Here is a 70,207-nt window from a genome sequence, read left to right as displayed (position 1 = left end):
AAGACTTCATTGGGATTGTGAAGCCAGACGAAACTACTTCTCTAGTAGTTGAGCGTTCTGATCTTGCCATTTTCCATTGTACGAGTTCAATTGAATAATTGACTTGAGACTATATCTCCGATAGGGCAAGATAAAAAGAAATCACAAACATCTTCGTCTCATCGTTTGTGATTCCGCGATATCTAGTTTCACTACCGTACGATTTAGATTATTGTGAGGTGATTGATAATTCTAGGCTGTTCTGCGGGAACATAAGTCTGGTTATCAATAGTTCATGTTCACCTTGATTTTATCATAAGACGAAACAAAACTCATAGGTTTATCTGTGGGAGACAAATTTATCTATTATCATAGACTTTTCTGTGTGATACAGATTTGTTTATTAAAGTCTTCGACTTTGGGTCGTAGCAACCCTTGGTTGTGGGTGAGATCAGCTAAGGGAATCAAGTGCGTAGTATCCTGCTGGGATCAGAGACGTAAAGAGCACAACTATACCTTGAATCAGTGTGAGGTTGATTAGGGTTCAACGACAGTCCAGACCGAAGTTAGTTTGTAGTAGGCTAGTGTTTGTAGCGGCTTAATACAGTGTGGTGTTCAATCTGGATTAGGTCCCGGAGTTTTTCTGCATTTGCGGTTTCCTCGTTAACAAAATTTCTGGTGTCTGTGTTATTTATATTCCTGTTTATGGGTGAAAACTATTTTTGCTGGTTTTGGTAATTTGGGGTGTGTGGATGAGAAATGAATCTAAACCCTAAACAAATGCACTGCACGGGAGTGCTTGTGATTCGAGAAATCAATCTTTACAACTCCGGCCTAAACCAAGAAATGGTTGTTCCAGACTTGTTTCGGTCACAAAGTGAAGGAGACGGGGTTGATCTTAGGGAGGGAAGCGAAGAAGGTGTTGAGATTGTGGAGGTGTTGGCTGTGTATGACTTGTATCAGAAAGTTGAACTGGCTTGCAGAATGTAAGCTATCAGTTCTGGTGTTTGGATACGGTTGTCTCAACACTTAGTTTCTGTTGTCTTGTTATGTTGGAAATAGGGAGGAGAACCTATTTATACAAGTCATTTCACCTAACCCACGTTTCACATGGGAAGTGGAGGAAGTGGAGTGATGAAGTAGTGGAGTCGTGGTAATTGTCACACGATCAGGTAAAACCCACTTCTCCCATCATCACTAACCTTCCATGTCTTCCTGACATGTTCTTGTGATGGCGCGTTGCACGCTGCACGCTGTAAACCGCCATACCAGTACCCAGTAAGTATCCCCCAGTTTGTGACATGATTGATGTCTCGATCGTGTGGATCGTGGGACTCACAGGAAGTAGCATGTAATGCTAGGTTAAATAACTAAGTTATTTGGGAAGTCGATACTTGTAAAATATCGTGTGTATTCTATGCATGTAATGCATCGAATATATTCAGCACGTATGAAGCATCGCTGTTTTAAGGCTTAACGGAGTAAGTCGCGGATTAAGCATCTTAAAATAACATCACGTCCAGCCATCTTCGAGTGATCGTTTGGAGGCTGTACAGGTAAGCCCTGGCCGATCACTCTGTGTGGAAGAGTGGTGGACGGTGATCGTGGTGATGCCTGACTGGTCGCCTAACTCCTGTCTTGGGCTTTCCGTCCAAGATGGCGATGTTGAACGGACGAGATGACTTGCGACCCATATATGCGACCGTTGGATTAGGGTTTAGGAGGTGCGCAAGTACCCGTTTTCAGCTTGGTCGAATCCAAGCATGGGAGAGGCTTTTGGCAAAACCGATCGGGCATGCATGTAGAAGGCTTGCCAGCGTTCGTGTCTGTACCTCACTGTCCCATGGAGATGTGATCTAAACCACTCAATTTGTCCGGCGAAATTGAGTGGTCGAGATCGTTTTGTGATTGGGACCGCACGACCATTCCTAGTTTGGGCGCACGAATCGAGGCACCTAGTCATGGTCGGCCTTGGCCGATTAGTCATACATGTAGACAATCCCACGGTGATTGTGTTGGCATGATCTGGGCCCTTTGAATCTACATCTACACCCTCCATCTATGCCTGCGAAGATGGATGGTTGAGACTGATTTGCGACACATGTGATGTGCCACAAACCCTAATTAGGGTTTCACATCTACGTTACTTGTGCTGGACGAATTAGCAAGCCACGCTCCTCTTTTGGGGAGGCCGACCATGTGGGGCCCACACTGGGCCGGTGGTGAACACGCCAATGCCTGCCTGACGGCTATGGGTCCGATCTAAGCCATCCAATCATGCCGGTGAAGTTGGATGGTCGTGATCAATTTGAGACCTTTAGTGGAATTTCCTGCGACCCTTAAGGCATCACGCCGGCCGAACTTTGGGTGAGCGTTTGCTCCTCCCTGGCTAGGTCGTGAGATGGTCGGCTATGCAGGTAGAAAGGGGGCCCGCCGGTGTGCATGACAATGCTTGTCCGATCGGATATGGCCTGATCCACGCCGTCCAATCATGCCGGTGAAGTTGGACGACCGTGATTACTTTGAGACTGCCATGGACAGTCTTGCTCGACCGAAACCTTCCAAATCAATGCGGCTATCCCCTTTGGGGCTGGCGTTTTAGCTTGTTGGGAAGAAAAGCGTGATGTTCGACCAGCTAGGACGCGAATGGGCCCGCTAGTGGTCATCACAGTGGTAGCGTGCTCCTGCTAGGGTTCGTCTAGGCTTGTTAAATCGTGCGGCCAACTTGCGTGGTCGTGATTGTTTCTGAGACTGATATGGACAGTCCAGATTCAAATATGCTCAATCGGGCTAGTATAACACACCGAGAGATGTAGCCTGTACGGGTATTTCGTGTATGCTTCATTATTAACACTTGGAGATTCATGTTACTCTGCTGAGAGCAACATTCAGTCGTCATGCCGCACTAATAATGAGAGTTCTGCGGGTACATCACAGGAAATACAAGGCTAAGCATGCATTAATAATGTTATTAATTCATAGGGTACATGGGATTGTTGCCACATGCTCCATTCTAGGTAAATTAGTGAAGTGAAGAAGTATTCATCATTTTATCAGTGGTTTTATCCTTTGCAGGATGTCAGCGCATATATTTGGTTTCACAATTTTAGCCCTGAACTAAAATCCACCATCAATATTAAGTCCCCTGCCTAGCACATAATGGTTACATTATTGTGGGGTAGGCATTAGATTGTGACATATACAGATAAAACTTATGAGACAAAGTTAGATGTTACCAGGAGAGACGAGTCGTCCTGTCCTTGGAGCATGTCACGTTCAAGAGGCGTCCAGGCGAGCGTTCCCTAGCATGATGTCGGTTTTGGCTGCTTCGATCGACCTTACTATGCCTGCTTCGGTCGAGAGCCTGCTTCGTGATTGCTCCGCTCGAGCGTGGGGCTGATGTGCCTGCTCAACGGACTGTTGCGCCTGATTCGCTCGATTGTGGGACTCATCATGCGCCTTCTTACATGAACGTGGTCTTGTTATGCCTACCTTGCTCGAACGTGGGACCCGCCGCGTGCCTGCTTTGCTTGGGGATGGCTGTGCCTACTTCGACCAATATGGGGTTGGATGTGCCTGATCAAGTGGGACCCGCTGCATACCGGCTTTGCTTGGGGCCGGTTGTGCCTGCTTCGACCAAACACCATACCTGTTGCCTCACCCCAACACCAGACTTGCCCATTGACCAACACCGGCCTTGTTTGCTGACGTGGCCCAGTACCATCCTTGTTTGCTGACGTGACCCAGTACCATCCTTGTGACCTTGATCAGCCTTGACCAATACCGTCCTGACGTGACCCAATACCGTCCTACTTGCGTGACGTGATATCCGTCTTGCTTGCATGACGGCATATTAGCCTTGCAATCTCGACCAACACCGGCTTTGCGGACTTGACTAACACCGGCCTCGTTTGCTAACGTGGCCCAATACCAGCCTTGTTTGCTTTTCCCTGGTGTATTTTAACGTGAATGTATGTCCTGTCGTGCGTGACTACACATCCCATGCGTTTTCATACAAGTACTGACTCCCCCGCTTTTATTTTATTGTAGGATAAAAAAAAGGGTCCTGCTAAGATGTCTTCTGGGGATAATGCTGATGCCAAGTCAGGGAGTGTTGACAGCTTCAGAGATATGCCGAACATAGATGTTGAGTTGTTCACCGCGCCCTTTCAACTATCTGAAAATATCTGTTCCACAAGATAACCCTTCTCCTATCTACTTCAAGGTTTGTCATGCTCCGTTGGGCCCTTATGAAGGATGGATGAGACGTATGTTGAGAAATGAGTACATCAAAGATAACTTGACCAAAGCGCAGATTATTGATGTAGCTTGCGTGTTGAAACGGCTCGAGAGGATGTTAAAGTGGCTTCTGGTGCGAACGTTGAACCGGCTCCTGGAGAGAGTGTTGAAGCAGGATTCTGAAGTGAGCGTGGGTCCCGGAAAGAGCGTTGAGGCGGCTCTTCAATAGACCATTGAAGCAGATTCTGAAGCGAATGTGGAGGTGTCTCCTGGAGATAGCATTGAAGCAGGATTCTGAAGCGAACGTGGGTCCGGAGAGAGCGTTGAGGCGGCTCTTGAATAGACCTTTGAAGCAGCTTCTGCTGGAGGGAGCGTTGAAGTGGCTTCCTCTTCAGTTTTATTTACTTTTGCGAATTCCATGCTTCTTGATTGACCATCTCTCTCGTGTTGAAGAAGTCCTTGACTAACGATGAAGAAACTCTGTGTTGAGCCTCAGTCCCCAAGCGTGGTTTACATGGTTCTCTGTTCGTAGTGGTTGTTGGCAATCTTCATATAGCGGTAGAGATTGTCTCGTTATTAGAGGGAGAACCTAATGATGGAAGCGATAGCTTCCTCGATGCTGCCTCATGGAATGAAAAAGAAGGAGACAGTCCCCTGCCCACGAGTATCCATTGAGCCCTTGACTTGATAGATGTTGTCACGCTTGGTCCGTGAGGCCGTCTTTACCCGTTGCGTTTCCTAGAAGTCCAGGAATATCACTCTTAAGTCCCAGGTGCGATCTCTTTTGGTAACACAGCTACTTCTTCTACGGTAGACGAAATTCTGAAAGCGTTTCTTATTGATGTTGCTTCCGTCAAGCCAGACATAGAATATTTTGGACGTTGTTTCATCATTGTGGCAGTCGTGCATGTGTTACTAGAGTTGAAGTTGGAAATTTCTGACGCGCAGGATGTTGTATCTCGGTGGCTTTCCTCTTGCTGCTTCAGCGAACCTGGTTCTTTCTAGCAGGGCAGATGCTGTTGTAGATGACCATTCAACAACTCCAGAGGATGACCAAAGGCGCAGATTCTCCAACATAGCATGATAGACATGCACCATCGTCTAATAGAGTGACTCGCCCGGATTTTGCTCGACACGACGCGTGGACATCGTTATCTTCTAGAGGCTGCTCTCTTGAGGTATCGGCTCCAGTAGAAGATTGCCTTCATAGAGCGTTGATACGTTGCACCGGCATTCTTTAAACCAAATGGCAGTACAGTATGATAAAAAATTCCAAGAGGAGTTCGAAAATCTATCTTACTTGCGTCATGCTCGTATATCCTTATCTGGTTGTAGCCGCTACATCCATCCATGGAGGAGAACATGCCGTGTCCGCTGGTTGCATCTGCTAACATGTCGATGGTAGGTAGAGGAGAATCGTTTTTGGGGCGGCATCTGTTCAAGTTTCTGAAATCCATGCAGCACCTGATCTGTCCATTTTCCTCGTGTCTGACCTGCAACTGGCTTGGATCCGGGTATGACATGTAGATGATGGGTGACAAATCTAAATCTGACATTTCTTCATACGTCCAGGAAAATATGTCCTGGTATTCCTTGAGAAGTTGCACAAGTATCGTGTGTTCCTACGCAGACAAGGTCGAACTGATGGAGATAGGCCTAGGATATTCCTCATCCCCGATGTTGACCACTCCGAGCTCATCAGTTGTGGAATTGGTACCGTCCTGCAGCTTTCGTGGAGTATCCGGTACTTCCTCTCGTGGATCGTCGTTGTAGTAGGCTTCTGTAAGACCTTTCCTGGGCGAACCTTGGATGTCTTAAGAGTCTTGAGAGTAATCACATTCGAAGACGCTCTTGTGTCGATAAGGGCCCTCTTGAACTCTGAATCCTTGATGCGTTCGGTGACATGTAGGGCACGGTTATGACCTTCCTCTGGTTGATTGCAGCAAAACGTCTCCTGGTAGGCTTTGAAAAGGTGTATAAAAATTATCCCCGGCCAAAAACTTGGTGGGCCCGGAGATATGTATAAAATTAAGCGCAATAAAAACGGGGGCCTACAGTAATACCGCAAGTGCACGGTCGTCGGTTGTAGCTCGTGCAAGTACGGGTCGATCCACAGAGATCGGGTGTGTTTGAAGTGTTTCTAGATATTTTGGCTTCCTAAATTGCTATTGGGCTATGAAGCCTTTTGGCTTAAATTGGGCTTTGAGTACTAATGGGTTTGATAACAATAAAATGAACTGAGCTTGGGCTCAGTTGGTCTTTGAAGTGTAAATGGGCTTTGGCCTTACAGGGAACTGAACTTGGGCTCAACAGTTCACTTGTGAATTGGGCTCAGTGTCTTTTGATGTGAACTGGGCTTTGGATTCAGTTGGCTTGATTTAGCTAGGCCTTTGGGCTTAGTGAACTGTGGCTGGACTTAGTGAACTGTGGGCTTGGGGAGGAAGCAGCAGCAGCAGAGCAAAGAAAGCAATGCAGCAGTGGTGCAGCAGCAGACAACAGCAACAGCAGCAGCAGAAGGGCAGATGGGTTGCAGCAGCAGCTGCACAAGCAGTGCACAGCAGCACAAGGGCAGGAAAAGAAAGCAGAGCTGGCAGTGAAGCAAAAACAAATGAAGAAAAACAATGCAGCAGTGCAAGGCAAGTGAGAAAGAAAAGATGGCAGCAGCACTGTACAACAGCTGCACAAGCAGTGGAAAGGAAAGCAACAGCAGCTGTGGGGGAAGGAAAGCAACAGGAGAAGAAGTAGCAGCAGCACAAGTGCTGCTCAGCAGCTGCACAAGCAGTGCAAGAGATGCAACCACAGGGCAAAAGCAAGGCAATGAAGGGAAAGAACAAGGAGCAAAGAACAAAGGCAGTTAACAGGAAAGACAATGGAGAAAAAATACAGGACAATGACTAAACAGGCAGAGAACAAAGCAAAATAGCAAAGGGAAAGAACACATCAACAACAATCAGAAAACAGTGCAAGATGAACCAAGGCCTAAGGCCAAGGGCAGGGATGTGGAGAAACTGAAATGAGCAAGGCTAAGCTAAGGCAAGATTACAGGAGGTATACTAAAAGAATGGGAAGAAAACTAGCTTGCTAAGAGCACTAGTTTCTCCCAATGCTCAATCAACAGTGCAACCTAAGCATACAACAAGAATGGTAAGATAATCAGCTTGCTATGAGCACTGATTTCTTCCATTGCACAATTACATCAATGCTTCACAGATATCTAGCCTAGCATTAACAGGAAATGTGACAGTAAATTAAACACAATAGTGAACATGTAACAAACATCAACAGGAAAGAATAGCATTAACAGGACACAAGTATTAACAATGAACATTTAACTAACAGCAAGTTTAACAGCAAGTTTAGCAAGTTTAACATAACAGTGAACATAAACATCAACAATGAACACAAACATCTAACAGTAATAACAAACATTAACAGGATACATTTAACAAGATATGAAAATCTAACATGAACATGAAACTGAACTGTGAACTGAAATTAACATTTAACAGAAATTAACAGTTAACAGGACATGAAAGTCCTGGATGTTGGCTACTCCAAGCATAACTATTACAACATACCCACAGTCTTATATATACCCACAACACATTAGGGTTCTACAAAAAAAATTCCCAAACTGACAGAGCTAGGGTTGGTGAATTCTTACCTAATTTGATGTAGCAACATCAAATTGAACGCAACCCATGCTTTGTAATTGCTCCTACTCCATTTCTCATGCGTCAATTGCAACTCTAGGTTACCTAATTCATCAATTTTTCACGCCTAGGGTTTCAGGCAGAGAAGCGTGAAAAAGTGAGGAGATAGGGAACTAGAGGGCTAGGGGGGAGATGGGTTTTGTTGCTGGGTGATAGGGTGATGATGGTGGAGGTGTGGTGGTGGCAGTGAGTTGGTGGCAGAGGTGGAGAAGGTGGTGGACATGGCCTCTGCAGAGCTGCAGAGGGGAGGTGATGGAAGAGGGGCTCGATGGTTTGGGAGAGACGGGGGGTGTCTGGTTAGGTGGTAGGGTTCGGTTGCTAGGGTGTTAGGAGGATTCATCAAATTGGATGAACAGCGAGGATGAGCCGTGGGATGTGGAGCTGGTAGGTAGATCGGACGGTGATGCGGAGGCAAGCGATGAGCGACCGTTGGATGAGGAGATACAACGAAACGAACGGTGCTAGATTAGGTTAGGTGCTGTAGTGTAAGGCGGAGATATCAAACTTCGATGCACAGCAAGGGAGCGACCGTTGGATTCAACTACCATCTAATCTGAAGGCTTGGAATTTCAGCGCTGTGGTGCTTGGCAGAGACTTCAGATTTTGATGCTCTATGAAGGAGCGACCGTCGGATGCTTCTGAGAACTGATCTGATGGCTGAGAACGGAGGCGCTTTTGTGTGTAGAAAATGAGGTTGTGCGCACCATTCTTCGCGGTTTCCTTGCGTGATTTCTCCCGGCTTTTCACTACTTTTCTGCTCTTTTCGCTCCGCGACTCATCCGAACTTTATTTATTACCTAAAAATGCAAAATTAATTAATAAAAATATTTATTCTTGAAAACAATGAAAATACAGAATATGGGATAAAATGTAGAATTAATGCATAAAAGATGAGTTAAATGCCAGCAAAAAGGGATAAATATATACAATATTTGGCACTCATCAAATACCCCCAAACCTGAATTTTACTTGTCCTCAAGTAAAACAAAACTAAGGAAATCCTAACTATACCACTGTCGCTGGTCTCTCGAATGCATTTAGCGTATGCACTAAGCCTTTTAAACCACTAAGTGTCCCTAGTGGACGAGTGAAGTCTCGTGAAGGTTTACCAGAGGTGTGCCTACAAAACCTAAGGACAAAATATAAGCTCATATTCCATCAAATGTGACATGTGCAAAACAGTTAAGCTCACAGCAAAATGGAGATGTCAATCTAGCTATCGAAGGCACAATCCTAGCACTGATAACAAAAAAAGACATGTGATAAGAGTGTAAAGTGTATCTACACATGTGTAAAGAAAGATCTGAAGTTATGACTACTAATCACCAAGAGATAGTTTCTCAGGCTAAGAACTGAGGTCGAAATCTAGCTAGCTGTCCGGACTTTACGAGAATTGTGAATGAGTTGGAGGTATTTCACAATTACTCGCGTTGTACATCAATGGCATACACCCTTCCTTGCTTATTACAATGAAACAACAAAAATAACTCTTTACATGACTCTTATTTACATTGACAATTCTCTTTTTATTTTTGGAACAAGAGAGGATGGAATTGATAAATACTGATTTTTTTTTTTTTTTTTTTTTCTGATATTTTTTTTTTTTTTTTTTTTGAATATACATCGACTTTTTTTTTTTTTTTATTTTTATTTTTATTTTTTTTTATACACTTTTGATATATGTACAAAAGGAAACAAAAATTACATGACACTTTGCAAGAGGTAGCCCTTTTTGATGCACCCAGTTAAATTCGATGGTTGTCTTTCTTAATGTAACCTCCACCTTCTATCCCAACCAACCAAAGAACAAGCTAGTCAAGTTTCGTTCAGTATTCTAAAGTGATTGGCAATCGTAACTTCCTATCCAACACCTTGAAGATCGAGGCCATACATGTATTGGTAGATCGTGCGCGTGCAAATTTCTTATCACTATGTGAATTGTGCTAGAATCAGGGTGCCTAAATATCTAGACTAAGACTCCTAAAAATAATACATATTTGCACAAGAGTCAACATTTCAAGGTAAATGAGCTCCATTTTTATGATTTTTTTTTTCAATTTTTCAATTTTTTTTGAATTTTTAATTTTTAATTTTTTTTGGAATTTTTCAATTTTTTTCAAAAAGAAGGAGTTCGTTTTCAATTATAGCATATTATCATGGTATCTACTCTATACCCCCAAACCTAAACTAAACATTGTCCTCAATGTTTCAAAATATGGAAAGAATTAAAATGCAACATATGGAAAGGGACATGCTGAGTAGAGTAAAAGGAGGGAGAATACCCGATTTCGGCGAAAGCAGAATTAAAACTCCGTTTATTCAAGGCAAAAATCCATCATATTAGCAGTCACAATGGATGAGCACAAAATATACACAAAAGGAAATTTAACTAACACATTATCTACAAGACAATTTTGGTTTTTTAATGGGATTGGACTTTTTGGAAAAAAAATTGGTTTTTAAAAATTGGGAGCAAAAGAAATTTTTTTTTTTTTTTAAAGAAAATAAAATTTGGTTTTTGTATGGGAGCAAGCCCACTGTTTGTCCTCTAATGGAATGGAAGGCTGCGGCCCACGAAACACTAAGTTTTAATTTTGAAAGTTTAATTTGGCCCAGTTGGTTAAGGCCCGACGTTTGTTTTAAAACTTTGGTTTCGAGGTCCACTCTTGAGTGGAAGCAAGCCCACATTCGGTTATAAGCTCAGCTGGGTTTAAACCCAGAGTCCAAAATACAAGTCCAATGAAAGAATTTAAACAAGCCCACACAAAATAAATACAAGCCCACAAATAAATTATTACAAACCCAAAATAGAAAAATAAAAAGCCCAAAAAATTGGGTTAATTATTACAAGCCCACAATTAAAAAATTTGGAAGCCCACAGGTTGGGTTCTCTCAATGGAATGGGTTTAGGCTTACCTTTTTAGCACAGCCCAGCTGCTCTGATATTGTTGCAAAAACCCAGTTGGGTTTTGGTTCTTTTCCTTGGTGGCGTCCCAGCAGAGGAAAAACAGGTTCAGAACAGCAGGTCCAACAGCAAATGAAGTGAAGCAGATGCAGATGCAAATGCTATGAAATGAAATACAAAATAGCTAAAGAAAAACACAGATAAAACACAGCACCAATCCCCGGCAGCGGCGCCAAAAACTTGGTAGGCTTTGAAAAGGTGTATAAAAATTATCCCCGGCCAAAAACTTGGTGGGCCCGGAGATATGTATAAAATTAAGCGCAATAAAAACGGGGGCCTACAGTAATACCGCAAGTGCACGGTCGTCGGTTGTAGCTCGTGCAAGTACGGGTCGATCCACAGAGATCGGGTGTGTTTGAAGTGTTTCTAGCTATTTTGGCTTCCTAAATTGCTATTGGGCTATGAAGCCTTTTGGCTTAAATTGGGCTTTGAGTACTAATGGGTTTGATAACAATAAAATGAACTGAGCTTGGGCTCAGTTGGTCTTTGAAGTGTAAATGGGCTTTGGCCTTACAGGGAACTGAACTTGGGCTCAACAGTTCACTTGTGAATTGGGCTCAGTGTCTTTTGATGTGAACTGGGCTTTGGATTCAGTTGGCTTGATTTAGCTAGGCCTTTGGGCTTAGTGAACTGTGGCTGGACTTAGTGAACTGTGGGCTTGGGGAGGAAGCAGCAGCAGCAGAGCAAAGAAAGCAATGCAGCAGTGGTGCAGCAGCAGACAACAGCACACAGCAGCAGAAGGGCAGATGGGTTGCAGCAGCAGCTGCACAAGCAGTGCACAGCAGCACAAGGGCAGGAAAAGAAAGCAGAGCTGGCAGTGAAGCAAAAACAAATGAAGAAAAACAATGCAGCAGTGCAAGGCAAGTGAGAAAGAAAAGATGGCAGCAGCACTGTACAACAGCTGCACAAGCAGTGGAAAGGAAAGCAACAGCAGCTGTGGGGGAAGGAAAGCAACAGGAGAAGAAGTAGCAGCAGCACAAGTGCTGCTCAGCAGCTGCACAAGCAGTGCAAGAGATGCAACCACAGGGCAAAAGCAAGGCAATGAAGGGAAAGAACAAGGAGCAAAGAACAAAGGCAGTTAACAGGAAAGACAATGGAGAAAAAATACAGGACAATGACTAAACAGGCAGAGAACAAAGCAAAATAGCAAAGGGAAAGAACACATCAACAACAATCAGAAAACAGTGCAAGATGAACCAAGGCCTAAGGCCAAGGGCAGGGATGTGGAGAAACTGAAATGAGCAAGGCTAAGCTAAGGCAAGATTACAGGAGGTATACTAAAAGAATGGGAAGAAAACTAGCTTGCTAAGAGCACTAGTTTCTCCCAATGCTCAATCAACAGTGCAACCTAAGCATACAACAAGAATGGTAAGATAATCAGCTTGCTATGAGCACTGATTTCTTCCATTGCACAATTACATCAATGCTTCACAGATATCTAGCCTAGCATTAACAGGAAATGTGACAGTAAATTAAACACAATAGTGAACATGTAACAAACATCAACAGGAAAGAATAGCATTAACAGGACACAAGTATTAACAATGAACATTTAACTAACAGCAAGTTTAACAGCAAGTTTAGCAAGTTTAACATAACAGTGAACATAAACATCAACAATGAACACAAACATCTAACAGTAATAACAAACATTAACAGGATACATTTAACAAGATATGAAAATCTAACATGAACATGAAACTGAACTGTGAACTGAAATTAACATTTAACAGAAATTAACAGTTAACAGGACATGAAAGTCCTGGATGTTGGCTACTCCAAGCATAGTTTTTAACACAACCCAACACTACATATTTATACCCACAACACAATTAGGGTTCTACAATAAAAATCCCCAAATTTCTCCAAACTGACAGAGCTAGGGTTTGGTAAATTCTTACCTAATTTGATGTAGCAACATCAAATTGAACTCGACCCATGCTTTGTAATTGCTCCTACTCCATTTCTCATGCGTCAATTGCAACTCTAGGTTACCTAATTCATCAATTTTTCACGCCTAGGGTTTCAGGCAGAGAAGCGTGAAAAAGTGAGGAGATAGGGAACTAGAGGGCTAGGGGGGAGATGGGTTTTGTTGCTGGGTGATAGGGTGATGATGGTGGAGGTGTGGTGGTGGCAGTGAGTTGGTGGCAGAGGTGGAGAAGGTGGTGGACATGGCCTCTGCAGAGCTGCAGAGGGGAGGTGATGGAAGAGGGGCTCGATGGTTTGGGAGAGACGGGGGGTGTCTGGTTAGGTGGTAGGGTTCGGTTGCTAGGGTGTTAGGCGGATTCATCAAATTGGATGAACAGCGAGGATGAGCCGTGGGATGTGGAGCTGGTAGGTAGATCGGACGGTGATGCGGAGGCAAGCGATGAGCGACCGTTGGATGAGGAGATACAACGAAACGAACGGTGCTAGATTAGGTTAGGTGCTGTAGTGTAAGGCGGAGATATCAAACTTCGATGCACAGCAAGGGAGCGACCGTTGGATTCAACTACCATCTAATCTGAAGGCTTGGAATTTCAGCGCTGTGGTGCTTGGCAGAGACTTCAGATTTTGATGCTCTATGAAGGAGCGACCGTCGGATGCTTCTGAGAACTGATCTGATGGCTGAAACGGAGGCGCTTTTGTGTGTAGAAAATGAGGTTGTGCGCACCATTCTTCGCGGTTTCCTTGCGTGATTTCTCCCGGCTTTTCACTACTTTCTGCTCTTTTCGCTCCGCGACTCATCCGAACTTTATTTATTACCTAAAAATGCAAAATTAATTAATAAAAATATTTATTCTTGAAAACAATGAAAATACAGAATATGGGATAAAATGTAGAATTAATGCATAAAAGATGAGTTAAATGCCAGCAAAAAGGGATAAATATATACAATATTTGGCACTCAAAATACCCCCAAACCTGAATTTTACTTGTCCTCAAGTAAAACAAAACTAAGGAAATCCTAACTATACCACACTGTCGCTGGTCTCTCGAATGCATTTAGCGTATGCACTAAGCCTTTTAAACCACTAAGTGTCCCTAGTGGACGAGTGAAGTCTCGTGAAGGTTTACCAGAGGTGTGCCTACAAAACCTAAGGACAAAATATAAGCTCATATTCCATCAAATGTGACATGTGCAAAACAGTTAAGCTCACAGCAAAATGGAGATGTCAATCTAGCTATCGAAGGCACAATCCTAGCACTGATAACAAAAAAGACATGTGATAAGAGTGTAAAGTGTATCTACACATGTGTAAAGAAAGATCTGAAGTTATGACTACTAATCACCAAGAGATAGTTTCTCAGGCTAAGAACTGAGGTCGAAATCTAGCTAGCTGTCCGGACTTTACGAGAATTGTGAATGAGTTGGAGGTATTTCACAATTACTCGCGTTGTACATCAATGGCATACACCCTTCCTTGCTTATTACAATGAAACAACAAAAATAACTCTTTACATGACTCTTATTTACATTGACAATTCTCTTTTTTTTTGGAACAAGAGAGGATGGAATTGATAATACTTGATTTTTTTTTTTTTTTTTTTCTGATATTTTTTTTTTTTTTTTTTTTTGAATATACATCGACTTTTTTTTTTTTTTTTTTTTTTTTTTTTTTTTTTTTATACACTTTTGATATATGTACAAAAGGAAACAAAAATTACATGACACTTTGCAAGAGGTAGCCCTTTTTGATGCACCCAGTTAAATTCGATGGTTGTCTTTCTTAATGTAACCTCCACCTTCTATCCCAACCAACCAAAGAACAAGCTAGTCAAGTTTCGTTCAGTATTCTAAAGTGATTGGCAATCGTAACTTCCTATCCAACACCTTGAAGATCGAGGCCATACATGTATTGGTAGATCGTGCGCGTGCAAATTTCTTATCACTATGTGAATTGTGCTAGAATCAGGGTGCCTAAATATCTAGACTAAGACTCCTAAAATAATACATATTTGCACAAGAGTCAACATTTCAAGGTAAATGAGCTCCATTTTTATGATTTTTTTTTTCAATTTTTCAATTTTTTTTGAATTTTTAATTTTTAATTTTTTTGGAATTTTTCAATTTTTTTCAAAAAGAAGGAGTTCGTTTTCAATTATAGCATATTATCATGGTATCTACTCTATACCCCCAAACCTAAACTAAACATTGTCCTCAATGTTTCAAAATATGGAAAGAATTAAAATGCAACATATGGAAAGGGACATGCTGAGTAGAGTAAAAGGAGGGAGAAACCCGATTTCGGCGAAAGCAGAATTAAAACTCCGTTTATTCAAGGCAAAAACCATCATATTAGCAGTCACAATGGATGAGCACAAAATATACACAAAAGGAAATTTAACTAACACATTATCTACAAGACAATTTTGGTTTTTAATGGGATTGGACTTTTTGGAAAAAAAATTGGTTTTTAAAATTGGGAGCAAAAGAAATTTTTTTTTTTTTTTTTAAAGAAAAAAATTTGGTTTTTGTATGGGAGCAAGCCCACTGTTTGTCCTCTAATGGAATGGAAGGCTGCGGCCCACGAAACACTAAGTTTTAATTTTGAAAGTTTAATTTGGCCCAGTTGGTTAAGGCCCGACGTTTGTTTTAAAACTTTGGTTTCGAGGTCCACTCTTGAGTGGAAGCAAGCCCACATTCGGTTATAAGCTCAGCTGGGTTTAAACCCAGAGTCCAAAATACAAGTCCAATGAAAGAATTTAAACAAGCCCACACAAAATAAATACAAGCCCACAAATAAATTATTACAAACCCAAAATAGAAAAATAAAAAGCCCAAAAAATTGGGTTAATTATTACAAGCCCACAATTAAAAAATTTGGAAGCCCACAGGTTGGGTTCTCTCAATGGAATGGGTTTAGGCTTACCTTTTTAGCACAGCCCAGCTGCTCTGATATTGTTGCAAAAACCCAGTTGGGTTTTGGTTCTTTTCCTTGGTGGCGTCCCAGCAGAGGAAAAACAGGTTCAGAACAGCAGGTCCAACAGCAAATGAAGTGAAGCAGATGCAGATGCAAATGCTATGAAATGAAATACAAAATAGCTAAAGAAAAACACAGATAAAAACAGCACCAATCCCCGGCAGCGGCGCCAAAAACTTGGTAGGCTTTGAAAAGGTGTATAAAAATTATCCCCGGCCAAAAACTTGGTGGGCCCGGAGATATGTATAAAATTAAGCGCAATAAAAACGGGGGCCTACAGTAATACCGCAAGTGCACGGTCGTCGGTTGTAGCTCGTGCAAGTACGGGTCGATCCACAGAGATCGGGTGTGTTTGGAGTGTTTCTAGCTATTTTGGCTTCCTAAATTGCTATTGGGCTATGAATCCTTTTGGCTTAAATTGGGCTTTGAGTACTAATGGGTTTGATAACAATAAAATGAACTGAGCTTGGGCTCAGTTGGTCTTTGAAGTGTAAATGGGCTTTGGCCTTACAGGGAACTGAACTTGGGCTCAACAGTTCACTTGTGAATTGGGCTCAGTGTCTTTTGATGTGAACTGGGCTTTGGATTCAGTTGGCTTGATTTAGCTAGGCCTTTGGGCTTAGTGAACTGTGGCTGGACTTAGTGAACTGTGGGCTTGGGAGGAAGCAGCAGCAGCAGAGCAAAGAAAGCAATGCAGCAGTGGTGCAGCAGCAGACAACAGCAACAGCAGCAGCAGAAGGGCAGATGGGTTGCAGCAGCAGCTGCACAAGCAGTGCACAGCAGCACAAGGGCAGGAAAAGAAAGCAGAGCTGGCAGTGAAGCAAAAACAAATGAAGAAAAACAATGCAGCAGTGCAAGGCAAGTGAGAAAGAAAAGATGGCAGCAGCACTGTACAACAGCTGCACAAGCAGTGGAAAGGAAAGCAACAGCAGCTGTGGGGGAAGGAAAGCAACAGGAGAAGAAGTAGCAGCAGCACAAGTGCTGCTCAGCAGCTGCACAAGCAGTGCAAGAGATGCAACCACAGGGCAAAGCAAGGCAATGAAGGGAAAGAACAAGGAGCAAAGAACAAAGGCAGTTAACAGGAAAGACAATGGAGAAAAAATACAGGACAATGACTAAACAGGCAGAGAACAAAGCAAATAGCAAAGGGAAAGAACACATCAACAACAATCAGAAAACAGTGCAAGATGAACCAAGGCCTAAGGCCAAGGGCAGGGATGTGGAGAAACTGAAATGAGCAAGGCTAAGCTAAGGCAAGATTACAGGAGGTATACTAAAAGAATGGGAAGAAAACTAGCTTGCTAAGAGCACTAGTTTCTCCCAATGCTCAATCAACAGTGCAACCTAAGCATACAACAAGAATGGTAAGATAATCAGCTTGCTATGAGCACTGATTTCTTCCATTGCACAATTACATCAATGCTTCACAGATATCTAGCCTAGCATTAACAGGAAATGTGACAGTAAATTAAACACAATAGTGAACATGTAACAAACATCAACAGGAAAGAATAGCATTAACAGGACACAAGTATTAACAATGAACATTTAACTAACAGCAAGTTTAACAGCAAGTTTAGCAAGTTTAACATAACAGTGAACATAAACATCAACAATGAACACAAACATCTAACAGTAATAACAAACATTAACAGGATACATTTAACAAGATATGAAAATCTAACATGAACATGAAACTGAACTGTGAACTGAAATTAACATTTAACAGAAATTAACAGTTAACAGGACATGAAAGTCCTGGATGTTGGCTACTCCAAGCATAGTTTTTAACACAACCCAACACTACATATTTATACCCACAACACAATTAGGGTTCTACAATAAAATCCCCAAATTTCTCCAAACTGACAGAGCTAGGGTTTGGTAAATTCTTACCTAATTTGATGTAGCAACATCAAATTGAACTCGACCCATGCTTTGTAATTGCTCCTACTCCATTTCTCATGCGTCAATTGCAACTCTAGGTTACCTAATTCATCAATTTTTCACGCCTAGGGTTTCAGGCAGAGAAGCGTGAAAAAGTGAGGAGATAGGGAACTAGAGGGCTAGGGGGGAGATGGGTTTTGTTGCTGGGTGATAGGGTGATGATGGTGGAGGTGTGGTGGTGGCAGTGAGTTGGTGGCAGAGGTGGAGAAGGTGGTGGACATGGCCTCTGCAGAGCTGCAGAGGGGAGGTGATGGAAGAGGGGCTCGATGGTTTGGGAGAGACGGGGGGTGTCTGGTTAGGTGGTAGGGTTCGGTTGCTAGGGTGTTAGGCGGATTCATCAAATTGGATGAACAGCGAGGATGAGCCGTGGGATGTGGAGCTGGTAGGTAGATCGGACGGTGACGCGGAGGCAAGCGATGAGCGACCGTTGGATGAGGAGATACAACGAAACGAACGGTGCTAGATTAGGTTAGGTGCTGTAGTGTAAGACGGAGATATCAAACTTCGATGCACAGCAAGGGAGCGACCGTTGGATTCAACTATCATCTAATCTGAAGGCTTGGAATTTCAGCGCTGTGGTGCTTGGCAGAGACTTCAGATTTTGATGCTCTATGAAGGAGCGACCGTCGGATGCTTCTGAGAACTGATCTGATGGCTGAGAACGGAGGCGCTTTTGTGTGTAGAAAATGAGGTTGTGCGCACCATTCTTCGCGGTTTCCTTGCGTGATTTCTCCCGGCTTTTCACTACTTTTCTGCTCTTTTCGCTCCGCGACTCATCCGAACTTTATTTATTACCTAAAAATGCAAAATTAATTAATAAAAATATTTATTCTTGAAAACAATGAAAATACAGAATATGGGATAAAATGTAGAATTAATGCATAAAAGATGAGTTAAATGCCAGCAAAAAGGGATAAATATATACAATATTTGGCACTCATCATCTCCGCCCGCTGATTCTTCGAGAGGTGTAAAAGTTCGCATACACTTTCTTAGAGAAACTGCTTCCTGATCCGGCCTATGGTTCATAGTGAAACTATTGACTTGAAAAGGATCGTTGTGAGGATCAGTCCCCGGTGTAGGAGTCTCCATGACAGGACCGCTCATATCTGATGTCGCTTCTTTGATCAGGTCCATGTAGGCCCGCGCCGCTGAAGTACCTTCTCCGGGTGCGTTGAAATGCGTTCCTTGTTGGCTCCAGGGGCTGTCGCGGCTCTTGTGGCAATCGATCAGTTAATGTCTTAAGAAAAGTGAGTACCTCTTTCTGAGTTGTAGCCATATCTGTTTGAGTCTTAGCAAGAACTTCCTGCCTCTCCATCAAGTCTGCGATGGTAATGGGAGATGGTCTTCCTCTCATCCCTCCGCCTCCTCGTCCTGACGAAGGAGTGGAAGTTGTTGCTCTAATGACCACCGGAGGCGTTACTCTTGAGGAGATTCCGGGATTCGCGGCTGCTCTGTCTCTGGTGATGGGAGGCGTTACACTTACTGGAACATCTCCTGCTCTGCTGGCGTTGGTGGTAGAAGTGACGTCTCCACGAGATGTATTGACCACAATAGCTCCACTGACAGGTACATCAATACCGAGAGTGTTATCCACACTAGCTCCATCTGAATTGATTGCTGATCTAGACCTGAGTTCTACCATCTTGAAATGGATTGATGATTGAATTGGTCCTAAGATCTACCCTTTTTGAAATTGATAAAGTTGAATCGGATTTTGAAGAAATTGACTTTACGACCGAGAGATTAACCTTCCTCTGTGGTCGCCAATTGTTTATGGGTGAAAACTACTTCTGCTGGTTTTGGTAATTTGGGGTGTGTGGATGAGAAATGAATCTAAACCCTAAACAAATGCACTGCACGGGAGTGCTTGTGATTCGAGAAATCAATTTGTACAACTCCGGCCTAAACCAAGAAATGGTCGTTCCAGACTTGCTTCGGTCACAAAGTGAAGGAGATGAGGTTGATCTTAGGTAGGGAAGCGAAGAAGGTGTTGAGATTGTGGAGGTGTTGGTTGTGTATGACTTGTATCAGAAAGCTGAACTGGCTTGCAAAATGTAAGCTATTAGTTCTGGTGTTTGGATACGGTTGTATCAACACTTGGTTTCTGTTGTCTTGTTATGTTGGAAATAGGGAGGAGAACCTATTTATACAAGTCATTGCACCTAACCCACGTTTCTCATGGGAAGTGGAGGAAGTGGAGTGATGGAGTAGTGGAGTCGTGATAATTGTCACACGATCAGGTAAAGCCCACTTCTCCCATCATCACTAACCGTCCATGTCTTCCTGACACGTTCTTGTGATGGCGCGTTGCACGCTGCACGTTGTAAACCGCCAGACCAGTACCCCAGTAAGTATCCCCCAGTTTGTGACATGATTGATGTCTCGATCGTGTGGATCGTGGGACTCACAGGAAGTAGCATGTAATGCTAGGTTAAATAATTAAGTTATTTGGGAAGTCGATACTTGTAAAATATCGTGTGTATTCTATGCATGTAATGCATCGAATATATTCAGCACGTATGAAGCATTGTTGTTTTAAGGCTTAACGGAGTAAGTCGCGGATTAAGCATCATAAAATAGCATCACGTCCAGCCATCTTCGAGTGATCGTTTGGAGGCTGTACAGGTAAGCCCTGGCCGATCACTCCGTGTGGAAGAGTGGTGGATGGTGATCGTGGTGATGTCTGAATGGTCACCTAACTCCTGTCTTAGGCTGTCCGTCCAAGCTAGCAAAGTTGGACGGACGAGATGACTTGCGACCCACATATGCGACCGTCAGATTAGGGTTTAGGAGGTGCGCAAGTACCCGTTTTCAGCTTAGTCGAATCCAAGCATGGGAGAGGCTTTTGGAAAAACCGATCGGGCATGCGTGTAGACGTCTTGCCAGCGTTCATGTATGTACCTCACTGTCCCATGGAGATGTGATCTAAGCCACTCAATTTGTCCGGCGAAGTTGAGTGGTCCAGATCGTTTTGCGATTGGGACCGCACGACCATGCCTAGTTTGGGTGCACGAATCGAGGCACCTAGTCATGATCGACGATGGCCGATTGGTCATACATGTAGACGATCCCACGGTAATTATGTTGGCATGCTCTGGGCCCTTTGAATCTACACCTACACCCTCCATCTATGCCTGCGAAGATGGATGGTTGAGACTGATTTGCGACACATGTGATGTGCCACAAACCCAATTAGGGTTTCACGTCCACGCTACTTTGGCTGGACGAATTAGCAAGCCACGCTCCTCTTTTGGGGAGGCCGACCATGTGGGACCACACTGGGCCAGTGGTGAACACGCCAATACCTGCCTGACGGCTATGGGTCCGATCTAAGCCATATAATCATGCCGGTGAAGTTGGATGGTTGTGATCAATTTGAGACCTTTAGTGGAATTTCCTGCGACCCTTAAAGCATCACGCCGGCTGAACTTTTGGCGAGCGTTTTCTCCTCCTTGGCTAGGTCGTGAGATGGTCGACTATGCAGGTAGAAAAGGGGCCTGCTGGTGAGCATGACAATGCTTGTCCGACCGGATATGGCCTGATCCACGCCGTCCAATCATGCCGGTGAAGTTGGACGACCGTGATTACTTTGAGACTGCCATGGACAGTCTTGCTCGACCGAAACCTTCTAAAGCAATGCGGCTATCCCCTTTGGGGCTGGCATTTTAGCTTGTTGGGAAGAGAAACGTGGTGTTCGACCAGCTAGAGCGCAAGTGGGCCCGCTAGTGGTCATCATAGTGGTAGCCTGCTCCTGCTAGGGTTCGTCTAGGCTTGTTAAATCGTGCGGCCAACTTGCGTGGTCGTGATTGTTTCTGAGACCGATATGGACAGTCCAGATTCAAATATGCTCAATCGGGCTAGTATAACACAACGAGAGATGTATCATGTACGGGTATTTCGTGTATGCTTCATTATTAACACTTGGAGATTCGTGTTACTCTGCTGAGAGAAACACTCAGTTTTCATGCCGCACTAATAATGAGAGTTCTGCGGGAACAACACAAGAAATACAAGGTTAAGCATGCATTAATAATGTTATAAATTCACAGGGTGCATGGGATTGTTTCCACATGCTCCATTCTAGGTAAATTAGCGAAGTGAAGAAGTATTCATCATTTTATCAGTGGCTTTATCCTTTGCAGGATGTCAGCGCATAAATTTGATTTCACAATTTTAGCCCTGAACTAAAATCCACCATCAACAATTCTGCATTATATTTTGTTATATAATTGAAATATCACAGGTTGTGCGTTAAGATCAATCAATTAGAATATCTAACCTTTGGTTGTTGATTTAAATTGATTGACACTTGGATATTGGTCTTTGGTACCATCCAAGTTATCTCTCTAGTATTTGATAAAGACTCGCAGATTTCTATGTTGCTTGAGTATATATCATATCGAGAGATCGAGATATTAACTCTTTGATATACTTTTATCTAGATTGAGTCTGACTGTCTAGTTGATTCTCTATAATGTATATTGGGGTTAGTCCATACAGATTGCTAATCGAAATATTGGGTGAGGTTGTTAGACCCCCGTTTTTTCACCTTCGTTAAAAGTAGCAATTAATGATCTGACACAGAAGACGGCTAAGTAGTTTTTTCAGAAAAAGTATTAGAATGTCGTCTGAAAAGATGGGTATTTAATTTTCTTATGATACCCTTGGAAAAAACAACCTTAAATGTTAAAAACAATTTAAAAAAGGTGTCAGATCTCCCAAGAAAAAGGGTTATTAAATGCTTTTGTAAGATCTTTTCTCCTTAAATTCTCACTGAGATTCCCTAGTGCTCAGAGGTACTCAGATCCAAAGGATACTCTGTCGGAAAAAGTTGTTTTAGTATGAAACAAAAGTTTTAACGTCTTGTGAATACGTTTTTGCCGAAAACTTTGTAGATATGTAATGGTGCAAGTCTTTAGATGCTATGAACTCAAAGAACGTACGTAGATAACGGATGAACGGATCACTAAAAAGTGAGATCCATCGCGATTACTCTCAGATCTCTTCGTCAATGAAGATGTGTAAGTTTTTTTTTTCAAAATAAAGGAACGTAAAAACTCAAGTTGTCGAGAAAAACCTTCTATCGCCAAACTGTGACTACTAATTTTCCCATAGTCTACGTAATGTATACAACTTAGAGAATCGGATACTAAGTAGTATTGATACCTCTGTTGAACTGATGATGCTAAGTGATGAAAGATACCCAAGATCACGATAATAACAAAGAACAACAATATGAAGTAAATGCTACTAAGTTATCATGAGACACAGGAGATTACGTGGTTCGACTTTTGTCTACTCCACGGGGTAATGAGTGATTTATTTACATTAAGTTGTGGTGGTTACAAAGATCTTAAATGCTTCCCAAAGTAATAGAGAGAACTCAAGTTGAAGTAAATACTTAAGTTCTAAACATTAAAGAGGTATAAGCTTAAGACCAGATCTCCTTCTCTTCGATGTTGAATGCCCTTATTTTGTTGGTGAAGCTTGGTATTTATAGTTCCTTCGGCTCCAGATATATCTTTGTTGTCTTTGGGTCCATTGTCCCCTGAAATACCTTCCGTAAAAATGGTACCTTCGTTCACCGCTTGCTCTCTCCAGTCGAAGTCTGCCACCTCAGCTGACCCACGTTTCTTCGGGAACTACCCAGCCTTAGTACAGATTGTACCTTCGTTCACCGCTAGTCTCCGTCATTCGGATTCTGCCACCTCATCTCTCTCCACGTGCTTTATTTTGGCGTGTAGATAAGAGATGTATGCATTAAATGCTGATTTGATATGTCATCTACTTATGTCCCTTCGCCAGCTGCCGCTCTCTAGACTAGGTTCTACTTTTTCATCTTAGACGTCGAGGTATCCCTCCTTGGGACGTGATAAAGTAGATATGCGAAGGTGTCTTTTGTTACTCAGATTCCTATGTGTAGCGAGGGCTACACAGTTATCATGCATGCGACCACTGAAACCGTGACATGTGCTCCACAGAATATTGGTATTCACAGTATCAAAGTTGTGATACAACTTGTATATTCTTCCGTAACACTTTGATTATAATAAAATGATCAAGTCTCTAGTACTACAGATTCATATATATAACTTCACATGTTATGTTTTCAATACAAACGACTTGAAAGAAACGTAGATAGGAATGGAAACAAGTTAAGTTTTGTGTTACTAACTTGGAACATAAGGATAATGTGTTTGTTGATGCTGATACGTCTTTAGGTTCTTCAGAGTAACATGAGTTTGTCTCAACACTGCTAGACTTCCTAGTCTTTCCTAATGAAGTTGACTTTAGTAATCTAATCATGCGACCTTGAGTTTTGGAACTAAAATATAACAACCAAACTTGACATACCAACGCTTGCAGGGTTCAACCGAGCAATGCTCTAACACTTCATGTCAACGCTGTTATCATTCTGGAGCTCGTGGTACTTGCCATGTGTATTGTATCATGGCATTCGTCATCGTTGCCTCTTTATTTAATTTTTCAAACCATTTGATCCATCTGAATCATCCATTATTGTTGTTGTTGGATATATATTGCGACTATCTATGCCTCCTCATTTTCCAAATTCAGATCTATAAACAGAATTTTTTTTGATTGAAACGACAAAAAACAAGGAATATATTGATGGAAGAAATTTGATAAATTCTATAAAAATAATAAAATAAAAGTTGTGCGAGTTTATTGGTGGATGAAAGTTGATTTTATAGTTATAATAGACATATAACCCTTGGATTTAACTGTTACAGATTTATCCATTATCGTATGAGATGGAGACGAGCGTCTCATGTTGAACCAATCCTCGGCTTAAAATTGGACGACCGCCCCTGGTGAGGACGGTTGGCTAAACCTCCACCAATATTTATTTTTCCACTATGAGAAACTTGATTTACCTATTCAGTAATATTAATTCTGGGTCGGGAAAGAAATGATTATACAAAATTACAGTTGTTCTAAATGAACTGTTCAAAAAACAACATCTAAACAATAATAATCCAATATACCTTAAAAATGAGAATGATGAATCTTTTTAGTCCCTGAATGTCATGAGACCAAACATAAATGTTCTTTTTAGGGTAATAGTGGCTCCGAACTGAATGTCATGATACTCAACATAAATGTTTTGAGAGAGGCGGTTTATATTTTGTTTGGGGAGACGATATACAGTAGAACCTCCATATATTGATACTCCATATATTAATAACCTCTACATATTAATAAAAGTTAAGTTCCCAACTTTGGCCAGTTATAAATAGTAATAACCTCTTCAGTTTAATATTAATAGTTTTTTGCAGTCCCACCTTAAGGAATTTACCTCCATATATCAATCATCGACAATATATTGAAAAAAAATATAAATCTTGCTATATGAATTTTATCATTCTTATAAGTTCTTTTCCTATCATTGTATGATATTTTGATTTGTTGGAGAGAAAATACGGTGATGATTTATCTTCTATTATATGTTATAGTACTATTTATAGTTGTCAAAAACATCAAAAATTCTCTAGTATTCTAACAAGTTCCTAGATACGTACATGTATTTGTGTATGGAACATAAAAATGTATGTACATCATATAGTACAACTATAAATACATTGAACACATACTGAATTTAGAATTTTATATTTTCTATGTGTACCTCTCTATATTAATAACCTCCGTATATTAATAATTTTGTGAATGCCCAAGAGTATTAATATAGCTTGGCTAAATTGGGGCCAATGGATTTTTTCGTCCACCCCATAAAGAATGATAAGGGGTGTCTAAGTTTGATGAAACTACCATTTTACCTTCTATCAAATATTAATACTACTAATTTGTCCCCATCAAATCCTAATCATAAAATTAAAAACTAAAATCAAAATCATAAAACTAAAATCATAAAATTTTAAAACTAAAATCAAAATCATAAAACTAAAATCAAAATCAAATTCATTTCCATCTCCACTTCAACAGATTCTTCTTCTTTTCTTCTCAACCCAATCCTATAAACTAGGTTTTAGTAACATAAAATTGCTCAAATTGAAAATTTTGAAAACAAATTTTTCCTGGTTTATCAGAATCGGTTAACGTTAATGTATATGTGATCCGATTGCAAATAGAAACAGTTTATGTTCATGCCCACAAAGACCGATGTCCTTGATATGTTTTCTGGTTCGAGAAATTTGAACCAGAATCGGATTACATTAGCAATTATAAAAACCGATTGTTTATGTATAATGTTAGAATCAGATTTTATATGTGTGTCGAGTAAACCGATTGTTGTTCTCAATTTTTCTGTATCTTTTTTTGTTAGAATCGGATTACTTGAGCATTCTTATAAACCGATTCCTGTTGTGCAATGTCAGGAATCGGTTTTTACATATGTATCGTGTAAACCGATTCTGGTTAACCCATTTTTTTCCAGTTAATACTCGATCATAAAATGAGTATGAAATCATACTCGATTTCATTTCATTAACTCGGGTATAGAATGAATTTTAATTTTATTTGATGTTTAACAACACATAATTCACAGATAAAAAAGAGAAAATTTACCCATAATCGGTTTACGTTCATGCCAATGTAAACCGATTATGGATAATCGGTTGATTTTCATGTCCATATAAACCGATTCTGGGTAGAAGCTAGTTTCAAAAAATCTCTGTATGTTGTTGAGGTTACAATCGGTATATGTTTTTGATAACATATACCGATTCTGAGTTGGTGTTCTTCAAAAAATTTCAAAATTTCAAATTTTTCATGTTCAGATGATTAATTAACACAAGTTAATTTCACATCTAACACTATATTTTACCACTAATCACCCGAATTAATACTAATTAATCAGGGGTAAATTAGCCATTAAAAAATAGTTGGTTAAGGGGTTTCTATGAATTACTTCTTAATGACCCTATTTTGTCATGTAGCTATAGGCCCCATTAAATGGCATAGTCCCAATTTAGCCAGATAATATAGATAGGTTCTATTGTATTATGATAGTCAGATCCCGATTTCACCGGGAAAGTAAAAAAAAAAAATGATTTAACAAACCGAAAAAATGTACCGCAAATACACCGTGTGAGAGGGAAGGAGGCCCACTTCTACCCTTCCCTATCCAGATGCCAAGCACGTTAAAATATTGGCCACTCGATCCTATGCGGGACACAAGGAAGTGTAAAACTTTAGTGTGTCTATCATCTCTCAAAAAAAAATAAAAAATGATGACTTCATTTTTGACTCTTCTTTTGTTACTCCTACTATTTTTTTACCCGTCAAAAACTAATTTCACAGAAGAACAAAAGGAGAACAAAAAGGTAATTGCTGCTGCTCTCTGTCACGCAAAGCTAGTCTGTAACTACACACCAAAGAAAAGTAAAAAGGAAACAACACAAGTTCTTCTTCTTGTGCTCTCTCGTTTCGGCAGCATTTGGTCCAGTTTGTAGAGGTTCAGATAGATAGATCTCCCAGGAATTTCTTCCTCCCTCTATTCTAACTCTCGATTGATAGAAGAGGAAGAAGAATGGCGAAATCAAGTGCTGATGATGAAGAACTTAAAAGATTAAGTCAAGCAGCAATTGAAGCTACTAAGCAATCAGTTGTTATGTCTATACGAGTTGCTAAGAGTAGAGGAATTTGGGGTAAATCTGGTCGATTAGGCCGTGGTCATATGGCTAGCCCTAGGGTTCTTGCTCTCTCATGTAAGTTTTGATCTGATTAGGTTATTTTTATTCTGCTTTCTAGATTTTATGAATCTGATTTGTGGACTCATACATAGTATTGGTTAGGTGTTTACGTTGCATCTGATTTTATCTGCAGGGGTTGGAGTTTAGTGAATTGTACTAGTTTTAGTCATGTATTTGATAAATGGCAACAATGTGTGTGATATTGTGGTTTAGATTGGGCATCTGATCAATGGTGTTGGGATTCTTTTTGTTGTGAAATAGTCTCTACTTAGAGGTGATGCTTTCTTAGTGACTATTGATAAGTCTGAACTTAAGAAGCAAGTGATTTTGGTTTTTGATTTTCTTACTGATGTATTGGACCGGATTACAACTTAAACACACTCCAATAAAGTGATTCTTTTATGAATGTAAGACATATTTTGTCCATGATTGACAGTGTGAGGAATATTGTGCGGTTTATCAGCTTGCGCATGAAGAAAGGGTTTCTATGAGTATCTTTGCTTGTCTATTATAACTGATAATACAGGCATAATTAACAGGAAAAGAGAAATGATTAAATGTAAAGAAATGGTATTGATTATGAGCTTTTGTTATTATGCAGCAAAATCAAAGGGCCAGAGTATTAAAGCATTTCTTCATGTTTTGAAGTATTCATCTGGAGGGGTTCTTGAGGTATTCATAATTTTTTTATTTTTCTGGTAATTTTAGTGTTTTCAACAAAAAGTTGTCCGCTAAAGTTCTTTTTCACATTAGATTGAGATTTCTCGGAATGAAAGGTGTAGAGTTTTTGAAAATAGGGGACTTCATTTGATGTTTTTTTTCTTCTTGTGACAATGTTAACTGGTATTTCTCCGCCCACATTGGTTATTATTTCTCTACTGGATAAAAAAATGTAGGTTTGGTTATCAGAAGGCATTTAGTTGAAAATTGTTGACTAGGTATTTGACATGCTCACTAATAGATGTGCCACCCAGTTGGGGCTTCTGGTGTATGTTGATTATAACATCAACTTGGCTGCTAAAATGTATACAAACTAAAAAGCCCTTAACGAAACTTGAACTGAGGAAGTTTCTCACTGAGTGAAAGAGAGGAAGTTAGTTTGGAAACCAAATGAATCATATAATCTGTTTATGAATATATTGTCTTCCGTGCTAAAGCGTGACTGATGTCTCGATATTCTTGTGGATTTAGCCTGCAAAACTATACAAGCTCAAGCATCTTACGAAGGTGGAAGTCCTCACAAGTGATCCCAGTGGATGTACATTTATGCTGGTAATGCATACAATCTTTTGTTTGTTCAAAGCTTACCCGCAATTCTAATTGTTTTCATCTTTTACCCAACCTCGTGAGATGCCGCATTAGCTGTTTTTTTCGCTTATCAGACACTCAAAGTTATACTTTGCTCAGAAACAGTCTGACTGAATTTTGATGCAGGGATTTGATAATCTTAGAAGCCAAAGTGTTGCACCACCTCAATGGACAATGCGTAACATTTATGACAGGTGGGATTGTTGGAGCCATAACCCATTCATGTGTATTATATACTTCTCTGTTTGTAAATGCTGGCAGTAATTCTCATAGTCAGATGGTAAATCAAAAGCTCACATGAATTTGATTTGGTTCGTATTTGACAACATCCCATGAGAGCCTATTTTCACCATTATAATATTTTATCCTTTTTTTTCTTGCAGGAACCGCCTTCTATTATGCATCTTAAATATTTGTAAAGAGATGCTGGGGCATCTTCCCAAAGTAGTCGGTATAGATGTTGTGGAGATGGCTCTTTGGGCGAAGGTGCATATATCAATTTATCTTTCTCCTTCCTTATTACTTCTTATACTTGGTCATATTGTTTGATTGTGGGTTCTCATGGTTTTACCTTACACATGGGCTACGTATGTATTCATGTAGCACGCCATTTCTTGACTACTGGTTTACACAAATGATTTGTAGGAAAATACACCGACAGTTACCAATTATGCAAACTCTCAAGATAGGCAGGTTGCATCAATGGTGACAGAAGATGACTTAAAAGTGACTGTTGAAAGAGATCTAGTCTCACAAGCTGAAGAAGAGGATATGGAGGCTCTTCTTGGCACGTATGTATAATCCTTGTTCCTGTTCCCTAGATTATCATCTTTGCTCTTCAATAGTTGAATGTTTCCCTGCGTTTTATGTTTTCTATTATTTAATTCGAAAGCCCATCCAAGATCATCAAAGATTAAAATAACCAATTAACTTTCAATCCAAAACTGGAAACGTCTCCTGTTTTTGAGTTCCGTTGGTGGTAACTAAGATAAAAATCGAAATAGTGGTTTTTAGTACAAAGTGACAGCTGGATATTGAGTTGGAGAGCATATTTCATTTGCAGGTATGTCATGGGAATCGGTGAAGCAGAGGCATTTTCCGAAAGGTTGAAGCGAGAACTCCTTGCTCTGGAAGCAGCTAATGTGCATGCCATTTTGGAAACTGATCCCTTGATAGAAGAGGTAACCCTTCGAGTCTTGTTAAGCATAGGTTTATAAATATGAACTATGTCATGTAGGGAGAGCCATTTAGATAAGCAAGTTTACCCAGATATGGTGGGATACCGACCCAAAGTGGCATGGGTTATTACTTTTAGACCTATGATGAAGCACTAAAGAAAGATACATGACTGTATTGTTGTGTCCAAAATAGGAGAAAAAATGATGCACGTAGGACTATAGGAGAACAATGGTGATTTTATTTATATGTTTTGGACCTCTAATGCATTCTTTTCCATGGTACTATTTTTGTAAGGATCACCAAACTGGATGTCTCTATTTTTAGGATTACCGAAGTGGTTGACTATTAGGGAGAAAAAAATGATTCACATCGGACAGTAGGAGAACGATGGTTATTTCATTTATATGTTTTGGACCTCTAATGCCATTCGTTTCCATGGTAATTTATTTGTAAGGATCACCAAACTGAATGTCTCTTTTTTTAGGATTACCGAAGTGGTTGACTAGTTCTTAAGATTTTTATTTCTCTTTGAAGTCATCTTTGGTAGTTTGCTTAATTAACTTTTCTGGAGATGCAGATTGTGCATGGTCTGGAATCAGCATCCATATGTGTGGATGACATGGATGAATGGTTGGGAATTTTTAATGTAAAGCTGAGACACATGAGAGAGGATATTGCATCGGTATGGCCTTATTCCTAAGTACCGCTTCTTAAAATATACATGTACGACTAAAATAAGATACCTCTTTGATTATTTATATAATGGTGGCAATGCATTAAAAAGAAATGCTTATTATAGTACAGATAACAACCTCATAGCTTTTTTGTCCAGTTAAGTGCTTGTTTAGTATTCTAAACTACAACACATGCACTTAGATATGTTGAAACATCCTTTGTCTTTGTTTGGTGATGCCCAGATAGAAACTCGTAACAATAAGTTGGAGATGCAGTCTGTAAATAATAAATCGCTCATTGAGGAGCTCGACAAACTTCTTGAACGCTTGCGTGTCCCTTCTCAGGTATATTTTGTGACTCATTATGTTGCATTATTCGCATGTGTAGCACAAAGTTTGTCTGACTTACTAATTCTACACTTGGTTGCAGTATGCTGCATGTCTAACTGGTGGTTCATTTGACGAGGCTCGCATGATTCAAAATGTTGAAGCTTGTGAATGGTTGACTGGTGCTCTTCGTGGTCTAGAAGTACCAAATTTGGATCCCTCCTATGCAAACATTCGAGCTGTGAGTTTATTCTCGTTACTGTATTATGGCAGATAATTACTAATTAGTAACTTACAAAAATGGGCTAGTCAAATATTGTGGCTAGCCTGGGAAAAGTAGAATGGTGTGGTCAATATTGTGACGTCAACGATAAGTTATTAGCTTATCCTTATGGCTAGCTTGCTGTAATAAAGGATAAGTACTATTCCATTAACCTTGTGCATATATGCATGTGATTCTTTGTAGAATATGGCTAGAGGTTGTATACGTGCATGTTTGGAGATCTCTGGAACTCCACTAGGGTTATCCACTATGCTTATAATTGTTATTTGTTATTATCTTTGACCATATTTCTCAGTCCTTCTGTGTTGTAGTAATGAACTATGAAATTCGTACAGGTTAAAGAGAAGCGGATAGAGCTCGAAAAATTGAAAACTACTTTTGTTCGAAGGGCATCTGAGTTCTTGATGAAATATTTTGCTAGCTTGGTAGATTTTATGATAACCGACAAGAGTTATTTTTCCCAGGTATTTTCTACCTTTTATCATGGTTATTATTATTTTAAATGTTAGAAATTATTAAATCTGAACAACTGCTTGTTATCTCGGATGTGATTTCAGAGAGGGCAGCTAAAGAGACCTGATCATGCTGATCTCCGATACAAATGCAGGACATATGCACGCCTCCTACAACATTTAAAGGTTTTACTTCGTGGGAAAATATGTAGATGCAGCTAGAAGTCTAATTAAGTTATTTTTTTCATATCGTGACTCTTACTTTTCTTTGCATTGACTTCAGAATCTTGACAAGAATTGCTTAGGTCCTTTGAGAAAAGCATACTGTAGTTCCCTTAACTTGCTTCTTCGTCGGGAGGTACTGTACTATCCACCATATTTTATATGATTTTTAATTTTGGGCAGTCATGTGTTTTTGCAGCATTGCTTATTTACATTAAAAGTAATAATTAACCTGATACAGTGTTTCTTCGTTGTAGTTTGACATTTATTTACTCAGACGATGGTTTATTTCTTCAAACCCCCACCATATTTCGTAGGATACCTTAGTTCCTTCATCCGTGCTCTTCTATCTGTTTATAATATTTGTTAGCTTAATATATCCGCAGCTGCTAATACTGAAGTTGATTCCCTTGTCGTCCTTGGGGATCCTTGTGTTTTTGATATTAGTTTTACACCAGGCACCTCTTTTGTTATCTACATGTCATAGTACAAGCAATTAAATACCTTATGGATTTGATATTTTTTTCATTATGTGTAGGCCCGTGAGTTTGCAAATGAGCTTCGTGCTAGTACAAAAGCATCAAAGAATCCAACAGTATGGCTTGAAGCTTCTTCAGGCTCCAGTTCAGCGAACAATGCCGATACTTCGACAGTTTCCGATGCATATTCAAAGATGCTTACAATTTTTATTCCACTCCTTGTAGATGAGGTTATATTCTCCTCTTCTTTTGTGCTTAAACTTCTATTACGTACATCTAATCTGAATTTCTGACCATCTCCTTATGGTGCTGATACACAGAGTTCCTTTTTTGCACATTTCATGTGCTTTGAAGTTCCTGCACTTGTTCCTCCAGGAGGTCCTGCCAGTAGTAAGAAAGCAGCTAATGACGATGTAGATGATTTGGGCATTATGGAGATCGATGACAATGATGTAAAACCTGGTAAGATTTCCCCATTAATCATCTTATCACAACAGCAGCTACATTTTATTTTATTTACAATCAATATATATGTTTTTCTAGAAATGACAAAAGTATGAGCTGTGGTCTTGCATTTTGCAGTTAAAAATTCTGTCGAGCTAGGAACACTGAATGAGTCTCTCCAAGAATTGCTCACTGGAATCCAAGTAAAGTGTTAACCTCATATACCACTATCGTCATTGCAACAGTATGAGCTAGTTCTATGACATGCTCTCCTTTGGTTTCCTATTCACAGCTCAAGAAAAGTAGTTAGAATGACATGTTCATTTGTGTTATTTTATTTTGAACCAATCATGTTATTTTCTCTTGTCCCTTTAAGGCGTTCAAAAATATATACTAGCTAAATATGCTCCAATGTTTGCAGGAGGATTTCTATGCTGTTGTTGATTGGGCATACAAGATTGATCCATTGCGTTGCATATCAATGCATGGTATTACAGAGCGTTATCTTTCTGGTCAGAAAGCCGACGCAGCAGGATTTGTGCGCCTCTTGCTTGATGACCTGGAGTCAAGAATTTCTATGCAGTTCAATCGGGTAAGCGATGATCTTCCTGTGGATATACATATTTCCTAGCCTTGTTAAAGGCCGTTCTTTGTTTGAGTCTACAAAATTTTGCAGTTTGTGGATGAAGCTTGCCACCAGATTGAGAGAAATGAGCGCAACATTCGCCAAATGGGTGTCTTATCTTATATTCCAAGGTAATTTGGCGTTCATGTTTGTTGTTCTTAAGTTTCAATCTCACAGTATTACATTTGAGCTGATTTTTACATGATTTAGATGAAGGGTACACTTGGGCATGCTTTCTTGTATATTATGCAAAAACATTCATGTGGAATATAAGATAGTTCTTGGTATCTATTGCCTCCAAGTATTAAACATTAAAGATTAAACATTCATTTAATCTTTCCATTGCCTCCAAGTATGTTTAAAATAGTTCTTGGTAACTAATTTTGCATTATAATCTCTTGATCTGTCTAATGCAATCTATATGTATCTATTTAATTCCAATGTGGACTAAGCATATGTAATGTCTTTTTTTCCCAATTGAAATAGGTTTGCAACCCTTGCTACTCGTATGGAACAGTACATCCAGGGACAATCTAGGGATTTGGTTGATCAAGCATATACAAAATTCGTAAGTTCGTTGTCATTTTTTATGCTGGTCTTACTTGATCCGGTTTGTTCATTTATTTTGTTCATTACTATGTCTTTCATTCTCTGCATATTTTACAATCCTGGTTAGACATGTAATTGTTGGATATAGTTGAGAGTGTCAGTATGAGATTCCTCTAATAAACTTTGTTAGAACAAGCAAATAAATAGAAGGGATTTGCTGGTCACCTACGTAGGTGGTCTTGAATAGAGAAGAAGACTATCTAAACAAATTTATTTTCACACATGCATTTATTAGTTGTTTAATCGTGCCCACTGATTTTTCTGTGCTCTTCTGGGTACAGGTTAACATTATGTTTGCAACTTTGGAGAAAATTGCACAAGCTGACCCAAAATATGCTGATATTGTGCTTTTGGAGAATTATGCAGCCTTCCAGAACAGGTCTCTAGTATTCTGCTTCACATATTTAGTCACTTGCTCAACTTATTCTTAATGTCAAGATGTGTTTTTTCTTCTTTGGTTTCTCTTGTGTTTACCATATTGACTTGAGGTTATTGTATGCAGTCTCTATGATCTAGCTAATGTTGTTCCAACACTTGCAAAGTTCTATCATCAAGCAAGTGAATCTTATGAGCAAGCTTGCACACGCCATATTAATGTTATCATATACTTCGTAAGGATTTCACCTTTTCCCCTTTCCCTGTCCCTTTCATAGCCATTTAAGAGACCTTTGCCTTGTGAAGATGTTAATATTCATAAAAAATATCTTGTCAGCAATTCGAGAAGCTTTTCCAGTTTCACCGCAAAATCGAGGACTTGATGTATACCATCCCCCCAGAAGAGGTTAGCGGATCTTAGTAATTGTCCCTGTTTTCTCAAACTGAAACCGCTCGTGCGTATTTCAAGTGATGATTTTATTTCATTATCGGCAGATTCCTTTCCAGCTAGGACTATCAAAGATGGAGTTAAGGAAGATGTTGAAATCGAGTTTATCAGGGGTAAGTTAAAATTAATCTGATATAAATTACTAGTTTCTTTCTACAGTACGATTTCTTAACTGATCTTTTTTTACTTTACCGGACAGGTTGACAAGTCTGTAGCCTCAATGTATAGAAAGTTACAGAAGTTTTTAACTTCGGAGGAGTTGTTACCTTCTTTATGGGACAAATGCAAGGTCAGTCTTTTCTTTCCTGTTTTTCGTTTTTGACCATTAATTTTCATTTTCAAAAAGAGAAAACATTTTATGATCCAATGAGTAACAGAAAGTTGTATATTGTTACAGAAAGAGTTTCTCGACAAATATGAGAGCTTTGCACAAACGGTTGGCAAGATTTACCCCAACGAGACCATTCCCGCTGTGTCAGAAATGAAAGATCTTCTTGCTGCCATGTAGAGAGGAATGTGAATGCCTTTTCGCCCCTCTCCCTTTATCTTGGAATGTACAGTCCGAAATACCCCTCTCCTTTTCGTGATTAGGAAATGTAGTTTTTCCTAATCTCCTGTTTGTAATTCAATTTAGTGTTTCGTAAACTACATGCAGAGCATGTCCCTTAAAAACTTCCCTTATAAAATTTGTTAGCTTATAAGTGGACTGGTTGGTTATTTGATGTTCTATCACCATTTCTCTGCCTGTATATTGTTTTTCTGTTGCATGTAGTGGCACACTGAAAACATAAATTCATCTATCCATTAGTTTATTCTTTCCCCAATCCCTCCTTGTATTGTTGTGGTTAATGTTTCAGACTTTTCAGTTCTCTATACTCAAATGTTTGACTGCAAGGTGCCAATCATCGTCATATGTTCTTTCATTTATGGGAGCTTCTGGATTACAGTAACTAATTAAATTTAGATTCCAAGTACAGTATCAATTGCCAACCAATACAGACACATGGGGAGTTTTGTTCTTCAGACACGATTCTTCCCATTTGTTTGATCAAGTTGATATTGGTTTGCAGAATGTAGGTAGATAAGGCTTATCAAGATGGTAAATCTTGGGAGTGTCACTTTTGTCTTACTATTGCTTCATTTTTGTTCTAGACCAAATCACCAACTCTTTTAATTTTGGTGGACACAATGAATATCAGAAACCAAATCATTATATCTAAACTTGATTTCCTTAGAGAGGTCCAACTAGAAATGAACTAAAAGGAAGAGTGTGAAAATGTAATTTTCTTTTCTTCTGGAAGTCATAAAGACCAACCACCTACTATTTCATCCAGCGATTACTAGCTCTACTTATTACTGTTGAATTTAATGTCGCTACCCAACTGTCACCTTCTCCCTCCCATTACATAAGTCACTATTTTCTCTTGCAAGTTGCTACTAATACTGCATTAGCTCAAACATTCTGAGTACCAACCTCGTCTACTTCTTTCATCTTCTTCATCTAAAATATCACATGATATGCTTATGATCTGATCGTCAATATCGATCTGCGAGAAAAGGGAGCAATGGCGTTGATGAAGTATACAGTTGAAGTCGAAGAATCAAAGCCGGCTGTAGGAGACAGGCCTTCAGCTGGACCTGTGTATAGATCAATTTTTGCCAAGGATGGTCTCTTGGAGTTACCTGCTGGAATTGAATCTCCTTGGGAATTCTTCAGGTGTGCTAACTTAACCTTTTAACTTGTTAGTTACATCTCTATTACAGTCAATATCCAGTGCTCCATTTTACGTGCATTTTGATATCATTATTGACAAAAATTGGGAGAAGAAATACCTGCTTTTTAATTATGCTCATACAATTTCAGAGCGGCTCGGATAATTAAAAAAAAAAGTGAAAAGTAAAACAATGGCCCATGCAGGTCTCGAACCTGCGACCTTCGCGTTATTAGCACGACGCTCTAACCAACTGAGCTAATGGGCCAATTTGCTTACTGTGGTGGTAAATTTCAATTTGATTATATGCTTCCCAGCCAGCCTCGAAATATGTCCGCCCCCCTTCTCGAAATACGTTTTAAGAAGTTGAAATTTCCAACTAATTAACCGAAGTAGAAAATTTTGAGACAAACCTCACCTTTTCTTCCTGTATCTCACAAATGTAGCCGGCTTCTTTCTCAAACACACTGTACCAGCTCTTGGGTTATTTTTCATCTCTCTGCAAATTTCTTATCTTGATTTTATATTTTTGCTTTTGCAGTAAATCTGTTGAGAAAAATCCTAAAAATCCTATGCTGGGTCGTCGAGAAATTGTTGATGGCCAGGTACTGCAGTTTCTTACCCTCCATTTCCACTCTCAGTACACCAAGTTATACCGTTATAGTCACCCATATGAAGTGAATCCAAATCACATCATCTAACACTTTTGAATTTACAGGTGGGTCCATATGTATGGACAACATATCAACAAGTATATGATGAAGCTATTGAAATTGGGTCTGCCATTAGGCATTCTGGTGTTAATCCAGTAAGCCCGTTATCTCACATTTCAACTTGTCATTAAATTTTGTTTCTTTTTCATATGAACTTTTAATCATTCTGGTTGAGGAATTTCATCAAATAATTGTTTGGTTTTCATGTATACGTTGTTAGGGAGATCGATGTGGCATATACGGATCCAATTGTCCTGAATGGATTATAGCTATGGAGGCATGTAATAGCCATGGTGTACAGTATGTACCGCTCTATGACACTCTTGGTAAGTTTTCAGTTTCTTAGCAAATGGTTCTGCTGATGAAGTCTAGAAAAGTGTGCAACTACTGTTGGTTTTGTTATATAGTTGATAAAACAAGAGTACATGACTGATGTTTTACGCTCTATCTATTCTGCAGGAGCTAATGCAGTGGAGTTCATTATAAACCATGCTGAAATCTCTCTAGTCTTTGTTCAAGAAATTAAAATACAAGCGGTAAAATTATCCATCTCTAATGGAACATGCTAGGATATACTTGAAATATCTCAGTGTTTATATCTTATAGACGCGTATGTAAGTGGTAATTCTTTGTGCAGGTGCTAAAATGCCTTGAGAGGTGTACACCACATCTAAAAAGTATGTTGAGAATGTGTTTGCGTTTATAGAAATGGGAGTTTTTAATGTTTGAGGAACTAACACTCAGTTTCATCTTTTTTCATCAGCAATTGTTAGCTTTGGGAAGGTTACTGATGAGCAAAAGAAAGAAGCTGAGCAAGTGGGGGTTTCTTGCTTCTCCTGGAAAGAATATTCCTCATTGGTAACAACTTAAAATTTGTTTGTTTTGGTTTGAATCTAGTGTATGTTGATTTAATATTTAGCTACTTGTATTTACACGAGCTCATAGATTAAGGTTTTCTCATTTCAGTGGTGACACCTGACCAATTTTCTCACATTTTTCCAGGGAAGTCAACACTGTAAAGAATTGCCTCCAAGAAATAAGAGTGATATATGCACAATTATGTATACGAGTGGAACAACTGGAGATCCAAAAGGAGTTGTACTGACTAACGAGGTTATAATGGCGGCAGTCTTGGTTACGGATCATATGCTTTTTGTAACAGATAAAGCGGTAAATTGTCTAGCTCTTTATTATTTTATGAATGGATATGTGATTCATGATTCTATCCCGAGGTTTGAAACAAGAAGAAAAGCTTTTTTTTTTGACAAACAGGTGTCAGAAGAAGATTCCTACTTTTCATTCCTTCCACTTGCTCATGTATTTGATCAGATAATGGAGAATTATTGTATATACAAGGGTGCCTCCATAGGATTCTGGAGGGGGGGTAAGATTCTTCAGATTGTGAATCCATCTACTTCCTACATGCTACTTTGCTACATCATTGTATTCGCTTGTTGTCACTTTGCAGGATGTGAGGTACTTGATGGAGGACATTCAGGAACTGAAGCCAACTATATTATGTGGAGTACCTCGAGTTTTTGACCGTATATACACAGGTTTTGATTTATTTTTCTCTTACTGGGTTATCATTTTGTTTGATGTCTGGTTATGACTTCTGACTATGCTTCATGTATTATTTTCTTTCTGAAGGTACACTTGATAAAATCTCATCAGGAGGGGCACTGCAGAAGAGATTGTTTCAGTTTGCTTATAACTAGTACACTTTTCAATAAACTCCTCACAATTACCTTTACATATCTTTTACTTTGTTTTACATTTTTTGTTTAATTCAAATAACCTTTTCCATTGACGACAGCAAGTTGAAGAATCTGGAGAAGGGGCTGAAACAAGATCAAGCATCACCCTTCTTTGATAAGCTTGTCTTTAGCAAGGTCTCTATTTCATTTTCTTGTTGTTTCTGTTTTGGTGAATAATATGCTTCTATTCCCTGATCACCGGTCTGAATTTAATATTAAGATCAAACAAGTACTTGGTGGACGAGTTCGTTGTTTAATATCTGGAGCTGCACCATTACGCAGACCCGTGGAAGAGTTTCTGAGAGTCACATGCTGCGGTATCGTATCACAAGGATATGGTATGCTAAACTAAACGACCTTTATAGGAGACTTTTTAATTGTCTAATGAATTGTCTTTTTCGATTCTAGATTTTCTCACATCCACTTATGCATATTTTGTTTGTCTGGTGTGACCGACAGGTCTCACTGAAAGTTCTGGTGGTTGTATGAGCTGTGTCGCCAATGTGTTCTCTATGATGGGAACTGTGGGAATTCCAATATCAACCATTGAAGTAAGACTCGAATCAGTGCCTGAGATGGGATATGATGCACTCTCTGCAGTACCACGTGGAGAAATTTGTTTGAGGGGTAAGACTATGTTCTCTGGTTACCATAAGAGACAGGATCTTGTGGAAGATGTCCTTGTGGATGGCTGGTTTCATACAGGTATACTGTGTTCTGAATTTATTTTCTGTAAACGGTTACTAAACTTGCACAAAAACTAAGGGAACGATTTTGGTCCACCTCATGATTCATGAACGTAACGATTTTGGTCCACCTCAAAAACTAAGGGAACGATTTTGGTCCTTATATGGGAGGATATTCCAGGTGACATTGGAGAATGGCAGCCCGACTGGGCAATGAAAATTATTGACAGGAAAAAGAACATTTTTAAGTTGTCCCAAGGTGAATATGTTGCTGTTGAAAATCTTGAAAGCATATTTGGACAATGCCCACTTATCACGTCGGTGAGTTAAACCATAGTACGCTAAGCAAGTGAAACAAATTCTGCAAATAGACATTTTTGCATTCCGTGCGATACTTTATTGCGTCTTCTCTTCCAGCTTATGATGCTTAATTAATTGTTTTACAAATTTTCTTGCCTTAGATTTGGGTCTACGGTAACAGTTTTGAATCCTTTCTTGTGGCGGTGGTGGTTCCTGATCGAAAGGCGCTTGAAGATTGGGCAGCACTCAACAATGAGCCCGTAGATTTCAGCTTGCTGTGTGAAAACCCCAAGGCGAAGAAGTACATTTTGGATGAACTGAACAGCACTGGTCAAGCACATAAAGTACGTACGCATACTTAACATTTAAAGTTCAACAATTTTTTCACAACTTACATTATGGTTGCTTCTCTGAATTGTTTCCACAGCTTAGAGGATTTGAGATGCTAAAAGCAATTTATTTGGAGCCAACTCCCTTTGATATTGAGAGGGATTTGGTTACTCCTACATTCAAATTGAAGAGAGCTCAGCTAGCTGCCTATTACAAGTACGAGTCATCAAATCTATCTTATGGTACTGCAAGTTACTAATGTGGTTATTTCTTTTATTTCCCTTGGCCAATCTGATCATTTATAATGCTTCTGCCAACACCTTCTGTAGGAACGTGTTGATCAGCTCTATATTGAAGGCAAAGGAACTAAAGCTTGAGAAATTAATACACCTAGAATTGCTATTCAGTGTGTTATCAAGATTGGTCGAAATTGAAGATAGGGAATTCGGAAAGAAAATAGATGCTGCACTAGAAATTTATTCTCTAAGCTACTCTCAGGTAAATAGTTTAACATCTCGGATGTGTTTTCATCCGTTCAGTAGCAAAATAATTTCTGAAATATCTGGTATGTATTTATAATTGGCTATTTATACCCTACGGGTACATTCAAGACTCGGTTACACCGCATGTAAGATCAGTATATTCCCTAATAAAATTGTGTTTTTAGTATCAACCAATGTAAATTTCTAAATCTTTGTATGATGTAGATTGAAATTGTTTTACAGTACCAAGGCCAAGAAACTGTTGAGAAAAAGAATGAAAGATAAATTGCGTCATATAATCACATTTATCACTCGGTGGCAGTTTATCTGCAGATTTACAAGTACATGATACACACCCACACACACTCGAACACAACGCAATATGAATACATTGTTGCTGAAAATAAAAAGAGGGCCAGTTTCTAGATGAGAAATCGAACTAGTGCCCAGACTGGATAGACCATCAAAAGAAGGATGCCAATGGAATTGGAAAGACCCTTACTCTGAGTAAATGATTTTCTGAAACCACCTGATTTTTGGATGTGTTCTTGTAGCAAGAAACATGCGATGGCAAGGCAAATGGCAACACCACCCCAACTATTTCTTAGGGTGTGAGCAAACAAATGAGGAGTCACAACCAACAGAAGAACCAACGCTCCAGGCATTTCAAACCATTCTGTGCCCACATTAGTTGACGAAATTATGATCAGTGGACCGACGCAAACAAGCTTCATGGAGTTGTGTTGGACTTGGATCACATTATTGCATATGCAGTAGAATAATGGAAAGTACTAAATCACAAGAAAAAGTAAATGGGAACTAGAAAGTACCTGGGAAATGCTTTGGGAAAAAGAGGCGCAACACGACTGCAACAAAAGCAACCCATTTTCCTGGGTCTCCTCTGCACCATACGCAAAGACATTTTAATTGGATTGTTGCGAATCAAGGGAATAGAAAAGGGAAACAACTGAAAGGAAGCAAACAGTCACCTTACGAAGTCGAAAACTACGCTAGGAAGAGTAAAGAAAATGTAAGGTATCAAAAGTTGAGTCAACATTTCTGTCTTCCAGTTTGTTCGATCCAAGATCAACAAATAGCTGTAGTAGTAAGTAGAAGTATTCAGTTAGAAATTGAAACCCTTCTGACATTCTACATTCTGGTCTTTCAACAAGACAAAAATTTGTCAGAAAACCTGAATTATGATCCATGAACTGACAAAATCAACAGAATTTAATGTGCATTTACAGGAAAAACATGATTCATAACATAAATACTTGAAATTTAGAGAGAGTTATATTGAGGAGGAGAACGTACATGGCAGCGACACAAGCTAACCATTGGAAGAAGGAACTTCCGAATCCAAAGCCCCCAAGCTTGATGACATCGTTAGCGAATTTCTTAGCAGCGGATTTTAGATCTTGAAGATCAGAAGTGAGTGTTTCAGTGGGTTTTTCATCAGTTTTCATGGCTATATACTCTGTTCTCACCATATCTCCCTTTTAGATCGGAAGAACGGATTACCAAAATCTAAGATACGGCAAACTTACTATTTCTATACAGAGAGCCGGCAATGGAGTTGAAAAAAACAATGTATTATTAAGACAGACGGCAACCAAAAGAAGCAAGAGATTAAGAGCGCTTGTTGATTTTTATTTTGTTAGAAATGGATGTTGAATAATTGAATGGATAAGTATATCACGTTCTTCCGAACTGACCAGCTCACTGTTGCTGAGCTTGCACTAGTACTGAGTACTAACTAGTAGTTGCTCCCTCCACATCTCTCTAACGCAGTTTCTCAACTACCAAGATATTTTGCTACAAATGAGTGGGACATTTGATGGGCCAGGTGGCTAGTCAAATCCCACCAGGATAGTAGGTAAGTAAATTGGAAACATAAGAGCTCAGCGGTTAATAATGACGGAACGGCCACTTGCCCGCCAGCGGCAAAGATTTAGCTGCTCGGCCAATATTTTCCCGCCGACAGCTATAAATCCAACGGCTCTAATCCCCTCTTAACCTTGATAATGATAATGCTAATTTGGATTCAACGTAATAGCTATTCGTTAGTTCCGATTAACTGTTGTTTGTGTTTCTTTCTTTCAACTCTTCGTCCAAATCCAATAATGTTAGGATTAATGTTATTTCTCTTGCACCAACACAAACAAACCTTTTGTATGCAGGTATTAATTTTCATACTCATAATGATTTAAAATAGTTTTGTGCCATAATATTCCACGTGGTCTAATGTTTGTCTTTATACATCTCGAATTGCGTTTATTTTTTTTCTTTTTTGTAGGAATGTGGAGTCTTGTAAGAAGATCATATCATCAAAATATTAGAGTTAAACTCATTATCGTTTGGGTTTTGCGGAGAAAATGGCGCAAATCTTGTCTGACCTTGTCCATCTAAGAGTGTCCATGGAATGACCGTTAGTGGCTACAGTTTGTAAGTTTTGAAATAAATACATCAAATTTGGACCTTTCCAATTAAAGTTTCCTAGAATGGTGGTGGTGGCTGTTAAACTTGCCAGATTAACTGCCACACAGTTTTGATTCCCTTGAATCTTGACCAGATTATCTCGCACAAAAGTAATTCTTCAAAGTTTCCATCGTTCATTTGATGAAATCCCAAGTTGAATCTTCCTTTGATTTCTCTTTGGTATGCCTTCTTTATTTCCTCTAGAATTGCATATCTCAACATGAAAGTCTATGTTTGCTATCTGCAACTCTTTGGCCCACCTGATTGCTCGATCAGCTCCCCTTCTTGCTCGGTTTGTGCTATAGCCATAGCTTATGAAGCTCCTTGCTCCAAACAGTTCCCTGAGAAGGACAAAACAATAAAAACAAAATTAGTATAGGGAAACGAAGTATCATTTCCTTTCATGTCTGAAATAGAATCCATATAATTTATGCTAATAGTTACGCCAAAGTTCTTCTTATGGTTTCTGGTAACCCTTTTCCACAATGTCCTGATTATTCCTTTGATAGTAGAGATTGTTAAGGATATGACTTTGATTGTGCATGACTCTGTCAAAAGAGTAAGGATGTTGTTTGATTTTGTTGGCAGTAAGTCCAGCTGTTGGTGTGATTTTCCTGAACATGAAATCACACCTGACTTTCCAAATGAACCAGCTAATAGTGGCCTAGATAGAAACCCAGCCTTTGAGAGGGTTCATTGGGAGAAACCAGGTGTTGATCCAATCAAGTAAAGATATAGAGCCTCCAAAAACTTGATTGTTTACTCCAAATAGTTCAGACCAGACATAAGAATCATAGGGGAAGAATCAGGGTATGTGATATGTCTTCTTCAACACTTTTACAAAGACTGCAGATGGGATCAATGTAGTTGAGAATTCTAGCACTCTTGACATTACTAGGGAGGATACCATGAGCACATTTCCAGACGAACGTATGGATGGAGGGAGAAATATCTAATTTCCATATGTCCTTCCAAGCAGTGTTAGGAACATCATCCTTGTACTTGTCTTGTATTTTCTTGTTATACTGAAATTTGAGCTTTCCATTGTCATGTAGACTCCATATTATATTATCATCTTCTTGGAGATTGAAATGAGTAGCTTGGACAGCTGCGTGGTCTTCTAGAGAGAACCTTAGAGTCAGAATATTGGAGTCTCATTCACTTTCTATTGTAATATGTTTTATATGTTTTCCACTCATTCTAGGATACCTTTCTAGACACATGAATCAATTATTTTAGGCTGAGTGTTCATTCTTTTCATTGACTGACCTTCAAAGTGTTTATCTTTAATTATAGAAAACCTGGGAATCAGGTTCCTTAATAAGTCTCCATCCTATTTTTGTGTCCATAACCCTGTTGAAGAATTTCATATTCCTAAAACCAAGACTTCCCAAATCTTCAGGATTTCAAAAAGAATCCCAACACTAGTAGAAAAAAGGATGACTGAGATATAATGAAACGACACAAAAAAAATATCAGGATATAACCACATATGGAATGTGCGTCTGACTAAAGTTAAGATGTCATTGTGTTAGGAATTCAGTCGACTTACAAAACGATTACCATAATATTGTTTCTATGGTAGATATTTTTGGGCCTTTTAAGGATTGAGAAATCTCATTGATAACGGCTTTGTTTCCCCCTTCTCTCACCTAAAATTCCATATCTCTCACCTTGCCTATCGAGTATCGACCCTATATGAACTTTTCTTTTATTTCTCTTTCCTTTTTATCTCCAGAGTCAAGAATCCTATCTCACACCTTCTTTCATATCCATGTTGGCTTTAAAGAATACCACACAATCATCATCAAATAGAAGGCGGCTTATACGGGAAGCTCCAAAACGAATTTGGGTATCATGAATCAAACCTAGGTGTTCAACATTCATAATACTTTTATCGAGAGCTTCCATGTAGAAAAGAAATAGATAGGGAGATAAAGGATCCCTTTATTGTAGATGAAAAAAATATAACATCTACCCAAGAACTGGTATCCGCAGAGTAATACAGCTGAGATATGAAATAAGACTCAAGGTCAGACGTAGAAGACCTGAACTATATTCCACTGACCGAGCCATAGGCTATCGAATAAGACAGGGACACATAGTTGGGCGTGGAAGAACTGAGTCCAGGTGTGAAGTTAGGAAGATTCTCGATGCTGTCAGCTAAGGGAAGACCTGGAAATCAATCCCAGGTCGGTACAATCACAAGGTGGAAAACCACCAAATTCCAGGTGTCACGTGCTTATTCATCTACATGTAATTGTCGTGTTCATGTCATATATAAATAGACAGAAAGGCTGACGATGTAAACAAGTTGATTCTGATAATAAGAAATAGACTTCAGACAATTATCTCTCATCTCTCTTTGATTCTCTTCTAACGACCATTAACCTTAACCGACTTAGCAGATAATCAGAAAATCCAGACCTAACACCGTCGGAATCCTGATCGGAGATCAGAGAACAGAGTAACAACCGAGATCTTATCCCAAACATAGGAAATTTTTGAAGGTACGAGTTTGACGTATCTTCAATTGCCTTAGACCTCTAGATGGATTAAGAAAACTTCTAGGCACCTTATATATCAACACAATTAAATTAGTAGTGGATATGCATTGATGAATAAGGTTACAACACTTTTTACTAAATCCATTTGCGTTATAACAACAAGAAGGAATTAATAGACCATTAAACCAAAAGCTTTGGCTATGTCAATCTTTATCCACATGTTTCATTTTTTTTCCTTTCTTTCATCATTTGGCGTTCATGTAGTGGATAATTTCATGAGATACACCAGTGTTGTCATAAATTTGTCTACCATGGATGAAAGCAGATTGAAAGGGCCAGGGAGATGAGTATCAAGAGTAAAGGTTTGAGTTTTTGAGCAAGAAGTTTGGAAATGATTTTATATATAGTCTTGTACAGAGATACAGGTTTATAGTGAGAGGGAAAAGTGGGAGAATCAATTTTTGATATGGGGGATATGAAAGTAAAGTCTATTTCGTTGAGGATGAAACCACAATTGAATTTTTTTTGAACCATTTGCACACTGTCCTCCCCAACTACATTTTAATTGGCTGGGAAGAAGTTAGGAGGAAAACGATTAGAACCAAGAAATTTTTCCCCTACCAAACTAAACACAACTTTTTTTGTTTTGCAATTTATCAGGAACCACAAGAAAATTTTCGATCTCAAAGGCATATATGTTACTAGGGATGATTTGGAGAATATCCTAGTTTAAGCTTGGGAATGTCCTGGTTTAAGCTAATGGGTGTCAGCAGTGGCCATGATTTCAAAATGCTTAGTGAAGCATCCGGAGACCTCCTTAATACCAGAAATACACTCCCTATTATCATTTTGGATAGAATTTATTCTATTTCTCCTTGGTTTTTTTTTTTATACAAAAGGGAGACTTTATTAATCATCATCAACAGAAAGAAGTTTACAAACATTGGATGGAAGTCTGGCAACAAGCTGGGCTCCAATCCCTTTTTGGATAACAACACCTATCCTATGAAAAATGAAATCTCCAACAGTAACATTCTCATCATGACTAGACATGTAATTCCGCAGCCTTTTCAGGAACTCCACAGTATCACTCCCTAGCCCGCCTAAGGTAGAAAAGGCAAGAACACCAAACCCCAGCCTCTGACTAGTACATTTCTTAAGGTACTTGGCCTTTTTTTAGCAACCTCGCTATCAATTGTCCGACCAAGAACAAAATTACTCTCCCAGTCACCCGTGAAGGGGGAGACACCCGCAACATTCAAACACATATCGTGGCCATTGTCCCAACCATACACAAGGATATCTCCATGACATAAAGCTACTCCATTATCTACAAGGAGCCACAAATCCACTTCCTTTCTAGCTGAAACACCCGCTCGATAACAAATGTCCGCGAAGGTATCACGGGAAAGATCATGCCTGTATTTGAGACCAACCCCTTTATTGCAGTGTAAGGCGTGATCCCCAAAAATATCCATACCCTTACCACAGCTAGAACACAAATCTCCATCCTCAAAGAGGGGGATCCCGAGCCTATAACGCACCACAACATGAAACTATCTGGCCCCAATTGTTTGATTAAGCCCATCAATATGAATTTCCAACAAATAATCTTGAGCATGTTTGACTCTATTACTCTGCCAAAGAGCTGAATCACGCGCAGTCATAACAAACCGAGTGGGTATATCCTTCTTCACCGCATCAAAATATTTAATTGCCAAGGAGCTTATAGAGTGGGGGGCAATATCATCAATGCGCAAAGAAGAATCATTAATACCACATACCTTTTTGTAGAGGACTAGGGCATGCTCAAAACTGGGGCTAGAACCGACCACCTCTACAAGCCTCAAAATGTTACCTTGCTGAGAACTAGTCTGAAAGCAAGAAGCCAAGTAGCAGTACTGCATCGTGTCCTCCATAGTGTACACACCCAGAACACCATCTTTGAGGGGGAGCGTGGCTAACCTCTGCTGTAAAAGACCAAAATAGGGCCCATCTCCGGTAACCAACAACCTAAGGAACTGCTTAAGGTAATTTTCAAAGACCACCTGCGCCTCATCCAAAAACTCAGGCTTAGTGGTTCGCATGGTAAAGTATAACCTGGAGACACCAGAGCAGTTCCTTGGCAGAAGAAACTCCCCCCGAGGATCATTCAGTTTCTGTAAAGCATCCATCAAAGCAATAGTAGTATTTTCTCGCTTAACCACCATATCTTTACAAAACTAAGGATCCAAACTAACAGGTCCGCCCAATAACTTAACAAGGCCGAAGTAGAATAATGTTTGTCTCTCAGGTGAGTGAGAAGGTATCCTTTCATGTAGCCCCTTCCATCCTTCCCGTTTTTGTAACCAACGAAACCAGCAAAGGGACATCGATATAGCCCATCATTGTTATTTGATGCGGCGGATGAGTTAAATGCAGTACCAGAGGATCTAGGCGTAATTACTGACGCTGCAGAGAGTTGAAAATCACCAGCACCAGGGATGGAAGCAGCTGGGGATACAAAAGATCGAATACCAGGGCACACAAGCGTCATATCAGCAACTGCAGGAGGACTACATGTAGTGTCAGTCTCAGTTGGTGTTGAAGCAGCCAAAAATTGAACAATAGCAGTCGATGCAGAAGATTGAATGCTGGAAAAACAATGGCCGGACAAGGCAGACGACGCAACAGGAGCTGCAGGTGTTGACTGAACAATAGCAGACGAAGCAGAAGATTGAAAGATGGAAAAACAATGACCAGACAAGGCAGACGACGCAACAGAAGCTGTAGGGGTTGTCGACACAGAAGATGAAAGTCTGGGAGGCCTAAGTACAACTGAAATTGCAGAAGATTGAAACCCAGTAGTTCCATGAGATTGAATCTACGATGATCTCCTTGTGTTAACCATTGATGGTCATACCTCTTGTGACGAGTCATATGGATTGATCTCTACTCTTGGTTTTCCAAAACTTTTCCTGAATGTCATACCAACGCCTGGTATTTCTTTTATTTTCCCTAATAGTTGTTTTTGATGACCCAATCAAGCTTTATCAAACATTCTTCAAGGTTAGATGCTACTATAAACAACTTTATTCCAGATTATGACTCTAATTTTGACATCTTTAAGTTTCCTAGCAATTATGAAAGCGGAAGAACCAAAGCGATCTTCATTCCTACATTCAGCTATAGTATCCTTGCACTCTTGGTAGTCTTACTAAGGCCCAAAAAATTTAAAGGGTGTTTGACCAGGACAGAGTTAGGATTGGAATTCATATATATTAGATTACGATAAGAGCCAATAACAGTGGAATTTGGAAAGATGGTAAGCCAACTTTTAAAGGGCGTACCTCTATCATGTCTTTATTCAGTGAGGAGATACCATCTATATTATTGGTCCAGGTGAAAAGGCATTTAATATAGCACATCAGCAAAGTCAAGTTCTTAAATTTTCATTAAAAATAACAACTTTAGTAGATTTAATAGGTAACCTACAAATTTTTTCGTGCATGGCCACATTTAGATCTCCCATAACATGCTAGTGTTTTTGGAAGCAGTATTTTCAAGCATTTTCCAAGAACTAAGCTTATTTTAATTTAGGAGTATAAGGTCTACCGTAGTAGCCAGTAAAGAACCAAGGGTTGCCATTCGTAGGAGTGATAGTTTCATTTATGTGGTTGTTGGAAAAATCAATAATGAAAATAGACAAATTGGTTTTCCAAGCAAGATTAAGACCCTCAGTAGTACCAATGATACCATTGGGTTCAAAAAACTAATAATTGGTAACACCAATACTACCAAGGATGGTGCTAAGATTGTGAGACTTTTGTTTGGTTTCGGATAAAAAGAATATGTCTGAATTGATGAGGAGTACCAAATACACCACAATATTCCGGTTTCAACCTATGCAAGACACACCTTGTACATGTAAACTAATACAGACAAGCACTATCAAGGAGATTACTTAAACATGATGGACACTTGGCATATAACATAAGTTCGAACCCGAACTAGTCTATGATCAATCCAAGTGTTTGATTAACATACTGGTGTATATATTTATTTTAAATATAGAGAAAAATCAATATAATAAAGAAGTAAAAAAAATCACTAGCGGATATGAATTTTTAGAATACCTGAACACCATACACAATTCACATTGAGAAGGCTTCTACTAATATTCTATTGGGAGTTCAAGAGAAATTTTACCATCTATCACTAGCAGAATGAAATCAGGATATGTGAAATCTAAATCAATTTGAATACAAACCATAACATATGATAATCTATCTTGATTAAGAGTACAATCATCTGTATATAAGGGTTTACCTAAATAACTAGCAATCAATCCAAGCCCTCGCTATCCCACATATGTAATGGTACTCCAAAAATCATAACCCGTAATGGGACTGATTTGATCATTAAGACATAGTTCTCCAACATTTGAGTCCAGGGTCTCACTGTAAATAGCTTGCTTGAGATGTAGATTGGACCAATATCGAGAATAAGTCTTCTATCTTCATCATCCTTGAAATCAAATATGAAAGCAATATTGTTATAAATTTTAATACATACCTCTTTCTTGAAATTCCAGAGCTTGCTCACCGCAAGTTTCACAGCTTCGAAAGATGGACGTTTCATGCAATATATCCCACCACCTTGTTTTCATATTTTTTTCATCCCTGCTGATAGGTTATCCGTTTGATCATCCACATGGAGTTTTCCATTTTCTTTTATAGGAGGAGTAAACTTCATAGGAGTGATTGAACAAAACAACTACTGGTTGGGGGAATAAACTTCTCCATTCTTGCAAAATTTTGCTTCTAATATTTGTATGAACAAAAGAAATAGGTAGCTTCACCGAATCTTCTTCATTATCTCTAGTAGCAGAAAGAATAATTTCCATGTTGGTGCAGCTCTGGAGTGGATTTACAACATCTTCCTTATCTGATTCAACATTAGAGTTTGTTCTCAAACCACCTTTCTTACCATATAATTCTTCTAGAGAAGGTCTAAAATTTGGTCTGAAATGATGATTGTATCCGAAGATTAAATCAAGGTTCTTTACCGTATAAAGGTTCTTTAACATTTCTACCATGATCATTTTATTTTCTACCAACACTAGGTTGTTGAGTTGTTGATGTAGGTCCTTTTCTATATCAGTTGGAAACTGCTTTCATCACATGAACTAACACCTAGTTGTATTATCTTAACCTTTTGTTTTCGGCCTTCTTTTTTGTATGATAAAAGCTTGATCTTTAACCTTCTTTGCAATATCCAATTTCACTTCGGTATATCCCTTACAATTTCCAGAAATATGAGCAAGATGTTTTAACATGGTAATTCCTCATGATATCTTTTTATCACCGGATTTACACCAAACTTTGTATTTCTGGATGCTCGCCCATTCCCATGCTATATCTTTTCTGCTTGCTGGTAAAAGTACTGTGGTTGATGAGTTGGTACCATTGGTGAAGAAACAGGAAAGTAAGAATCGAGGAGAAAAATTGCTTGTGCACAAAGAAGAGAAAATGAACGAAAATTATAGTGAAAACCTAGGGTTGCATATAAAAATAGTGAAAACTACAGGGAAACCCATTTTTCAGTTTTTCTCTACTGTGAAACCCACGGGCGGAGAAGTTCATGAACGCACCCATTTTTTAGGAAAAAAATTCTCCCGCACCCATAATTTTAAAATTATTTTCTTCCGTCACAGAAAATGTCCCATGATATCTAAATCTGTTTTTATGTTCACAATTTGATCATACCGACTACTGAGATTAAGCTTTTATCCAAATGGAATTGAATAACCAAATTACCAGTTCAAATTTCATCGAATCGTCCATTTGGATCGGTTCATTAAATTTGTTTGATATTAAGAAATTAATCAAATAAAAAAACAGAGGAAAGGAACGAAGAACAGGCACTGTCGAACAAATTTTTCATCATTATTTTTTCTAATTAACATCTGCTTCTCCCGTTCATTAAATTTATCTACTTCGTACTCTATAAATTATGAGGTATTTGGTTCAGGAATAACATTCATTAATCAATCAACAGAAAAAAAAAAAAAAAAAAAAAAACGGAGCTTTTCTTATGCTATTCGGTTATAAAGGACGCGTTGACAAATTTAATGGCATAAACAGATGTGTTGATCCATGAGTGCTGAAATGCAACAAAAAATAAGGTTTGTGAAGTTGGGAAGGTTATCGATTTCATCTGGAGGAAGAAGAAAACTGATGCGACAGAAGAGAACAAATGTTGATCAGATTTAGGGCTGTATACTCCTGTTGAAATTGGGAAAATGTGCTTGATTCATATAGTGTTGACCTTGCGTCTTATGTTAGCCAAATCTGGACCACTGGGAAAATGATGGGTAATACTATTATCATTAGTGTGACTCCACGTGTTAGAGGTATTAATCTTGGTTTCTCCTAGGACACTTCAAAAACACTTTAGTGGGAACCCATGACCAGTTAGGGGCAACTATTAATGCACCAATTTGGACCTTGGATCATCAAAATGCCACCCCTACAATTACTCTTTATGTAGGTATTATAAGTACTTCTCTCCATGCAGGTATTATAAGTATTAGTGCATACGATATAATCCAACTTGGACCTTGGATCATCAAAATGACACCCCTAGATTACTCTTTATGTAGTTATTAATATGGAGAATATAGTGTTGTTGCAGAACTTGTTATGTACTTATAAAATTTATTGCATAATTTGTTATGTAGTCTCGAAAATGATTGCATAACTCGTTATGTAGTTATTATTGTAGATGCATGACAAGTTATGCAACTTTTTCCTTTTTGCATAACTTGTTATGCAGTCCAGAGAATGGTAGCGTAACACGTTATGTAGTTACTTTTTTGTTAGTATATAAACCAATAAAAAAAATGCTGCATAACTTGTCATGCACCTACAATAATATCTGCATAACATGTTATGCAATCGAGAAAATGGATGCATAAAGCACTATGCAACCATATTTTTGTAAGCACTGAATTAAAAAAATTGATGCATAATCTTTTATGCATCCAAGGAAATGTATGCATAAATTAATAGATGCATGTATCAAAATATGGTTGCATAACGTCTTATGCATCTTTTGTTGTGTCTGCGTAATGTGTTATGCATCGTTTTTGGTGGTTGTATAATGGTTATGTACCAAATTTTTGAAAATTTTGCTTAAAAGAACAATCGCCTCCGATTTTTTCGCAAAAAATTTGAATTTGATATTGTTGTTTGTACTCATTTTGTAGCTTTAAAAGATTTCCAATGATGTGCATCAATTTGTTTTATGTACGCACTAAAATTAATCAAAACAATGGTTACATAACCTGTTATAGATGCATAACTTTGTTATCCAAATGCATAATTTGTTATGCAGTGGAGAAAATGGTTGCATAATTCGTTATGCGTTTGCATAATGTGTTATGCATCTTTTTTGGTGGCTGCATAATGGTTATGTGTCAAGTTTTCGAAAATTTTGCCTAAAATGATGATCCCCTCCGATTTTTTCGTGAAAAACAAAAATTTGATATTCTTGTTTGTACTCGTTGCGTAGCTCTCTTAAAAAGATTTCCAACGATATAAAATTTGTAAAATTCCAAGGCGCGGATTTTTAGATATGTTATATCCAAGTTGCTTTGCTAATTATACCCCTGATGCATAACCCATCATGCGGATGTATAATCCGTCACGCAAACATTTTTAATAATTTCATATAATTATGGGTGTCACGGAACTAAAAATTAATTGTGGGCCTTATAATGAAAATATTATTTTTTTTTTTGGACCTGCGCCTCATTTTCCCGTACGGCCATAGACACCGCGTTTAGCTAACTACACAGTCAATAATATACTTAAATTAAATATTTTTCACTAGAAACATATCACATTTTTATTACAACAACAAAGGAGTGATGCTTATCTAAATGCAGGCAATCATATAATTCTATTAAAAATAAGGCGAATCATATAATCCAATGGACACATGCGTCATTTAAAATCCCATTTGGATGGCCGCTAAAGAAGGTTTTAGACTTTTAGTTCTCCTCTTAGATTTAAAGTATGGTGTCCACTGTCAAGAATACACATCCCAGGACAACCATGTAGAAACACACCAAATTTATGTTGGAGATGCCCTTAATAGTAAAACATAGAATGCTTCAGAAAAAATAAAAAAATAATAATAACTTTCATATTATTCTTAATCTCTTAAAAGATAGTAGTACATCCTAGCTGCATCCAGTCACTAACACGGACAGATCCAACTGTTTTTTAATTAATTCTTCATAAAACTGATTCATTTTAGAAGGGAAATGTATACCAAGTTCTCTTTGTCGACACTGACTGGCCTTCCAAATTTTACATCAATATAAAAACTGCAAAAAGAAAAGAAGTAAAAGAACAATAACATGTTTTCGGTAAGAGCAAATTTGTGTTCGTCATTTACGGTTACTAGCTACAAGGCAGAGAGGAACCTTCTTATGCATTATAAGTCCAGAAGCTTCTTTCATATCAATGTCCTCTGCATTCATCCCAGAAGGCAATTTCCAGTCAAAACAAAGCAGTAAATTCGCCAGGACAAGTTCAACGAGAACCGCCGCGAAATTCATACCGGGGCAGCCTCTTCTTCCACCCCCGAACGGTAGCATCTCGAAGTCGTGACCTTTAAAATCAGTAATATTGTCCAAGAATCTTTCAGGTCGGAATTCTTCTGGGTTTTCCCAATATTTTGGGTCCATTGAAATAGCATTTCCATTGATGACAACTTTTGTTCTGATTGGAATGTTGTAACCGTTGATTGTACAGTCCTCGTTGGTTTCCCGAAGTAGTAAAGGTGCAGGAGGATGAAGTCTTAATGCTTCCTTGATTACTAACTTAGTGTAACTAAGTTTATGAAGATCACTTTCTTCTACCATCTCTTTAGTTCCAATTTTCGTTCGAACTTCTTCCTGCGCTCTTATCATAACTGTTGAGTTCTTAACGAGTTCTGTCATAGACCAAACAAGTGTCGCAGCAGCCGGATCAGACCCAGCAACAAAGGCATCCTGTAAAAGCAATGGGGGTGAACATGTTAAGAATGACTAAAGTTCAAAGGTAAGATTATTGAAAGACCACTGAGTCTTAAAGATAAACGAAACTGAACAAACCATAAGAATCGCTTTAATATGATCTTTAGTGAGGGTGATGTTGTAACTGGGATCTTTCTGAGTTCGAAGCAGAACATCCACAAAGTCCTCTACGCCAGCTTTGGATGATTTATTGTTGTTATTTATGTGTTCATCAATTACTTTTTCATAAAATTTGTCCGCCTGCTTAAAGTTCTTCTCTAATCTTGTGTCTAATCCATCGAACTTGTGAATCCAGCTCATCCATGGGAACAAGTCTGCGGTACTGAATCCAGCAAGTAAGTCCTGTGTAGAAGCATCATGTAGAAATTATTAGGTCCAGCCTCGTAACCTTTTTCAGCTTCGTACTTCATACCAAAAGCAACTCGGAAAACCACATTGTTTATAACACGAAGTAGAACCTCGCTTAGATTAATAGGAACCGAAGACGAAGTAGAGGTTTGCATGAAATCAATTACCAAGGAAACTTCCTCTTCCCTCACAGCTCGATAAGACAGAACCCTCTTGGCACTTAAAAGTTCCAAAACTGCTATCTTTTTGACTTCTCTCCAGTACGCACCACAACGAGCAAAAGCAATATCAGAACCACCATAAGAGATCTTCGTGGGAGCATAAAACATGGGTCTGTTTGGAAGCACAAGATCATGTGTTTTGAGGATCTCTTTCGCCATATCCCGTGATGAGACAACCAAAGTTGGAATGGAGCCGAGTTTAAGAAACATCAGAGGTCCGTATTCATCGGAAAGCCTCTTAAGTGATACATGTGGTGAGCCACCACCAAGCTGGTGCAAGTTTCCAATTAAAGGAATCCTTCTCGGACCTGGTGGTAATCTCCCATTTCTCTTTTTCCTTGTCAGCTGTTTCCACAACAGCACCAACAGAGTTATAGCAAAAACAAGTAGAAGAACCAAGAAATTGTGGTAATAGTAATGAGTTCTCATTGTAGTTTAACACGTTTTGAAACAGTTAACAAGTTTTCATTTCCTTCAGCTCGGTACTCGTCTATTTATAATGAAAATACATCATTTCTAACTTGACTGTTCTAATTCATTCTCAACTATTTCATTTTTAAAAAGAAACTCATGCTCAATTTTGCATACAAGATACACCGTTGGAGTCTATTGCTACCGATCAAAATTAAAGTAAAAATAGGTACGAGGTCTATATGTTGGAGGACAGAAGCAGTACAGAAGGTTCCAGCAAGAGCACTACCGTCATAACGTCTGTTGCTACAGAGCAAAAAAAAGGACACACACTGAGGTCTACCCGGGGACAACAGTGCAAAAGGTTCAACCAAGAGTACAGCCATTATCAAATGTATTCAACAATTGGGCTGGTCAATTGATGTTTCAAAAAGCTTGAAAATGAAAAACCTGCAATTATTATGTGGCTTTTTATTTTCCCTAGTTTGAAGCCTAGCCATATTATTTGAGGGCTGCCACTATGAGACAAAAGAATCCCTTATTTTACTACTCCCTCCGTTTCTAAAAAAATAGGCGTGTTTTCTTATTTGGGTATGTCAAAAAATTGGCTTATTTCCATATGTGGAAAGTCAAATGTTATGATTTTACTAGTATATTCATAGAGGGACCATTTCTCTCTCCATTTTCTCTTTTCTTTCTTTTTGATAACTGGAAATTTATTACTTAAAGAATGTCTGGATGTATAGTCCCGGATAACAAAGTTTCAATACATGCCAATATCAAGACTGAACTCCTCTCTTATATCAAAAAAGGGACAATTTCTCTTTTCCCTTTCTCTTATATCAAATGAGTGGGGACCAAGGATATATTATGAAAAAACATGAAAAAGTGGCTACAGTGATTGATTTTCTTAATTTTTGTGAAAACCAAACAAGACCATTTTTTAGAAACGGAGGGAGTATTTACTCCTGATTGATTAGTGTTGATTCGAGTGATCAGTTGATGTTTAATATTGTTAACCTAGAATCGGTTGACGTTCGTGCGCTCGAAGACCGATTTTGGGTTGAGTTTTTCAGTTCACGAAGAAAATTCAGATTCGGTCCTTATCAATGTACACATAAACCGATTGTTAGAAACGAAAGTTATTAATATACACATAGACCGATTATGTGATACTTTCATAAATAAAATATTCACTCATAGGTACATTACATAATCAGCACATTACGTAGGATAATTTTGTACGCGAATTCTTGAATCTCGCATGATACGTCGTCAATGAAACTCCGAGCACGACTGTACAACACCACCTATTCCTTGTTGTGAATGAACTTTTTTTTTTTTTCATTACGAATTTTTCATAGGCCGTTGAACCTATCCAGCTGCGATTAGATGAATTACACGTTAGTATGCAAACATTTAACAATGACATAGGTATAAAAATATCAGATAACTCACTTTCTTACCAAGAGGAGCTTGTGGGCGATGGTTGTACACCATTAATTTTCTAATTTTAACATATTCTGGCATTGCACTTTTTATGTACGCGAATCGAAATGCTAAGTCTCTCCATTTACGGTTTTTCGGATTCCTGGTGCGCTCACAATAGAACTCTTTGGCTCTCTTCCAAATATTGAATATAGTTCATAGGGACGTTCATGGAAGTCGGGAATGAATGATTTCACGAGCTTCATGTCTTCTTGCATATCTCATTCCATTCAATATTTTAACTTTATCAAATAATATGAAAAATATTACTAAAAATATGTTTTGAAAGTGCTTTTCAAAAAGAAAAAGCATTATCAAGCCCAACCTTAATACATATGGAGGTTTTACTGCAAGTAACAATAAACGACAAGGTTAAAAAATCAATTTTTAGTAGAGTGTGGAGTTATCCTCGTGCTTATACCGAGACTACATGATAATACAACAAGGCTAAAATATCAATTTTAGCAGAGTGCGGAGTTGTCCCCGTGCTTATATTGAGACTACATGCTTAGGAAGGAGACCATGTGGGAGTATTTTATCTCCAGCATGCCCCCTCCAGGTGTAGGCCTCTTCGAGTCCTCAACATCGTAGATCTGTGTATGACTGCCCTGCTTTCTGTATGGTCGCCCTATCTTTTTTGGTCCTGCCGTATGGTTGTCCTGTCTTTTTGGGTCATCCTTCTCATACACAGGGTCTAGCTCTGATACCATATTAGCATTTGGGCTTCCAAGTTAAGCTTTTAATAGAATGGCCCTCATGCTAATACTGCGTAGTCATGGTTAGAAAGTACTCTATGTGGCACTATTTATCTCCAACAGAGACAACCAAAGTTGGAATGAAGCGTGAGTTTAAGAAATACAAAGTTAGAGCAAAAACAAGTAGAAGAATTATAAAATTGTAGCAGTAGTAGTAATGAGATCTCATTGTAGTGTGCAAGCTTTGAAGTAGTTATAAGAAAAAAGTTTGAAACTATATATTTGTACGCCCAAATTCCTTCGAAAGTGGATTTACGTTACAAGTTTTAATTTCCTTCAGCTGGGTAGTCGTTTCCCTTGTATATAATGGAAATGAAAATACAGCATCATTTCTAACTTAGTTGTTGTAATTCATTCTCATCTGTTTCATTTAAAAAAAGAAACTCATGCTCAAAATAGAAATACATGATGTCTAGGGGGACAAGCAAGAGTAACAGTCATATACTCGAAAAGCTTTTCGTTTGTACTATTTTGGTTTTTCAAAAAGCTTGATATTATTATGTGGCTTTTAATGGAGTGTCCTCGTCTTTTTTTTTTTTGATCCCTTATGCCAAAATAGTACAAACGAAAAGCAAACATGTTACTCCAAGAAAAAGATGAGTGCAACAAGCAAAGGAAAAGACATCACAATTTATGTAATAGAAAGAGTACCTACCTGCTGTTTGAATAAGAACCCAATGAGAATTCTAGGCCTAACAGTTCATCAGTCTTTTTCTTCTTTTTGGAAAAAAAAGACAGCCACGTTTGTTTAGATAAATCCGGTTGGAAATCGGTATCCAGAGGTGATCAGAGATCATATTAGAATCATCAAGTCTAGAGTAACTCCACCAATTCATGACTAAGAATGCTACCATTTCAACCTTAATTCATAACAATAATACAACAAGGCTAGAAACCAATTTGTTTCAAACCAAACAAATTTGCACTCTGCAAAATGCAGCAAGCCAGAGATGATGTGCTAGCCAAGTTTGGGGCAGAGATGACTTAACAGTCTCCATATGGGACCAAAGAAGTCTCCGCAATAGCCAGAATAACATTCTTCTGTTGGAGATATGCTCTAAACAGAAAAAAGAAATCATACGATACTGATTGAGTTTGTAAGATAATCTCTTAAAAAATACATCTCACCCTTTTACAATCCCTCAGACAGACTGTTGAGATTATTAGTCCCACATTGTATGGGAAATATAAGATCCTGCGGCTTTTAATCTCTTAGGGCCTCTCCACTCATTGCCAATTGGTTTTGAGTTTGGATGCATGTATTCTAATATGGTATCAGAGCAGGCTTTTGCGACGTTGTGCATTGTAAGACCAGAAGCTTCTGTCATGTCAATGTCCTCTGCTTTCATCCCCGAAGGCAATTTCCAATCAAAACAGTGCAGTAAGTTCGCCAGGACAAGTTCAACTAGCACCATCGAAAAATTCATACCAGGACAGCATCTTCTTCCGCGTTTTTCCAATAATTTGGGTCCGTTGAAATTGCATTTCCATTGATGATAACCTTTGTCTTGAGTGGAATGTCGTAACCGTTGATCGTACAGGCCTCGTTAGTTTCCCGAAGTAGTAACGGTGCAGGAGGATGAAGTCTCAATGCCTCCTTGATCACTAACTTTATGTAACTTAGTTTATGAAGATCACTTTCTTGTACCGTCCCTTTAGTTCTGATTTTTGTTCTAACCTCTTCCTGCGCTCTTTTCATAACTGTTGAGTTCTTAATTAATTCTGTCATAGACCAAACAAGTGTCGCAGCAGCAGGATCAGTTCCAGCAACAAAGGTGTCCTGTGAAATCAATTGGGAGAACATGTTCAGAATGATGAAAGTTCAAGGGGGAGTTTATTGAAAGACCGCGAGTCAACGGTACACAAAAATAAAACAAACCATAAGAATCGCTTTAATATGATTTTTAGTGAGGGTGATGCTGTAGCTAGGATCTTCCTGAGTTCGAAGCAGAACATCCACAAAGTCCTCCACCCCAGTTTCGGATGATTTGTTGTTATTTATGTGTTCATCAATTACTTTTTCATAAAACTTATCCGCCTGTGTGAAGTTCTTATCTAATCTTGTGTTTAATCCATCAAACTTGTGAATCCAACTCATCCATGGGAACAAGTCTGCAGTATTGAATCCAGCAAGCAAAGTTTGTGTTTCTAGAAGCATCACGTATAAATTATTATGTCCAGCCTCATAACCTTTTCCAGCTTCGTACTTCATACCAAAAGCAACTTGGCAAACTACGTTGTTTATAAGACAAACAAAAATCTCACTGAGATTAATAGGAACCGAAGACGAAGTAGATGTACGCACGAAATCGATTACCAAGGAAGTTTCTTTTTCCCTCACAGCACGATACGACAGAACCCGCTTGGCACTTAAAAGTTCCAAAACTGCCATTTTTTTCACTTCTCTCCAGTATTCACCACAACGAGCAAAAGCAATATCAGAACCACCATAAGAAATTTTCGTGGGAGCATAAAACATGGGTCTGTTTGGAATCACAAGATCATGTGTTTGGAGTATCTCTTTCGCCATATCCTGTGATGAGACTACCAAAGTTGGAATTGAGCCGAGTTTAAGAAACACCAGAGGTCCGTATTCTTCTGAAAGCTTCTTAAGTGATGCATGTAGTGCGCCACCACCAAGCTGGTGCAAATTTCCAATTAAAGGTATCCTTCTAGGACCTGGTGGTAATCTCCATTTCCCAGTTCCCTCTTTTTTGTTTTTCCTTGTCAGCTGTTTCCACCATAGCACCGAGAAAGGTATAGCGAAAACAAGTAGAAGAATTATGAACTTGTAGCAGTAGTAGTAATGAGATCTCATTGGAGTTTACAAGCTGTTGGTTATTTGAGTGAATGTAAGTATACATGCGGACTTGGTTTGGTAGGTGCAATGTGGAAAGCTTATAGCCTCTTCTCAATGCTCTATTTCTTTCTTGTTGCAACTTGATTTATAGCAAAGGTTAGCCAAAACAACTGCTGGTCTTTGTTGCAATGAGTTGAACAGAGCCAACGAAAATAGGTTGGGTCTAGGGTCTCTAGACTTTTCTGTGGTGTACTCTCCTCCACACACTAAAAGATACTCTTTATGAGTCATTTAGAGAATTGACCAGAGCGAAGAAATGCAGCAATGGGAACGGAGAATTGTTTCTATTAAGCAGAATATAAATGATACAATACAAGTTTGAACCAAATCAAATTTATCACTCATTTGCAGGTTTGGCTAGTACACAATACACACTCAAAACACAAAAGATAAAATCATAGATTCATTGCTGCTGAAGATGAAAAAAGGCGGTGCGGCCAACTCTAGAGGATATGAAGTACTAGTGCCCAGACTGGATAAACCATCAAAAGAAGGATGCCAACTGTGTTCGAAACACCCTTGGGCTGAGTGAAGGAATCTCTGAAACCGCCTGCCTTTCGGATGTGTTCTTGTAGCAAGTAACATGCAATGGCAAGACAAATTGCAACTCCAATCCAACTCCAATGGTTCCTTAGGCTGTGTGCAAACAGATGAGGAGTTACCACCAACAGAAGAATCAATGCTGCAGGCATTTCCAACCAGTCTGCACACATAGAAGTTGACACAGTTATCATCAGTTGACAGCAAAAAACAAGTTTCGATGAGTTATCTTGGTTCACATTATTGCATATATAGTTTGCATATATAGCTATGTTGTAAAAGGCGCCCCGGCCGCTCGCCTAAGCGCTCTAGGCGCGCTTGCCCAAGGCGCCAAAGTATGCTCATTTCTGTTGGTTTCTAATTTCTGGGCGCTCGCCTTGGGGGCCTTAGGCACTCTAGGTGCTGGGGTTGGCGCCTCGCCTCGCCTAGCACCTAATACAACATAGATATATAGTAGTACAAGTGTAGAACAATGATAAGTACCGGGGAAATGCTTTGGGAAAAAGAGTCTCAGCACGACTGCAACAAAAGCAATCCATTTTCCTACATCTCCTCTGTGGGCATACAGATACATTAATTGGGACTGTTATCAAATCAAAGGAAAGGAAAAGTGTAGCAAATAAAAGGATGAGACTTCTTACCTTAGGAAGTTGAAAACTACGTCAGGAAGACTGAAGAAAATGTATGGTATCAATAGTTGTGTCAACATTTCTGTCTTCCAGCCTGTTCGCTGCAAGATCAAGAGATAGCTGCAGAAAATAGTCCATAAGTTACCAAGCCCCAGTAAAGATATACTCCCTCCGTTACTTTTTAATAGGTCAGTTTCTATAAATAAATATTTCAAAAAAATAGGCCAGTTTCCTAATTGGGAAAGTCAAATGTTAGTTTAATTTTCTAGAACCACTTTTCTTTTAACTTCTTTTGATGAAAAGTGTTATGTGGACCATTTCACTTATTTTTTTGGCTGACAAGTGTCATGGGACCATTTCACTTTACTTTTTTTATTGACAAGTGTCTAAATGACCACTTTCAATAATGAGTTCTCTTAATTTCCTTAATTTTCTCAAAAAAAAAAATGGCCTATTAAAAAGTAATAGGAGGGAGTACACAAATTGCATAATAAGTTACCAAACCAGCAATCAGCCAAGTTGTCTGGATCATTACACTCAAGGTGTACTAGGCGCAAAATGTCCAGTTGAGACTAGACCATTTTTTAACATGCATGGACCTACCTGAATAACTTAAAGGGCATGGGTTCTCAATGTTAAGCTCAAAGGCGTTGACCTAAGACCGATATACTACTAATCACTGCTTGATCGCCCCAATTATGAGGTTTACAACAAGTAGGGTTCACAATGATCAGTTAAAAAATTCCATATTCATCTCAATTTTGGATTCATAGATTTCTCAATATACATAATAAAAAACAGTCACAATTTAGCAAAATTTAAGTGTAATTTTACAGAAAAAAGCATGAATTTTTGAACAATTATTTAAAATAAAGTGAAACAAAAATCATTATAACCAAAATTGGAGGAGAACTTACATGGCAGATAAGCAAGCTAGCCATTGAAAAAAGGAAGTTCCGATTCCAAGGCCACCAAGCTTGATAGCATGATCAGCATATTTCCTAGCAGCTAATTTGAGATCTTGGAAATCAGAACCGAGTATCTCCGCGATCTTATCATCAGTTTTCATCTGAATGTACTCTGTTCTCACCATTTTTTAAGAATTTGTTTAGATCTGAAGAATGAATCAGAATTCAACTTCTAGAGAGATCGTAGTGCGAAGAAAAAAGATAACAGACACGAAAACTATATAAAGAGATTAGAGTAGATAATCAAATGATTAGATTAAAATAAAAGCGTTGATTTTAAAATGTTAAAATAAAAGACCCGTCACTCTAATTGGATATAAGTGCCACGATCGGGATTTGGCGATAGACTCAGCTTAATACTGATGAGCTTGCACGCTGCCTACTCTCCACCTATCCCTTCCTTCTTTTCTCTGTAAAAAGTCCAAGATCCACTACTGTTCAAAGATTTTACAAGACAGCTTATATCAATTAAAAATCATAAATGGCAATAAATTTCTCAAGTTTTGTTGGGTTCATTTGGAAATGTAAGAAGACCCGGCCGATAATTTAGTGAATTAGTCAATATTGTCATTGTCATTGGATCATTTTCTTACAAAATCAGTCATTTATGAATTTTTTAACTCGAACGCGTTGCAGGTGTGGTGTTATATTTTATATTTTGCGTATGAAATAGACCAATTTATTCCCAAGGGAAAATCAGGACAAAGGCATATGCTTGTAAGATTACTATTCCCAGCTCCCTAACATTTCGAAAACAGTCATGAACCATCAAAAAACCCTTCTTGATTGTTAAAATCGCGTAGGGTCTAGATAGACATCGTTATAGTGCATCAGTGGTAGAATTGTTCCGGATTGTATGTAGTGGGTGAGGGAGGTCATATGCCCATAGCTAGCTCCGACACTAACCAAGCCAGGGCCAAGAAACTGTTCAGAAAGGGAATGAAAGAATATTTTCTATTTCCATCCACGGAATACATGGTACAATTACATGGCTATCCAAGGAAACAACATTACGGATACACGGTGCATTCAAGTAAATCAAATTCATCACTCATTTGCAGGTTTACAAGTACAATAAATACACACAACGGCACACACTCGAACAGAAGGAAAGATAAATTAATGCACTGCTTTTGAAGATTAAAAAGAAGGTCGATCAACTCTAGAGGATCCATAGTAGAAGTGACCAGACTGGGTAAACCATCAAAAGAAGGATTCCAACTGTATTTGAAACACCCTTGCTTTGAGTAAAGGAGTTTCTGAAACCTCCTGATTTTCGGATGTGTTCTTGTAGCAAGTAACATGCGATACCTAGACAAATTGCAACACCAATCCAACCCCAGTGAACCCTTAGGCTGTGAGCAAACAAATGAGGAGTCACCACCAACAGAAGAATCAATGCTGTAGGCATTTCCAACCATTCTGCACCCACAAATTTATTATTAGTTGACCGCACAACAGTTACAAATTTGTTATCAGTGACCGCAATAAAACAAGTTTCGCTAAGTCTTATACTATTAGAATCACATATGTGGTAGCATAACAAATTGTACCTGGGAAGTGCTTTGGGAAAAAGAGTCGCACCACGACTGCAACGAATGCAATCCATTTTCCTACATCTCCTCTGCACCACATACAGATAAATTTAGTGAGAAAATTAATAAGGGAAAGCGAAAATTGAAGCAATTAAGCTAAAGGAAATCAATTCTGACCTTAATGTGTTGAAAATTATGTCAGGAAGACTGAAGTAGATATAAGGGATCAAAAGTTGAGTCAACATATCTGTCTTCCAGTTTGTTCGTTCCAAGACCAACAAATAGCTGCAGTATGTAAATTTTTCTGTAAGTAATCAAACCCAGTAACAATACATATGAAATACTAGTAGATGTATGACTTAATGCTAAATCTGATTTGAATCCTATCAAGAACTTGAAAAAATCAACAGAATCTAGTGTAACTTTGCAGAAAACCACATGATCCATAACAGGTATATAGGAAGACTAAGTGAACTAAAAATATCAAACATAAAAATCGAGAGAGAAATTGAAAGAGTACTTACATAGCAGCGACACAAGCTACCCATTGGAAGAAGGTAGCTCCGATTCCGATCCCACCAAGCTTGATCACATCATTAGCAAATTTCTTAGCAGCTAATTTGAGATCCTGGAGATCAGAAGTGATTAATCCAGTGGGTTGTTCATCAGTTTTCATGGCTATAAAACCTGTTCTCGCCATATTATTTTCAGGTCAATGAATAAATGAGACGGAAGAGATATTTAGAGAGAAGATGATACGGCACTATTATTACTACTTTGAGTATATATAGAGAGACGTACTGGATTTGGATAATGAGGAGTTAACGTTGATATTAAAATGTTAAGAAAATAGATTTGATTGGATAAGAGTGAGTGCCACGTCCAAATTGGTGACGGACTCGAAGTCACAGCTCACTGTTGCGAGCTTGCAGACACCCCAGTTTCTCCACGTCTCTATTAAATACTCCTAGTCGACCACAATGTATGATCTGTCCCTCTAAAATAGTCGACTACTGTATGTATGATCTGTTTCATTTTAATTGATCTTAACTTCAATGATTAATAATCGGTTGATTTTGAACCGCCCATTTTAAAAGTAGTAGATAGGGGTGATATATATCTCTCAATACACTCATTTTCGCTAGGAACCTAAAAATTTGTAAGAAGGACATATTCTAAAAAATTTAGCTTCAAACGCATTACGGTTTAGTTTTTATTCACGAAAATAACGTCCAAAATATGAAAACAAAAGCGTGAAAGGGTCCTCCCTTTAGTTATTTATATTATCTTTCACTTTGGATACTTTCGTGTCTCAGGCTCAGCTTAAATCCATTTTCTGATAAAATCAATCCTTTTAAAACATGTGTTGAGATTATTAGTCCCATATTGTTGGGCAATCAAAGATCCTGCGGTTTATAATCACTTAGGGCCTCTCCACTCATTGCCAATTGGTTTTGAGTTGGGTGCTCGTATTCTAACAACATGCAATAATTTTTAGTTTATTTGTTTTTTTGCTAAGTCCAATAGTTTATTAAAGCAAAAAAAAAAAACGTAATTACAAGAATTACAAGGAGGTCTCAAGGCCCCTCACCCCATAAACCAAAGGGGTTAAAAGAAAAAGATGCAAAGATAACTCAAAAAGCTCCAAAAAAAAAAAAAAACTACCACAAAATAAATAACATCAAGAGAAATCTCAAGGAAATTAATAACGTTTATATCCTACTCCTCTCAAGCGTCTCTTATTTCCAATTCTAAAGTTTCTCCTCTTAGACTGTAAACCCGAAAGAATTTCTTCCAAAAGTTCCGAGTCTCCATAATCTTCATACTGTTCATAAATATCATCGTACTCATCTTCATCCGAAACGTAATTACTAGGAACAAGTTTAAGAGAAGATTGAATTTTTTTCCTTAGTTGAAACTCTATCCATTAGCTCCTTTTTTTTCTTTACAATAATCTTTTCTATAGGCTGGATTTTTAATGAAATTAGCACGAACCTTATCATTCTTAATATTGTTTGCTTCATCTAGCTCCTCCTTGGTGAGAAGATTTTCATTCTTGTCCGGATCACGATGATTCCTTAGAGCATCCATTTTTGCACGAAAAGCTATTTTCTTCCCTTCATCTATTGTGTCCAACTCATCTAAAAAATTTAGCTCTTTATCATTAATTGTTGCACAAATGGAAATCTCATCAGAAAATGTACCATATTCCTTAGAGTTTTTTACCTCAGCTGCCATAATAGATGCATTAGCACCATCATCCTCTAAATTCACATTTTCGGTTTCCATATATTCCACCTCCTCATCTCTAAAACCAAATTCTGCGCCTAGAACTTCATATTTATTTTTGCACACATATTCCGAAGAACTGAGCAATTCATCCACCAAAGGCCTTTAAATAGGCTTAAAAGTAAATTTAGTGGTGAGTTTTTACCCTTTAGAACAGTTTTTAGTTTATTAAGACCAGAACTAGTCACAAAAACCAGAGGTTACCAAACTTGTGGTACAAAAACCCCGTTCAAATATTAGGATCCATTAAAACTCCATCTTAAACAAAATTGATACAAAAACCTCAATTTTGTAAAAATTGATACAAAAACCCCAAATTTCAAAATTGGTTTCATCAAATTTTATGATGTTTTATCAAATTTTATGATGAAGCTAAAATTGGTTTCATCAAATTCTTCGGGGTTTTTGTGTTACTGTTGTTTTTTTGGGATTTTTTTGACCTTTGGGGTTATAACTCGCGGACCGTTATTAGACAACATTGTCGTTAAACATTTGAGGATTGTGGTGGTTTTCTTTGAGGATGAAGTTGAATTTACAGTAATAAACTAAAATATCCTGCAGTGTTAAAATTACAGTAATAAACTAAAATATACTGCGGTGTTAAAAGTGTTCCATATTTGTAAGATGCGGAGTGTTAAAAGTATTCTGGTCATAAACGTGAATCATGCACCCCAGAATTCAACCACCACTGATTTGGTTTCCCCACGAAATGGCGGGCCAAATAATTGTTGGGGACCGATAACAACCACCAGGACCACAGCCACCTCATTTTTCCATTTTTCATTGATTTTTTGGCCTATGTTTCTATTTGATCTATTGTCAGTTTGTCACCCATCCTCCGAGCTGGCTGATGCATTGACATTAGAGACGGAGTCCTGTGGAGGACCCTATTTATTCTTTGGTGGTGCTCCATCTTACATTCAATGCCACATGTCGACCTTAGTACAGTTCGATCTGTCAATAGAAAAATATCAAGGCATGTCGGTCAAACAACAAAATATCAGGGCATGAGGATTTTAGGTGAATGGGCTTGATCCTCCAGGCTAACTATTGCTGTTTCTTGGAACAGGCCTTAGATGTCATTAGATTTGGGCTGCACAACGGGTAGGGTGGGTAGGATAAGGCCTATACCCGCCACCCTTTAAACGGTTAAGAAAAATTTTACCCGCCATCCTATCCGCCATTAAACGGGTAAGATCCTACCCAACCCATTTTCTGGCGGGTCGGGTAGGGTAGGGTGGCGAATATAACCGTTTTAGTTGCCTTCCAGAACTCCAAATGGTCATGGAGTCATGTCGCAATTTCTTATTCAGATCAACAAGAACAAGAAAAAACGATTAAAACAATATAATGATACAACACTTATAGCGTTGGATCATTATGTAAAAATATCGCATGGTTTAAGGTAATGATCGGATCTTTTTATGTTTTAAGCTTAGTTTTCTGCAGAAAATGTTTATGCGATTTTACTTTGATTTTCTAAACAAATTGACCAAACCCAGTTTGATTCAATGGCTGCAATACTGGTGGTGGGATAGGGTGGTAATCTAAGAAAGAGGGAAAACTAATCAAGTTTTTTGTATGATTAATTAAATGGATTTTCGGAAAGCCCACAAAATTTATCAGAACTCATCAAATCAAACTACTGCAATGAAGTAAGACCACCACCACCTCCACAATAATCTCTCTTTCGTCGTCATCTTCGATCCCACCCCCACCAAACCTATGATCATCATCCGTCATCAAACTCCAACCAACAGATTACATGATAAAAACAGAAAAGTTACTAACTTTAGTGGAGTGGGTTGATTTTTTTTTTTTACTTAAGGGACATTAAGATCATTCAAACGGTTTACATTTTGATAACATAACATCTGAGGTAGAAAGGGCTGCACAACGGGTAGGGTGGGTAGGATATGGCCTATACCCGCCACCCTACCCGTTTACTGGCGGTTAAGAAAATATTTACCCGCCACCCTACCCGTCAAATAGTGGATAGGGTAGGATACGATTAAAAAACTGACGGGTAGGGTAGGGTTGGCGGGTATGGGTAGGGTATGTGCACCCCTAGATAAGAATGATTTTTTAGGGACCATGATTTTTTTTGGGGACCATGGTCTTATTAGGCCACCTTCCCTATAGTTATAAGAGGTGTCCTAAAACATTGAAATGACTAACCTATCCTTAACCTAATTTAATTTAAAATCAACACAATAACCACCTCTCTCTCTCTCTATATATATATATATAACCACCACCTCCTCTCACCACCACCGATTACCACCACCACCAACCGCCGATTACCACCACCACCACCACCCACCACCGACGATTACCACCACCAACCACCGCCCACCACCGCCGATTACCACCACCAATTATCACCACCAACAACCACCGATTACCACCACCACCTCTGATTACCACCACTACCACTATATATATAGCTTAATTTAAAACATTAACAAAGATATTCTCACAAACCCATTACTTATCATTCGTTTTTGGTTGAATAAATGAAAACTAATCATCAAAATGAGTTGAAAATGGAAGTTCCAGAGAGGTTTAATGGAGTTTTTTCAGTAAAAATTTCGGTTATCACAAATTATCTTTTTCTTAACCGAACTCAAAGTTCGGTTGATTCGCAAAAAAATACTTTTAACCGAACTCCTTGGATTAGAACAATACAAGTCCATAAGTTCGGTTCGTTCGCAAAATTATTAAGTTTTCTTTGTAACCGAACTCTACCTATAAGCCCAGTTCGGTTGATTCGCAAAATATGTTGAAGTTTGCGAACCAACCGAACTTCTAACACTAGGTTACTTTTAACCTGAAGTTCGGTTGGGAACTTGGTTGCGTTGAAGTTTGCGAACTAACCGAACACACAAGATGTACTCAAATAAATTGTCAAGTTCAAAGTTCGGTTACCTACCATTTTACCCTAGGTAACCGAACATTGCACTGTACGACCAAAACCTCCATTAACGAGCGAGTTCGGTAACCTGCGTGTTTGGAAAACGTAACCGAACTACACTTCAGGTGTGTTCGGTTACATTTTCTTGACATATGGTAACCGAACTGCACTTTCAGATGTGTTCGGTTACATGTTGTTGACATATGGTTAACCGAACTGTCCCAAATTTATATAAAAAAATTCATTTTTTGAAAGTCTGGAGCAATTCAACCAGCATTATCTAAGTTTGAAGCATACCTGGGTACCCAAATACCCTTCCTCCGGTTGTGGTTGGTAAAATCCATCGTTTTTCATGTTTTCCTTCTTCATCT

At 38.7% G+C, this 70,207-nt stretch overlaps 6 protein-coding genes, 1 non-coding gene and 1 pseudogene across 7 annotated transcripts; 2 read left to right on the top strand and 6 right to left on the bottom strand.

Moving 5' to 3' along the window:
- The first annotated feature begins 27,053 nt into the window (after positions 1 to 27,053).
- Positions 27,054 to 35,671, top strand: LOC113294658 (exocyst complex component SEC3A-like). The gene is made up of 25 exons (XM_026543043.1): positions 27,054 to 27,436; positions 28,023 to 28,093; positions 28,613 to 28,693; positions 28,856 to 28,923; positions 29,113 to 29,215; positions 29,375 to 29,520; positions 29,793 to 29,910; positions 30,486 to 30,590; positions 30,826 to 30,927; positions 31,013 to 31,150; positions 31,528 to 31,656; positions 31,750 to 31,830; positions 31,928 to 32,002; positions 32,405 to 32,575; positions 32,666 to 32,807; positions 32,928 to 32,992; positions 33,211 to 33,381; positions 33,466 to 33,545; positions 33,901 to 33,982; positions 34,305 to 34,402; positions 34,526 to 34,634; positions 34,736 to 34,804; positions 34,894 to 34,959; positions 35,046 to 35,135; positions 35,244 to 35,671. Exons 1-25 carry the CDS (start codon positions 27,259 to 27,261, stop codon positions 35,352 to 35,354), a joined length of 2,649 nt encoding a protein of 882 aa, XP_026398828.1. The 5' UTR covers positions 27,054 to 27,258; the 3' UTR covers positions 35,355 to 35,671.
- A 615-nt stretch (positions 35,672 to 36,286) lies between these two features.
- Positions 36,287 to 41,017, top strand: LOC113294673 (long chain acyl-CoA synthetase 2-like). Its single transcript, XM_026543056.1, has 18 exons — positions 36,287 to 36,563; positions 37,100 to 37,163; positions 37,277 to 37,366; positions 37,492 to 37,597; positions 37,731 to 37,807; positions 37,909 to 37,948; positions 38,035 to 38,129; positions 38,274 to 38,441; positions 38,544 to 38,672; positions 38,740 to 38,827; positions 38,922 to 38,988; positions 39,088 to 39,163; positions 39,249 to 39,366; positions 39,488 to 39,733; positions 39,896 to 40,035; positions 40,176 to 40,358; positions 40,442 to 40,560; positions 40,674 to 41,017. The coding sequence occupies exons 1-18, from the start codon at positions 36,412 to 36,414 to the stop codon at positions 40,921 to 40,923; spliced, it is 2,208 nt and encodes a 735-aa protein (XP_026398841.1). The 5' UTR covers positions 36,287 to 36,411; the 3' UTR covers positions 40,924 to 41,017.
- TRNAI-AAU lies at positions 36,753 to 36,826 on the bottom strand. Its single transcript has one exon. It is a non-coding gene; the product is annotated as a tRNA-Ile (tRNA).
- An 82-nt stretch (positions 41,018 to 41,099) lies between the features above and the next one.
- LOC113294665 (cold-regulated 413 plasma membrane protein 2-like) lies at positions 41,100 to 42,558 on the bottom strand. Its single transcript, XM_026543051.1, has 4 exons — positions 42,141 to 42,558; positions 41,816 to 41,923; positions 41,657 to 41,727; positions 41,100 to 41,502 (listed from the first exon to the last, which is right to left on the bottom strand). Exons 1-4 carry the CDS (start codon positions 42,314 to 42,316, stop codon positions 41,249 to 41,251), a joined length of 609 nt encoding a protein of 202 aa, XP_026398836.1. The 5' UTR covers positions 42,317 to 42,558; the 3' UTR covers positions 41,100 to 41,248.
- Positions 42,559 to 54,073: 11,515 nt separating this feature from the next.
- On the bottom strand, positions 54,074 to 55,912 carry LOC113331360 (annotated as a pseudogene).
- Positions 55,913 to 58,936: 3,024 nt separating this feature from the next.
- LOC113294652 (cytochrome P450 71A9-like) lies at positions 58,937 to 61,004 on the bottom strand. The gene is made up of 2 exons (XM_026543038.1): positions 59,981 to 61,004; positions 58,937 to 59,881 (listed from the first exon to the last, which is right to left on the bottom strand). The coding sequence occupies exons 1-2, from the start codon at positions 60,917 to 60,919 to the stop codon at positions 59,525 to 59,527; spliced, it is 1,296 nt and encodes a 431-aa protein (XP_026398823.1). The 5' UTR covers positions 60,920 to 61,004; the 3' UTR covers positions 58,937 to 59,524.
- Positions 61,005 to 61,222: 218 nt separating this feature from the next.
- On the bottom strand, positions 61,223 to 63,516 carry LOC113294647 (cold-regulated 413 plasma membrane protein 2-like). The gene is made up of 4 exons (XM_026543033.1): positions 63,048 to 63,516; positions 62,143 to 62,250; positions 61,985 to 62,055; positions 61,223 to 61,664 (listed from the first exon to the last, which is right to left on the bottom strand). The coding sequence occupies exons 1-4, from the start codon at positions 63,221 to 63,223 to the stop codon at positions 61,405 to 61,407; spliced, it is 615 nt and encodes a 204-aa protein (XP_026398818.1). The 5' UTR covers positions 63,224 to 63,516; the 3' UTR covers positions 61,223 to 61,404.
- Positions 63,517 to 64,029: 513 nt separating this feature from the next.
- Positions 64,030 to 65,474, bottom strand: LOC113294639 (cold-regulated 413 plasma membrane protein 2-like). Its single transcript, XM_026543028.1, has 4 exons — positions 65,158 to 65,474; positions 64,811 to 64,918; positions 64,652 to 64,722; positions 64,030 to 64,520 (listed from the first exon to the last, which is right to left on the bottom strand). Exons 1-4 carry the CDS (start codon positions 65,331 to 65,333, stop codon positions 64,261 to 64,263), a joined length of 615 nt encoding a protein of 204 aa, XP_026398813.1. The 5' UTR covers positions 65,334 to 65,474; the 3' UTR covers positions 64,030 to 64,260.
- Between the last annotated feature and the right edge of the window lie 4,733 nt (positions 65,475 to 70,207).

Source organism: Papaver somniferum, chromosome 1 (assembly GCF_003573695.1).
Source record: "Papaver somniferum cultivar HN1 chromosome 1, ASM357369v1, whole genome shotgun sequence".
Classification (NCBI taxonomy): domain Eukaryota; kingdom Viridiplantae; phylum Streptophyta; class Magnoliopsida; order Ranunculales; family Papaveraceae; genus Papaver; species Papaver somniferum.
This window is presented reverse-complemented; position numbering and strand designations above follow the sequence as displayed.

Excerpts from the sequence above, each read along its gene's own strand:
- LOC113294658 (XM_026543043.1), top strand. The coding sequence starts at position 27,259 with ATGGCGAAATCAAGTGCTGATGATGAAGAACTTAAAAGATTAAGTCAA. Across the intron at positions 27,437-28,022 it reads TAGGGTTCTTGCTCTCTCAT|CAAAATCAAAGGGCCAGAGT; the intron begins GTAAGTTTTGAT and ends GTTATTATGCAG. Across the intron at positions 34,635-34,735 it reads TTAATGTTATCATATACTTC|CAATTCGAGAAGCTTTTCCA; the intron begins GTAAGGATTTCA and ends ATATCTTGTCAG.
- LOC113294647 (XM_026543033.1), bottom strand. The coding sequence starts at position 63,223 with ATGGTGAGAACAGAGTACATTCAGATGAAAACTGATGATAAGATCGCG. Across the intron at positions 62,251-63,047 it reads CTAGCTTGCTTATCTGCCAT|CTATCTCTTGATCTTGCAGC; the intron begins GTAAGTTCTCCT and ends TATTTTCTGCAG. Across the intron at positions 61,665-61,984 it reads TTTCCCAAAGCATTTCCCCG|ACTGGTTGGAAATGCCTGCA; the intron begins GTACTTATCATT and ends CTATGTGTGCAG.
- LOC113294673 (XM_026543056.1), top strand. The coding sequence starts at position 36,412 with ATGGCGTTGATGAAGTATACAGTTGAAGTCGAAGAATCAAAGCCGGCT. Across the intron at positions 37,164-37,276 it reads GAGAAATTGTTGATGGCCAG|GTGGGTCCATATGTATGGAC; the intron begins GTACTGCAGTTT and ends TTGAATTTACAG. Across the intron at positions 39,164-39,248 it reads ATAAGCTTGTCTTTAGCAAG|ATCAAACAAGTACTTGGTGG; the intron begins GTCTCTATTTCA and ends TTTAATATTAAG.
- LOC113294639 (XM_026543028.1), bottom strand. The coding sequence starts at position 65,333 with ATGGCGAGAACAGGTTTTATAGCCATGAAAACTGATGAACAACCCACT. Across the intron at positions 64,919-65,157 it reads GTAGCTTGTGTCGCTGCTAT|CTATTTGTTGGTCTTGGAAC; the intron begins GTAAGTACTCTT and ends TACATACTGCAG. Across the intron at positions 64,723-64,810 it reads ATAATTTTCAACACATTAAG|AGGAGATGTAGGAAAATGGA; the intron begins GTCAGAATTGAT and ends TATGTGGTGCAG.
- LOC113294665 (XM_026543051.1), bottom strand. The coding sequence starts at position 42,316 with ATGGTGAGAACAGAGTATATAGCCATGAAAACTGATGAAAAACCCACT. Across the intron at positions 41,924-42,140 it reads TTAGCTTGTGTCGCTGCCAT|CTATTTGTTGATCTTGGATC; the intron begins GTACGTTCTCCT and ends TTACTACTACAG. Across the intron at positions 41,503-41,656 it reads TTTCCCAAAGCATTTCCCAG|AATGGTTTGAAATGCCTGGA; the intron begins GTACTTTCTAGT and ends ATGTGGGCACAG.
- LOC113294652 (XM_026543038.1), bottom strand. The coding sequence starts at position 60,919 with ATGAGATCTCATTACTACTACTGCTACAAGTTCATAATTCTTCTACTT. Across the intron at positions 59,882-59,980 it reads ATATTAAAGCGATTCTTATG|GACACCTTTGTTGCTGGAAC; the intron begins GTTTGTTTTATT and ends TTGATTTCACAG.